At 42.0% G+C, this 66,000-nt stretch overlaps 2 protein-coding genes and 1 long non-coding RNA gene across 3 annotated transcripts; all 3 read right to left on the bottom strand.

Annotated features, from left to right (window-relative positions):
* Positions 1-6,814: 6,814 nt before the first annotated feature.
* Positions 6,815-37,995, bottom strand: CHAT (choline O-acetyltransferase). Its single transcript, XM_065746797.1, has 14 exons — positions 37,907-37,995; positions 34,289-34,480; positions 32,057-32,175; positions 30,553-30,606; positions 27,673-27,853; positions 26,540-26,717; positions 20,067-20,236; positions 18,705-18,805; positions 18,387-18,515; positions 17,384-17,506; positions 15,735-15,876; positions 12,913-12,975; positions 8,901-9,038; positions 6,815-7,218 (listed from the first exon to the last, which is right to left on the bottom strand). The coding sequence occupies exons 1-14, from the start codon at positions 37,967-37,969 to the stop codon at positions 6,952-6,954; spliced, it is 1,920 nt and encodes a 639-aa protein (XP_065602869.1). The 5' UTR covers positions 37,970-37,995; the 3' UTR covers positions 6,815-6,951.
* A 3-nt stretch (positions 37,996-37,998) lies between these two features.
* On the bottom strand, positions 37,999-40,945 carry LOC136055163 (uncharacterized). Its single transcript, XR_010622814.1, has 2 exons — positions 40,881-40,945; positions 37,999-38,056 (listed from the first exon to the last, which is right to left on the bottom strand). It is a non-coding gene; the product is annotated as an uncharacterized LOC136055163 (long non-coding RNA).
* A 1,790-nt stretch (positions 40,946-42,735) lies between these two features.
* SLC18A3 (solute carrier family 18 member A3) lies at positions 42,736-44,477 on the bottom strand. Its single transcript, XM_065746605.1, has one exon. It carries the CDS (start codon positions 44,475-44,477, stop codon positions 42,909-42,911), a length of 1,569 nt encoding a protein of 522 aa, XP_065602677.1. The 3' UTR covers positions 42,736-42,908.
* Between the last annotated feature and the right edge of the window lie 21,523 nt (positions 44,478-66,000).

Genomic DNA, 66,000 nt, shown 5'->3' with positions numbered 1-66,000 from the left:
TATTGTGTTATTGTGCCATTAGTGCCATTTGACTGCCAACTGTGTAACCGTGGGACTCCAATCAACAGGAGCCTTTGTGTGCTCTCCATTGCAAATAGTGCTGAGAAGAGGAGGGAGAGAGGCTCTCAGTGTCACAGCTTTTTCAGTGATTAAAAATACTTGAGATCCATTTCAGTGATCAAGAGTGTGTCTTAATGAGACAATTAGTCAAACCCTAAAAGCCACACAGCAATTTAATTGTAGTTACTACTGGAATAATTTGCTACTGCTGTTTTCTTTTTCCTGATTTGACTTCATCACAGTAGTCCGACTGAAAGTCACTGCAGAGAGAGCTTGCAAGCTAGGTCTGCTTGTTTAGTTGTTCTCAAGCAACCATGATTCTCTGTGGGCCAGATAATCCCCTTATGACCGAGGAAGAGTTTGAGAGGGGGGAAAAGTGGTTATTTCACATATTAAAGTATTAAATACTATATTAATATATATATGTATGTATGTAAATACCTTTGTCCAAGTGGCTACTTCTTCAAATACCTGGCTGCCTGTCACTGCCATGGCAACTAATTGCAAGTAGTAGTTGGAGAATGGGTACAAAGCCAGAATGTCTACTTCAAATTTGTGCATGTTTTTTCCCTTCTGTTTCCAAAGAGCAATAACAGAGTCTGAGATCTCTTTAAACATTCTAGCTGCCTGTGTTTCAAATGTCTTATAGAACTACTTTTTAGGGTTGTTCTGTTTTGTTTGTTTTAGCTTTGTTGTTAGCTTAATAATATTCTTAGAACTTGGCTAACTTCCTTCTGGTCATACCCTTGAGCTGTATCTAATGATGCAAGAATATTTTTGACATAGTTATGGCCAAGAGAAAAGCAAAATTGTCACTTCAGTGTGAATATGTGTGATCCTCAAATATTAATGACTTTAGAATGATTATCTTTAGCATAGGAAACTGAAAGTTGAATAAATGCAAGATAACCAGGAGTTTTGCTCTTTTAATTAAAATCAAGTTGTTAGAACTATATATGTGTCACAGTTCTATATGAATTTGTGATGTGAATGTAGCAGTGGAAGTGATTCAGCAGATAGCAGAGGAGCATAGATCTATGGCTGGGACAAAGGAGGATGTATTTTGTTGGAAGAAATTTCCAGAAGGAGAACTACTGGAACCCTCTGGTTACTGGTCTGTTCCCTTCCTTCCAGGAAGCTGAAACTAACCACATTGTGGTGCTTGAAATGTCTTTTTGCTTGATCAGCTTTCTGCTTTCTCTTCACAACTGTCCCCTTCCCTCCTTTCCCCCAGTTTATATCCTATAAACACCATACGTATATAATATGTATTATATATAAATGTGTTATATTAGATTACATATTATTACATTACAAATGACATATTACGTAATATATAGTATATTACAGTTTATGGGAGATACTATACTACACTAAAAGCATCTCTGTGTGGTACTGCAATGATATTTTCTTTAACTTGCCAGGGGAAGGTAAAGAGCTGGAAAAAAAAAAAAAGACAAAGAAACAAACAAACAAAAAAAACACCCCCAAAGACCCAAGCATAGGAAACATATATTTTGTGGAAGGAAAAAGGATGCCCTGATGCTTCTGTGGATTGAAATCCAGCAAGATTTCTTATGGTTGTGTGCTGGTGTCTGTGGGAAGGCCATGAGACAGTGCTCTCCCAGGTATTGCTTTAAGAACCACTGTCTTTTTCTGTTTGTGCCCTTTTAAGTGTCTCAGATGTAAAGTAATGCAAAATTAGAAGACTGTTTATGCCTTAGGAAGCGTTCACTTCGAAGTGTAAGTGCTTTTAATCAGAGACTGTGATGAGAGACTTAATACTTACCAAAATCCAGGTCAAAGATGTTACAGTGAAATACAGTCACCCCATTTACTGTAAGTTCTACAGTATCCCAGTCTGGTATCTCCTCTAGAATCAGCTGGTGTCCATTTGCTTGCAGGACAGCTGGAAAAGGGCAAAGAGGCTGTGAGCAATACTGTGTTGCTTGCTTTGCTGTGAACTCCTAGTGTATCTAAATCCTTGTGCTTATGGGAGCAAGAAGCAAATAACAGTGTTAATGTGGCTAAGTACTGTACAAAACTCCCCATAAATCCTATCAGCTTTAATCTCTGGCCTCTCTATTATTACGTTAATGGATCTCCTTTGAATGAAGCCTCTACCCTCCATCATTTCTTGTTCTAACAGTAAAAGGCAAGAAATTCATTATGTACTTGTATTTGCTATTAGCTGCAGCAGCAGCTGTAAAAAACATGATGTATTTATTTGCAAGTACCATGGAATAAGACTAAATTCAAAAGAAATCTCCAATAAACATTAAGATGGTGCTATAGAACAGCTGGAACATTAAGCAAACAACCTTGATAACCCAATTGTTCATTGACGCATAATTCATTTCACTTCTGCTTAAAGAGTAATTCCTCAGTATGTATAAAGCTCTGACATTTTGTGAGGCTGAGAACTGAGCCAAAAGGGACAAAATCTTCTCTTAATCTGCATATTTCTTTAGCTGAATTAGGTGTGTTTTGAGTTTATTACAGTACATTATGTTGCTGTAAACTAATCAGAGCAGGGAAAATAAGAGAACTTGTTGATGAAGCAATTCCAGCAGCACACAAATGCCATGTGCTTCTGCCCAGGCGTCCATTGATTTTAACTTTTTATTATTATTATTATTCATCTCATTCCATAACCCTTTATTACACAGTGGAAGCAGACTGCTGTATGCTTAACATTCAGGCTCTTGCCTGAATGTTTTTTTTAACATCTAGGTGCTTAAGGCTGAGCCAGTGCCCCTTGGGTTTTAAAGGTGAAAGCAGGCAGAAGTAATGCTCACCCAGCTCCACGGCAGGTGGACAATGGTGGGGCTTGGTGCTTCCTCATTGAAGCAAGTGTGGCTCATGCCTGTAACCGAAAACATCCACCTGTGTCAACTGCTTCTAGTACTGTAACTCACAAAAAAAACAAACAACAAAAACCCATAGCAAATGGCTGAACAAGAAGTCCAGTCATGCTTTGAGGTAAGAGTCATAGAATCCTTAGAGTTGGATGGGACCTCTGGAGGACATTGACCATCTAGTCCAGCATCCCTCCAGTGAACAGGAATGTGCATACCATGGTTGCCATGATCCAGCCTAACCTTGAATGATGCTCTTACTTTTGGTAACCTATGTACAATCCCCATCAGAACAGTTCAGGGATTTGCAGTACCAATCTGTGACGATTAGTTCACCCTCATAAAATGGATGAGAGATGAAATCTCAGTGCTGTCAACTCTACACCCAGCCAGTGCAGGCCTGATCCTTCCCCCACCACACCGTGGCTGGATGCAGGACCCCCGCAAGGGAGCACAGTGTTACCCTGTGCTGAGTGCAACCACTGAGCTGTCTGAGACTGCAATTTTTGCTGTTCTGTCTGTGTTGCGGTCTTTGTGAGATTGTGTGAGTTCATTGCAGACTGAAAAGCCTTTTAACAGAGACACAGAGAGGCCACAAGCTCATTCTGATGGCTTTATTGGTGGTGTAGTAAGCTGAAGTAGTGTTTACCAGCATTTAATTCACATCAGATACACACATATATTAATATAATTACAAGTTATTGTTTCCATAGAGCACTGGACTACTGAACCTAACAGGCTATAAGTAAACACATTTGTCATAAATCTATACTATTTTATAAAAATAAAAGTATCACTAAAATATTTGTCTTCTTTCACCCATGCCACAGTCCAGGTGCACTGCCACGGCCCTGCTCCAACTGCAGGTTCTCACACCCTTAACAATGTTAATTTGGTAATCGAGATTATTTGAGTTCTTACTCACTGTAAGTACAGAATTTCACCCAAATCTGCTTTTTGATCACTAAACCCCAGTGCAGTGTGCAGGAGCACGCTGTGAGGAGGGCAGGATGGTTGCTGAGAGCTCTCCTGCAGCAGATTTCTCTGGGGTCCCACTGAGAGGTCTGTCAGATCATTGCTGCTCACATCAATGGCTGCAACATTTTTAGCCAGAACAATGCATTCCATTGTCTTCTGGTATTCTGGAAACGTTAAAAGTGTCTGGTTTGATTTCCACAAATGCACGTGCACGTATGAGAGCTTCATTTGTATCACACAAACAAGTTTATATAAGAACCTAAGGAAGCTACTTATTTCCTGAAATCTTTAATAAACACAGTTCATGGGGTGATAAAACACAGAAGTAGGGGTTTCTGTTAGCTGAGATGCAGCACAGTCCCTGTGGAGCTCCTACTGGGAATGCCCTGGACTATGAATTTTACCCATTTTATGCAAGACCGTCCAGTGTAAGCATACCAGGAATTGAGCATGAAGTTTCTTAAACAGGGGATGGTACTTCGTAGACACTGCGAGGGCTGAGCACATGCTGTAAATGCATTCCTCTAGAGGGGGGCTGTTGAGGCATTCAGGCTGGTCAGTGCAAGCCTGAGGTGCTGGATGGAGCGCTTAGCTCAAGAAATAGGAAGTGCACTTTGTCACTGGTTTCATTCTCTGGTAAAAATAAGATGTATTTTCCATCACCAGTGTTTTGTGATGTCAGAAATTCCAGAACTCTTATTATGGCAGCTGTGGGTAAGTAAGGTGCTCTCAATGAAAAACTGATGTTAAACTTCTGTAGTCTGAATTCCTGTATGAATGCTCACTGGTTATGCGTTGAGTGCAGTGCCTGAGCTGCTGTTAAAACTCCAGCCAAAAAAATTGAAACAAAGCTTCATGTAGCATTTGCAAATAAATATTGATAGGAGTACAAAATAAAATTATATATTTAATTAGAATCAAATTAATAAATAATCAAGTAGCAATTCACAACATCATATAACTGTAAAGTATGGCCATAATTGCAAACAGTTCTATGAAAAAAATCTTGAGATCATAGCGCTATGTTTATTTTAAAATAGCAGAATGCTAAGACAGAAGAACAAAATTACTGGGAATGTTTCAATGAAGTTTTCATAATCATAGTACAGAAAAAAAATTGAAGTCTTATTTTGAACAGTATTCTTTAGGTGAACGTTCAGTTTGACTAACTTTTTTCTTTTAGGAAGGGGGGAGTATGACATTATAATTTTAACTTTGGGGCACATTTTATACCATAGTACTATTTACGTAATCTAAAAATAGATTCAGTCTTTGGCTTGAGCCACATTAATGGAGTAATGAAACATACATGTTTTAAAATGAGCACGCTAGCTTAAGAAACAAACAAAATCAATTACTTTAAGTCATCGTAGCTGATTTGCTCCACCATCGCTGACTTGCTCTGATTGATTATTAGGCTCACTGTGCTTTTGCACATGGCGTGGATAGCCTTTATCCAGCAGAATGTTTAATTGAATATATGTGACTAGAAAGGCAATAAAATAAGTGTGGGCATACATAATTTCCTGGACCAGTATCTAGAGTTATTAGACAGAAGTGCATCTGTGCTTCTAGTTTATTATAATACATCTACTTCCCTGCTTTCAGACCTGTGAGTACTTAAGCACGTGATTGTTACGTCTACAAAGGAAGAGAAAAGGTCTCCATTTCTCTGCAGTCAGGTCCCTGGCCAGACTTCAAGTGTGCTGCAGCCTGTCAAAAAAGGGGTGGGTGCTTGCTTAGTAAGGGTCTTTAGTCAATCACTAAGTTATATTCTCACAGTTCTGACTGAATGCTGCTAAGCAAGGCAACGTATTTCAGGTTGAGGGAAAGTATGTGAAAATACAGTACTTGGGAGGTTTTGTAGGAAATTAGAGAAATAAGGAGGAAAACCTCGGGATAATATTCACAGAAAATGTGGTAATTACCAAGTGTCCTATTACCTTTGTGTCTGAATTTATTACATATTGCGGAACATGATACCCTGCATCTGATATTAAAAATATAAGTATAAATCTCTCCCAAGTGGGATGATGCAAATGTGATATAAGTACTACTACTTTTAAACTGGTATTTATCGCTCTACCTTGGAGACTTCCTTATCTTGCAAGTTTGCCTCCTTATTCTAGTTGTTTATTGCTCTTTGATTTTCTGTGGTTGCATACAGCTCTCCTACTAGTCACACTGATAGAATTCATTCCTATGCAAATGAAAAAAGGATTTAAATGGAATTGAACTGTACTTATGCTTTGTGCTTTGCTTCTCTGTCAGATTGGATTTTGCTTGCTGTCAGAAAGAAATAAGCAAGTCAATTCATTATGGACAAAATTCTCCTAATTCTCTTTGATGGATCTTATCTCCATCATGCTGCTTTCAGGATGGCACTGTGCTTAAGGCCAGTGCAAACCAGAATATAAAGGCTAAACAACTATCTGCAGCATTTTTGATTCAAGGGAACGTGCAGACACTAGTCTAGTTTTATTAAGGTCTGTTGCTGTACTCAGAAACGCACAATGGACACTATTAAAAAGGATCTGCTTTTACAGTGTTGTAAGTAGTACGATATTAAATACTCCCCATGCAAAATTTCAAAATTTAGTGGCATCAGCTTATTATTTATGTTGCTCAACATACTTGGTAGTGGGAAATTCTTTCATTTTCCCCCCTCTTTACAAGTAAACTTTGCAGGAATAGATGTAAATGTTTTAGAACTACTTTTAGGGGATATTAATTAATCGGTGTGCTTTAGTATTTTATTCATGCTATATACAAACTTCACATTTTTTTAGAAGATAAAGTGGCATAAGTCAATTATGGTTAGAGATAATAGTAGTACTCTCTCCTTCATTTCAGCCAGTGAGGCCAAACCTTTTTGCTGATCCTCAAGCGTGAAATGTAAGATTACATATTTACACATTTTTATACGTTAGCAACAATGTAAAAGCAATGGCATTTTTGTTCTACGCTAATGTATTACTAGCACTATCTTGCCTTTGAACAACTAAGTCATTTTTTCTTCTGAAGGTGGATACAGGATAACAATTCCCAGAGCCTCTCAGCATTTGCGGTCGCTCTGCAACTGTGTGGCTTCCTGTTTAGCAAGTGACTTTGCTGTGGTAGAGTTGTATTTGTTGCACAGATCTCTGATTTCTAGGAGACTTTCTTCCACAGCTTTTGCAAGCATGTCTGAAGAGGTTTCTTTACAGTCTTTAAAGCTTGAAATGCAGAATAATATGTGCTCTGGCTGAGGATTATAACATGCCCCGTAACCGTCAGGCACCACGGGCCCATAGCAGCAGAACATTTCCATAGTCGTTGGAACCTGGTTGCAGGGAGAAGGTAAGGAATGATTTCTGATTAATCAGTGCATCTGAAATCAGCTGTTTAGGAATGAGAAAAAAGATAACCAAATGTTACAAATGCTTGAAACGTAGTGAATCCCCTTTGTAGAATAGCAGTTCCTTCAGAAGTCTGAAGCTGATACTTGGAAGGTGGAGGCTTATCTCAGTATGGGATCTGGCTGCTCTGTTTGTCTTCTGGTGTTTAAAAACTGGCATTGTTTAATGAGGAGATTATAATACCCATTTTTTTTTTTCATTTGCTGTATGTCTTTAGCAGGTAGAAGCCAAGCTTCTGATAGGTGTGGAATTTCTAAGGCTGTATGCAATTTTGATCCAGTTCAAGATGCATAGAACTTCCTTAAGATTTTCATTTTCTTTAGGTTGTGTTAAACTTGTGGTGTGAAGGGTGTAACTGATTATAGAAAGTAGTATCATCCATCTCAATATTAATTTACATTCTAATTCTGATCTTCATTAGAAGCGATGCAGTATAAAAGCATATTTTAATGCATCTGGGTACTACATTTCTATTACATTCCAATTTAATCATGGCATAGTACAAGAATGAAACTTTCTGCTAGAGAAAATAAAAGATGTGATAGAAATCTATGTTTCAGACTTTGTGTACATGGGCCTTCACAAATGACATTTGGCTTTTTAATGGTGTAGAACAAGCCATTAGTCCTGCTAATAGAGCCATAGAATTGTCAGATAAATTTGCTGTGCAACAGCCGAAGGCCATAAAGCTATTCAGAAACACTCTTTGCTCACGGATAGTTTCTTGGAGAATTTATGTAGTAGTGTGTTGGTTACATTCACTCATGTCTCAAGCCTGCAAACATTATGACAAGATCAAATTACTTATTAAGGTTTTATGCTGCAGCATGATACTGTAAGTCTTTTTTGTTGCATAGATCCAATCTATGCAGTCGGGTTTGTGTTTCATTAAATGAATTCTTACAGAGATTTCTTCTTTCATTAGGACTGCTGCTACATGCAGTGAAATATTTAATTTCTAGGATGTATGCAACAAAGGATGTTTCCTTTTTCAGAACATTAAATATAAGTAATGTTTGCTCTTAGTGTATCTTAGTGGTACATAACTATAAATCCATAAATGTCTAAAATGTCTGTGAATCTAAGATGCATATCTGCATGGCTTGCAGTCTTGCACAGATTAACTATAGGCTCTTCAAGATTTCAAACGTGGCTCCTTTCAAGAATTAAATTTTCCCATAGTGCTTGGCTTTTTTTTCCTCAAGAGTGGCAGCCTGTCAGGCCTTGAGTTGTACTGTCCCTGGCATAAAGAATTCTTACTACACGTGGCACCTTAGGGGAAGGAAGAAAAGAAAGGGAACAGGAAGATCTGTAGTTTGGAAAGTGAAGAAATACCAAGCCCTTGTATGAATTTTACTGAATTTGTATGCTTGTGTTTCCAGAATTTCCAGGTAGGCCTTTGTGATGTTGCAAGGGAAGCAATAACTTCACTTAGTATTTACTGTGCTAATTGTGAAAATGAGCCAAAACTGGAGAATTTTGCAGACTTTTTGGTGGTACCAATTATTCTTAGTTTTTTTTCCCCGTCTATCGTTTTCATTGTCATTTTTGGCAGAATGTGGATCAGTTACTGTTCGCTCAGCAAGTGAATAGGGAAAAAACTCACCTGGCTGGTTGAGAGGATAAATTTGTTGCTTGTCAAATATGTCTCATCTGTAAAGATCTCCGGCAGTTCCTTGAAGTGTTCTCGTGCCACCTCTCTCAGCCCTAGTAGGTGATTGTCTATTGCCATTCCAGTAATAGCCTGTGTAGAACATGATAGATAGACACTGGCATTCAGCTGAGTACAGAGGTGCGTTCCTGGCTGTTGTTGTCTTGTTTTTTGATTGATGAACTTAGTTTGAGTGATGTAATGCCTGTTACATTCAGATGTTACTCAGAGTGCGTATTTTGTTGATGTTCAGTAACCAGACGTTCATGCAGTGCTTTGAAGATGTGAAAATTAGAAGGGAGATGATCTTGAGATGCATTAAGTGCTCATGTTATCTGCAGTTCTAGATTCTCATCATTTCTCAGAACTGAATATCATGGAGTGGACTTTCAAAGTTGCTGAAGGGAGCATGTGAGATACCACAAATCTCACAGTGTGTTTTGGAACTGGTTGTGCATCACCTGGGTTATATTTCAGAGAAGAAAGATACACAACATTTCCAAACAAAAACGAGGTAATCTTCTGATGCCTTGCAGCTTGGATCCCACTCTGGAAGGATACATCATTCAATGAAAGTGGATCCAAAGATCTAGTAGGTATCTACTACCAGATTTACTAGGAACAATTTAAATTGGAAGGAACCTCTGGAATCATTATTTTTCTGCTATATTTCAGTGTAGGGCCAACATAAAAGTTAGATCCTGTTTCAAGTATGGAATGGTTAGATCTCCCAGTGTTCTGTCACAGTCTACTAGCATTTTTCACCACTTAAGGATTAGGATTAGGGATGCAGGTGTCTTCTATAATTAACTCACTGCCCAAACACTCCAATTCCCTTTCCCCTGGGGTTTCACTGTAGAGATGAATTATCTCAGGGGCACTCCTTATTTTAGCACTCACTGGCATGAGACAATTGAAAACAACAGATGAGGGACTACATAGGGGGCATGCTGGTGAACTAACCGCTGAGAGCCTGAAGTAAGCCTGTCCCCTGGGGGCTTACTGTGCTTGGGTTTCTCTGCTTTATCTAACTATCTAGCACTACAGATTTAGGTAATTCAATTAGCTTTAAGATTTTTTGCTTGCTAGAAGATGTGATTGAAGAGGCTAGCAAGATCACAAAGTCAGTAGAGGGAACAGACAGACAAATCCTCAAATAGTTCCTTTCCAGGAATTTGTTTCTTTTGAAAACCATGTGAAACTTCTGGCATCTGAAGAAGAGCATCCAGCTGCTCCAACCAGGCAGGAATTGCCTCAGATGCTCGTTCAGTTTGGGCTTACTACTCTTGCTGGTGAGGGCATTGATTATAAGGACTGAGCTTTAGCTCATTCCTAGGTGGGAGGCTGACATCACACAGGAATGAAATGGATAGGAAGGGATGTTGTACTATACTGAGAGCAAAACAGATTACCTTATAGCATAGGTCCCTAGTAACAAGCAAAAAAGGCAACTTGAGAGAGAAGGTAGGATTTAGAAGAGAAAATGAGCTTGTTTCCCCTCTTGAGGGGAGAATTAAAATATAACAAAAAAAATCGCTTGTTCTTTCTCTTGAGGGGAGAATCGTTTTAACCAGCAATGAGTGCCTGAAGCATGGGATTGGGAGTGGATAATCTTGTTTGGTTCATGAAGGAGTAGATACCCATTGGTAAAGGGGCCATTTGTTCATCAGCCCAGATGGAGCAAGAATGCTGCAAAAAGTAGCATACCTCAGGGCAGTGTTTATGTTGTTTTGCCCATGGAGGAAAACTGACTTGATAATCTAAGGAAATATTTTGCTATCACACAAGATTTATAAGGCTGTTAGCAGTGACATTTTTGCAACATAGATCAATGTCATGTCTGAAGAGTGGCCGAGACAGGCTAACAAAATAAACCGTGAGTCAACGCATTGGAAAAAACTGTGCTAAATTGAATTTTAGAGCTCCGCATTTAAGATAGCAATGCTACTAGTAAGCCCTAACAAGGGGAAATAAAATCATTAAATTGCTTTTTGTTTTATGAAGTAGACTTTTTTGTTTTTCTTAGGAGCTATTACATTTCAGTCTGTTATACCCAATTTAGTCAGACCGTGGAAGCCTTGCCCCAGTTTAAAGATACATCAATTAAATTCTGTTATTCTGACAAAGAAAGAGGGGCTTGATGAAACACCTATAAGCCTTTTTATATTTAAAGATAAATTAATTTTCTTATGGTGAATTTAGCATTTTCCCGTGAGCTATACTTGAGGCTGAATTTATAGCGTTTTCTTGAACTGAAATGATTTGGAGGGAGGATTTTATAGAAAATAAATATTTTTAAAGCAGAGAGGTACAGAAACTCTATTGGTTGTGACCTACAGAATCTTCTGATAATTGTGCAATTACTCTGAGATCATTCAGGTGAGATAGTTACCCTAAGGTAAGACTTGCCTCTGCTTTAGAGATGATGCTGAGTGTCAGCTTCAAAAATGCATTCTCCTAGCACTGAAACAAAAACTACTTTTCTTCCCTGCTTCTTTAATTTCACAGTCCTGGGAAAAAATCCTACCTTACAACAACACTTCACCTCTCCAGTACTCTGAGTATACCTCTGGAAGTTAATGATTTCTTGAACATTATGAGTATTTAATCAGCATTCAGTAATGTCGGCTTGTTAGGCAATGATCTGAGGCAAAACCATGGGTAGAAAATTCACTTAACATAGCTGGTTATTAACGTTATTAATTTCATTAGTGTTTTGACTGGTCTGTTTGCAGGGGAAGCCTGCACTTTGTCTTGGCACAGTGTGATATAAAACATTTCTTAGGCTAAATTGTCTCATTTTTAATCAGCAGAAAATGAGTTGTATTTGATGCTAAACTGATTTAGTTAGTGAAAGGTTCCTCTTTCTTTTGTTATACACACATTTGGGCCTTTAAAAGAGAGCTTAGTCTAATTACTTCCTCATTGTTAATTATATCTATTTTATCTATTATAAATTACAATTTGGGTCAGCTTTCCAGGTCCATCTAATGAGCTGTGCTCCCAGCTGCTGATCACAGACTTAATCAAACTGATTGCTTTTGTCAGCTGAGGTCCCAGATAAGGACCTCTCACCTCTCGGGAAGAGAAAACAAGGAAAATGCACAGTCAGTTCTGGGAAGGGCAGGAAGCTTCCAGTGTTTTACAGCTCTCATGAGCTTTCATGCAGTGTTATAGCTTATAGGTCTGAGTACTTGTAAATCTGGAGGATCTAGATTTTGCAATTGCAGTTCTATCTCACGTGTTACACAGCAGTGAAGTCAGTTTCTTTTAAGCCTTCCTTACTTTTTTCCTGATTGAGTGCTCAGTTGCTACTTCATCCTAGAGAAGTGGCAAAAGGCTATTCTTGGTTATCTGCATAGATAATATTTCAAGATGGTCATGAGGAGCTTTACTATATAAAGGTTTTACTCATCTGAGCAGCGTAGCAGCGTTGTATTTTTCAAATCATTCGATATTTATTTTGTTCTTTTTTTTTTTAATACCAACAATAGAAACAACAACAGAAACCTTTTCAATACTTTGATTGCAATCTCTTTAAAGCCACTTTAGAATTGTTACTTCGGACAATGCAAGGCTTAATGGAATCCAAATTTATGGCTGAGACTCCTAACTATGGCACTAACACAAACAAATCATAGATATGCATTCCCCATGAATATGATGGGTAGAGTGTCATATTCCATGAAAATTTGCAGTGAGTGAGATAATGTGCAAGAATGGAGTCTTGCCAGCAAGTTTTCTGTCAATTTTTGTTATTTTCCTTTCCAGAAGGTATTTTTTTAAGCAAGACTGATCTAATGTTGCTTTTTTGGAGGATGTCTTGAGAAATTTTTTTTGTGACCCAGGGATTTTTCATATTTTGAAATGTGCATTTTTTTTAATGTATAGTAAATGATTGTATCTTCATAATTTTACTGGAGAGTAAAAAGAAGTTCTTAATCAGTCAAAACAGCATTTTACTTACCAAAATAGTGTAATTAGTTTGAGCTGCAATTGCATCCCTGAATCTCTGCATCTTCTCAGAATCCTGTTGGGGAAATTGAAATATCTCTCTTACTGCCTAAACTCTCAAACAGAACGTATCTTCCATCAATTAAATGGCAACCAAATAGTCAGCACCATCAAATATCTTTTGTTCCTTTCTCAGGTGGAAATATTCTTTATAACTGAAAAGCCAGAAGGTCCTACTCAGTAACAGTATATGGTTGGGCAAGGGTAGAATGAGGTAATTCGTGGTTGTTTTTTTGAGGCCAGGGCAAGATTTGCGGTTCCTTTCCATGGATTTTGGGCATGTAGATTATTACTAATTGAATTGCTGCATCTGAAGTAAGAAAATAATTGCTTAATGCAATTCAGTGTTTTCAGAACCACCAGCCATCTTTTTCAGAATGCTTTATCTGGACAATGACAGAGATATTAATGAAAACCATTACTGGTATTTTACTAGCTGGTAAAAAAAAATAAAATAAATTACTCCCCTGTGTGAAAAGGCATCTAGAATTTTTCAAGGCTGTTCTACCCTCCATAGGTGTCTCAAAAACAGGATAGTAAATTTTGAGTCCTGTCAAAAATCAGACTTTCGTGCCAACAAAATGACCCCAAGAAATGCTGCCCTTCTGTACGTCAAGGCAGATAGTTCAACATTGAGAGACCCTGAAACAGGCAGAAGAGACTGGGTCTCCAGATGAGCAGGGGACCTTCATCTTCTGTGGATGGGTAAATGACCTTTGTAATAAAGAATTCATTTTAGAAGCAATTCAAGGCCACTATCAGGGTCCTCTGAAGTACAGAGTCTGATTTTTTTTTCCACAGGGCTAGACCCAGTCCTTAGTTCCTTTATACAGATTAAATTACCACATGCAGTCTTTAAATCTGATTAATTTACAGCTTCTCCAGCAGTCTCTGCAGTGTCAGATGCAGAGACTCCTTTACAGCAAGTGTCAAAAGTATGAGATATTTCTCCTGCTAGAGAATCAATCTGACTTGATCAATCTTTGGTGACTGTTCAAGCTATCCTTTGAAAATAATTTTTATTAGTGTTAGGTAGAAAATTATTTGCAACTTGATTTGGATTAATGGCTATTAGCAAAGAATATTATGAGGAGTCCAAGGCTGCTTAAACCAAGCAAAGCGTCGCTTTATCCCAAAAAAATAGAATTAACCCCATCACATTCAGAGGCATTCTGCAGGTTTAAAGAAATCACCTTGAAATAACTGACTCGACATTCTTCTGCTTGTTTGTTTGAAGCAGTACAGTTCATGTGTGCACCATCTTACCCTTGAGTGGTAAAGCAATGGGAAATACTGAAGCTTTGGGAAAACTGCAGAAGTTTTGCAGTTTGGTTTTGGACCAAGGAACTTGGAAAGAGATTATTGAAGAGAACAAGGATCTGGCAAAAACATACCAACAGCAGACTGGCTCCTTCTAGGTGTGTAGGCATGTGTGTTGATGTTGCAGCTGAGCACCCAAATGTGGATGAAAAAGTGTTTTAATTGGCAGCAACTTCTAATGAAATACAATAAAGAGCTGTGTTGTAAGCAATCAGTCAGGACTCCAATAGCAAATGAGCCTTTTCTTGTCTATTACATTATGGTCACTATTATGTGTAATAGCATGGTTGTATTCTGCCTTTAATTACTCACTCAGCTGAGGAAATTATCTCCACTTTCCTTTGAGCTATTGCTATGACGTGGGAACTGTTCAAGTCTTGTTTATCAAGAGCTAAGTTCTAGTTACGGTAACCAGAGGGAGATGGAAAAAAACATGGAACAGTGATTATTTCCTCATTTTTTTTTCATAATCTCTGGGGTATTAGAGCTTGGTTTGCATTGTTTCAGTAATTTATGCTAAATCTGCAGTCCAGCAATATTTCTGGTGATGCTATGCTAGGTACTGCAGAACAGCTAGATCAGTTTTGCTCTGCAAAACAGTTTATACTGTGGCAGCCTGTTGCATCTAAACAGCCACCTGGAAATTCCCTGTGCAGCAGTGAAGTGCAGTGAGTGGAAGTGGTACACAGCGAGATGCTGAGGGAGGCTCTGTAGGGGTGATGGGCACAGAGCTGTTCACGCAGCTATTGTTTCAGCTCTGTCAGCTGCACCTCTCTTTGTGCAGCCATCTAACATACAGAATACTCATGCTCTTGGCAAACACACAGTAGCATCTCAGAGAAAGGAAACAACTTTTATTTTTGCAGAGTGATGTCAGGACAGTTTGGAGCATTGTTTTCTTATGCTTTTTCATCACGAAAGCTTTTCCGTGATGGAAGGTCAGCCCTCTTGGAGATCCCAATAAACTAAGCATATGTGGCAGAAATGTGACTTTAAAATAAAAAAGATAAGGCAGAACATATCCACTGAAGTGAAAGCATGTGAATTATGCTACGTGACATATTGTGACCTGCCACCAAGCTATCTACTTCTGCAGGGGAGCAGCCAGGCATTTCTCCTTGCATAGCAGGATAATGGCCATGAAGTTCCCATGTTCAGCCTAGATACTTGGATCTGGTGGTAGATCATTTAGTCAGTAATATTAAGTTTAATATGATGTTTTGTTTGTTTGTGTTGTGTCTAGAGCTTTGAATCCTTTGTATGCTCAATTAAATGGATAAATATTCAGATTAACAGTCAGTTTGCACAAAGGGCAAAATCCTGTGAGACCAGTTGCTATGTGTTATGCCTTTATGTTCTCAGTTAACAGTTAAAAAATGAGAGATTGGGCATCATGAATATATTTACATGCTTAGGGTTTTGTTAGAGAAGGCAGAAGGAGCCAGACCAACATACCGACAGAGCTGGCTTGTCATCAATCATTGCTTTCACAAAAGCAAATGCTTCCGATGTAGCAGACCTAATATTGTCCACTCTGCCCTCATCAAATCGCCGTATGGAAGCACTTTCATATGTAGGAACAAGTCTCCTGTGGCACCTGGGAGAACAAAGTATAAATAAATAAATAAAAATCCAAAGAATGATTATTTTCAAAGCATCATAAAGACTAAAAGAAATACAGGCTTGGTAAATTTTATGGTTACAGGCATGATTTACTATTTTATATAGCATTCATCTTAATGCTGATAGAATTGTGTAAGAAACTTAAAAAAGATGAATGCTCACTCCTCTCTGATACGAGGAGTTGCATACAGCTCTTCATATTTTAGTTCTGCTTTGCCAGTAAAATAAAATTACTTGCTGTGTGAAAGTGAGCCTAGCAAAACTAAAATCTACTGAAAGATCTCAAGGAATGTTATATTTGTACTGCATCATAAAATAATTGTCTAATTAATCACTTTCAGGAGTAAAATATGTTTTATTTACAAACTCAGTGCGTCAGTGAGGAAAGTGATAGGAGAAAAACATATTTTTTGAAGCTGAGCTAGAATGAAAGCCCACATTGCAAACAGAGCACAGGTTGTTGTTATTTAATTTGGAACCAGGTATAGTTCTCCCATGCCTTGCTTCAGGAGACCTACTGTGCTTTACCTCTTCTTTATTGTATCAGGAGTTTCATCTATAAGGTAACTGTTTCCCAAGGACGGTTTGTTGATTTGCTGTTGTTGCTGTTCCTCTTCTATTTTCTTCTTTTTTTTTATTGTGTGGAATTTAATTTTTGTCTCAGATCTGGATGAAAATCTTGGACCATGCCATTGCTGGAGTTTGGTTAATGGAATATGCAAAATGGATGTTTAACGATCATTTTTAGATACTCAAAATGTGTTAGGCATCTGTTCATTTTGGCTAGGTAAAGACCACTTCAGGATTTAATTTGACATGATAAATAATCATTTGTGTAATAGGCTGTTCTGCAGGAAACCGTGCAACCAGTCTCTAGCCTAGAGCATTAGCTGTTCCCACAGTGTGGAAAGTAGCTTTTAACTTTGATGATACCATGGAAATTAGAGGATATTATCAAATTTTGGGATGCTTCTGAAGAAGGAAATAGTTACTGCCTTGTGTAGGAACTCTGATCTGAAATCCTGTTGTAGTGTTTTTTCCCTGGGGACATTTACCCTTTTGCATATATGTGAGGACATGTGCAGTGATCTATGAGTTAATGCCATAATTCTTTCCGAGCTAAATTTCATGGTGGCAAGGTAGTGGTTCTGCCCCCGGGACTTAGACTCTATTGTTGCTTCTGTCTGCCAATCCCTGCTACATCTCTTCACCTCTTTCTCTGTTTCAAGCCCTGGAAAATTGTGGGGAGATTGATGGAGAGGTGGGGAGGCAGAGATGGGACAGCAGAGTCAGGAGCATGAAATGGAATGAAGGAAAGAAGAACTTTATCTTAGAACTGTGTGGTAATTTCTATTTTACCACTGTGAGGCAAGATCATGCAGGAGGCATTTATTTGTTTATTTTTTGGCTGCTCAGGAGGTGGTGGATACTCTGTATAAATGACTGAGTTCTGTTGTTCCTGTGATTTGAATTATACTTACCTGTAAAATGCCAGCTGGAGTGCTACTTGAATATAGGCGTCTGGGCTGGTCTTTTGTTTCTTAATGAACTCCTTTCCATAGTTCACAAACTTGTAGGCAATAAAGTCCAGATTCTTTACTATCCTGGAAGACAAGCAGAGGCAATTACCACAAGGGGAAATGCAAGACTCTCATGTTCTATTTCAGACAGTAGATAAAACCCAAAGAACAGCTACTGCTGTACCACAGAGTCGAGAAGCATCCTGCCCTGCCGGCAGTCCTGGCCTTTGGTAACTTGTCGCTAGCAGTCACAGTTACCCATAGATTCTAGACTGGGCTCGTAATCTGCAGTCTTAATGTGAACTGTGGTGCTCAAGCCCTTTCATTCATGTCTGCTCTTCTAGGTTAATTCTCAACAGCTTCATTTCAGCACACAGGCCTGTGATCTAAATAACTTGAAAAAAATCTCTTCTTGTGCCTTTCCACCCACCCCAGATCATGCAAATCTTTTACAGTTTGGAGACGCAATCAGAAGAATTAACTGTTGTAGGAGCAAAACGTGTATTTGTTGGATGTAAACAAATAACATTATCAAATTCAAATTGCTTATTCAAATCAGCTGTAGTCTACTGTCCCATATACCATATTCCCATTGCCTTGGCCTCTGCTTTAATCAGGTCAAACCCATAAACTGCACCCATATAAATAGAGGACCTGTACCGTTTGCATCATGTGCAAATAGAACTTTTTTTTTCTTTTTTTTTCCCCTTGGTGTTTTTCTTTCCTAATATTTACATGAGAGGAGAATGATGGTAGTGCAATTCCTGAATACCCTGAAGTAGCCCCAGCCCATAGGGGTGGTGTCCTGCAAGGAGATGCTAGGTGTGTCTGTACTGGTTATGTTTGGGAAGAGGAGGAGGAGCGGAGGGTCAGGGAGAGTGAGAAAATCCATTATAGCACAAACTATTCTGGGTAGCTACCAGGTTGCAGACACTGTTGAAAAGAAGTGAGGAATATGTGCTACCTTTGGAGTTTTTCTGCTGATGATGCCAAGTGTGCCTGGATTTCAGGGGAACATTTCCATCTTAACCTCCGTGGAGCAGGAAGCTCACTTACTGAATCAGCTCGGACTAACTTCTTGGAGCTTTCTTTCCTGTTAGTATGTGAGAGAAAAGATCATGGTAAGAGTCAGTTTGTCAAGAGTGGCTTTTTTAGCACGTAAATTACTAGCTTCCAAGAGCTGAACAGGACTTAGTAGTTCTTTGCAGCAGGGGAAATTGCAACTGTCAGAAAATTCCCATGGCTAGAGCAGGTACAATAGCTGTACTGAATGTACACTCACATGTGCTTGAGCAGGTGTTCCGTACACTGCACCAGTACAATGCCATCAAATGGGGAATGTTCACATACTGTGCCGCAGACTCCATCTCTTCCTACTACAAACTGCAAGACATGTAGTGAATAAATCATGGTCAGAGCAAGTTACCCACAGCAACCTGAAGGTGAAGTTTTTAGGCAGCCTAAAAAGTGATGTTGTCAGTCTCCCATGGTTTTCTTATTGCTCACATCAGGAACTTCCTTAACTTACAGATCAATGTAAGACTTACAAATACTTATTGTGGAAGTCTCTCTTGTCCTGTAAATGATGGATCTTTTGTACTGAGTCTCATAAAAATGTGAATTTTAGTGTATTCCCCTTTGAATCTGGAAATTGGATTTAACATTTGCTTTATGGTAAAGAAAACTTCAGTTGCAAAAAAAAAAAAAAAAAAAAAAGGCTAAAAAATAAACCAACCCAACCCAACAATCTGAGGTTCCCCTTTCGAGAGCAATGCAACTTCTTACCTGGAAATTCTCCTAGGAACACATTATATTAGAAGTGTAATATCAAGTAAGCAAGCTTGTCCTTATTTGATAGCTTACTCAGCTTACTCATAGCTTGTTTTGCTATCCTCCTTTCTCTTTACATTTCTTTTTTTGTGGTCTTTTCTTTATTTCCCTCTCATCATCCTTCTTGATTTTATTGCATGCTGGTATAAGTAGTTCCATTTAATGGCCAAGCATTTGATCACTTTCGTATTTCAGACAACAACAGATATCTCAGACCAGACCTCAACTTGTCTGCACTTCCTGCCCCTTTTCTTGATTCCTCTTGATCCCACTTCTTGTGTACTGTTTTTTTGGTTGGACTTTGTTTACTCAGCTCACTCTGCACATTTGTATCACACGTACCCATCCTGCCTCCTTTGTTTCCCCATGCAAAATGTTTTCCTGGATGTTTTTTATTGCCTTACTGTAAAGTCTGGGTAAGGTATGGAGAGAAAGGGCAAGTTTTACTGTGAGGAGTGGTTTCCTACCTAATTTGCATTTACATGAAAGAAAATGAGATGTCTTTCCTCTAACAATTTTTCTTCACCTTTGAGCTCTTCTGGCCTGAATATGTCTGGTGAAATGAAGCCCTCCTGTATTCTATGCAAACTTGTTTTCCACTACTTTATAGTAAATGAAAATTAGAAGTTGTTTGAGACAATAATCCTGCTTCACCTGCCTTGCAGGAAGCACCTCTGCTCTCTGCACCAGCCCTGCCTTGGTGGGTGCTGACACCACTTCCAGTTCTTTCCTATCTGCTTCAAAGTGTTCCCTGCTTCAAGGACAACTGAAAATCTTTGCCACGTGCAGTATCATACTACTGTAAGGTTTTTACCTGCATAGGTTTGTCATACCAACGATTGGCACCGTTTTTATGGTAGCCTCCTCCATGTAGCAGTTGCAATGCCATGTTTGTATCGTTGAGTTCCACCCCACTTGGGCTGTCCAGGCACACCAGGCATATACATCGTTCAATCATGTCAAGAGAGTCACGATTAGTGGAGTCTAGAGGTAGAAGAGCAAAATATTCACATATTCTTACCTGTAGTGAAGGACTGGCCTTGGACCCTGCTAATACTTGGTCAGCATTACAGATCTGGCCCTTGAGACTCTACCTTGAGTTGGTGTCTGCAGAGCTCTGAACAGCAGAATAACTTCAGAGCAAGGAAACATTATGTCAAGGCATTCATTCATGTATTAATTTCTGGAAGTTTCTTTGACTCTTTCACATGACTCAGTAATATGTGCTTTTTCTGTCTGTAATTTTCTGAATTTTTTGTTTGCTGTAAGCAAACAAAAGTTACTTATTTTGTATATATGTATATATGACAGAGAGGAAAAGGTGGAAAATGGATAATTTTAGAGCTCATGCTATTGTGGTGTTGTTATGGAGCAGTAGGACCTATGCTGCTTTTGTTCTGTTCCATGTTAAAACTTCTTTCAGGATAAGGAACAGTGGGGAATGCTGTTGTTGCATTAAAACTCTCTTTTGTTTCCTGTCATTCCTCTTTTATTGTTGCAATGTAAATAATCCCTAGTTTGAATGCGTTGCCATTATCACATGGAAAAAGAAAGATCCATCAGTAAGGCTGTGAGATTTTGGTTTTGGATGTGGGACTGTTCAGATCATGTCTTGCCATCTTTCATTTCCCTACTGTCACTTGTGTGCTTCTGATACAATTTCTCTAACTTTCCCTGTTTCTTCTTCTTGTCCTATCTCTCTAGCTTCTGTGGGTATACTACAAAGATTGCTTTTACGCTATGACCAGTGTATTGATCTTTGTTCATGGTGTTTTATTTTATTCCTCAGTTCCTTTAACTCAGAAATATTATGAATGTAAAGGTTTTCTGTGCTTCTGAGTTTAAGGCCTTGGATTTACTTAAATCTGGGGACATAATACGTCTCTTAATTGAAAGGAAAAAAGTGTAGAACCTATAAGGAAGGTATGTTTTTATTCAAAAGCACATAGCATCCTTAATTGCTGTTAAATGGCTGTTAACAAGATCAAAGGATCTTAAACATTGACTCAAATTCCTTCCATTCTTAACAGATCAGTTTTCATGTGGTTTTGCCAGATTTTGTTGAAAATATTCATTTGAGAACGTTTTTAACTAACAACATGAATTCAAGTTGATGATAATTTCCTGCAAATTTGTAGGAGATCGTTTTAGCTGAAAGAATGGAAGAAGCGTTTAAACAAATCTTGCATTTGAAATATGGAGCAATTTCAAAATGTATGTATTTTTAGGTTTTGCAAATATGAAAAGTAGTTTGATTCCCTATAAGAAAAGTATGTTTCAAAGAAAGAAAAGATGTACATTTGGAAAGGAGTAACACTGGTTAGTGAGGAGCTAGAAAATAACTCATGCGTGATATCCTCCAGGGTCAGATCCAGTATAGTAAAAAGGAGCACAAATGTGAGAAAAGGAAAAGATGACAAGAGAAGGAAAATAAGTGATAGCAGCACTATAAAGGAAGAAGAGAGCTATGACCTCTTACAGGTTAAGGAAAGATGATATCTGTTGCTGGTTGCGCTTGCAAGGGAGCATTGGCATTCAGGAACCTTGAGCAACAGAAGTGGCCATCCTGACTTCTTGCAGTCTGCACAGGAGCCTGTCTGAGCATGTGGTCCGTTATTATCTTCCCTTGTCTACAGAACCAGAAAGTATCTAGTGTTCCTGACAGCTCCTAGAAAGGCCTAAGAAGGAAATCGTAACTAATGGGGCATGTGGGCAGCCTGAGCTTTCTGAACCAAATGCTGGTGGTCTACGTCACCCTACATCATGAGAACACTGATGCTTCTGTGAATTGTTTTCGAAGAGATTCAGAAGACTTATGAGGGACAGTATGTGTCCCTGTGCTCTTGCCTATAGAGTTCTTTTAGTATATGATACTTACTAGACTGAGAGTAATTGTATTTACTCCATTGATGCTCTGAATTCACGAATGCGTAGGCTGAAAAGAGCTGTATGAATGCAAGTTGCTCTGTATATCTTAGCTACTGGCATTTGTGGACAAGCACTTGAAGGAAAATCTGGGTACTGACTTACAAACTGCTCACATTGTGATCAGTGTCTTGCTCTCTGTTATCTGATGGCTTTATAGATATTACATTGTGGCTGCTGCCCACACCTCAATGACAGATATAAAGCCCTTTTTTGTGACATATGACTTCAAGGTAGTTTGATTCTAGGTGTTGAGTGAATAAAATTCAGATCTGTTAAAAACAGAAAAGTAGTGGAAAGATATCCTAACAGGAATAATATATATACAGAGACCTGATCAAATGCAGACAAAATTCTCACATAGAGCAGACAATGAACTGCACAAGAACTCAAGAACCATGACTTGGGATGCAAAATAAGTATTTCAGAAAGAGCTGAATCCAGAGATCATAGAATCATGGAACAGCTTGAGCTGGAGGGTACCACAGTAACACCCAAACCCCTGCAAGACATTTGCTTTCTGTTTTCCTTGCTTCTTTCTAATGCACGTAACTGACACAGAACAGTTGCAACCCCTTCCGCCTCACACTAGAGGCTTTTCTCTCTCATTGTTAATTATTGTAGCAAGGGCAGGAGTTGGATTTGAGTCCCTTTCAGCTCAGAATATTTTAAGATTGTAGCATTTCAACTCAGGTAAGAAAGAAACAGTGGCAGTTAATAGTCTTGCATGCAGGTGTAACAGCAAAGTATTATGCTGTTCAGAGGAGCTGGGCTGACTTGAGTCTTCTGAGATGGTATTCCTACTTTGCTTAGTGAAAGGTCACATCACTGTGTTGTGACATTTGCTGCTGCAGAACCTGTGTGTTTATTTTTCAGCTGCTTAACTAAGTTGGTTTACTTTGTTGCTAAAATGAATATTTTGGCAAGTGCCAAGTAATCCAGAAACACCATACCAAGAGTTTCACTAGTTTTGTTGATTTTTTTTCTCCCTTTTCCCTTAAGATGATGTTGAATTGCAAACATTGTTTAGCTGCAAATGTGAGGATATTCACTTTTTTACCTAAAGGTGAACCTTGAAAATAAATTATTAGGTGTCTACCTTAGTTTTCATTAAGATACATGAAACTTCCTTATCTTAATATACATATATGAGGAGAAAAAAGCCTGAAGATGAAACTGGTGCCACATTACAAGCTTAGACAGTGAAAAACAAATAACAATATTTTTAAAAATCTCATTTTGTTTTGCTTTCTGCACAGTGAAATTGCATCAGAGAATTACTATCTGAGTAGACAACTTTTCAGCTGTAAGTAACTAAGAAAGTAACGTGGATTAATAACAGTGGTGAAAAATCACTGCTCTTCTTGGCATTGGATTTACTCTGTTGAGTTCATTGACTCACAAAATTGAGTTCACTGACTGCAAGTCTGGTATTTTTTATAACAACTAGTATTTTTATTGTCTTGGTAGAAGTACATTGTAATCAAAGGATGAGATATATGATGTGAGTGCAAAGCAGTAAGAAGAGATAAAATAGTAGTGTGAAATGGAAAGAATGTCCTAGGTATGTATGCAATAGGAAAGTACTTGTCTTTTAACCCAGGCTCAACATGTGCAGTGAGTGGAAATTAGAAACAGGAAATGGACATAAGAACAAAAAAGAGCAGACAGATAATGAAGGGGAAGTGTTTATGGTCTACAGAAAGCAAGATGGTTTTTGGGGGGATTATTTTTGTTTGTTTTCAGATGGTTTCAGTTTCTAAGGCTCTGGCTGCAGGTTTATTGAAGCTGTTGATATTCCTTTGGAATACTTCTGTGGAATTCAGTGGTTACAGCTTTAACAAAGGTTACTTTTTAACCACCCAAAATAGTGCTTAGGTACTCAAACCTATATATCTATTGGTTAGAATACAAATCAATCTCTAGTGAGACCAAATCCAACTGTGAATCATCTGTTCTTCTATAAAAATACTTGAAATGAATTTCTGCTGTAAATGAATCCCTATGATTTAGGATTTCAGGATACATGATATTTTGTGAAAAAATTGGACACAGACTTCAGTTCCATATTAATTCACCGTACTGATGATGTGTAGGCAGATTCAGGGAAGCTGTGACCCTGATGAAATCTCTGGTTAGAAAGAACATTTAGGAGAAAACTCTGAATCATATGATCACTTTTTTCCCTTTACATAATTCACAGTGTCTGTATACCAAAACATCTAAATACTGAACCCAGCAGGAAAAGAAAATGAAGGAGGTAAATTTGTATTTTGATGCTGGTTGCTTGAAATTATAACTCATCTTTCAGGGCAGAAGATGTACTAATGCTTGCATATATAGGGGCTGGCTTTTACTTGGATAACACCTTTGTGTGTCATCAGAAGCTTGACTCTGCCAGGAAAACACTTGCAAAGTTGCACATACAATGGCTGGAGCAGAATGATGTTTGTGTGTTTTTCAGCTCCTCAAGGAGTAAGATGTGAAGTGTACCAATGGGGGCTAGTGCTTTTGAAGGTTCCTTTTATAGCATTGCCTAACGTTCTAAGTTACCTGTTGCACAACTTCACTTTTATTTTGAAGTAATCACTCCATGTCTGCAATTCTGGGAAATTTCTTTCAAAATTGTTGGACCTTTTTATTCTGATTATCATTTGGGAAGTACAACAAGCAAATCTTTTGATGGACAGGTGGACAGAGAAGTGGAACACCCAAAAGGTAACTAAATAGTTAGACAGACTGATTATCCAGAATTAATGGGTTTAAAAGAAAATGAGAATCTCAGATAATCTAGTGATTGCCAAGCATTTTGGAGCAGTAACATCCAGTGCCAATCCAAAGAGGTGATATTCTCGGACACAAGTGCATTGTAGCTCTGATGAATTATGTCAGACTTGACAGCTCTAAATATCTAATTTCCCTATTCACAGAATGGGTCTCATCACTTTAACAGAGATTAGATGGACACTGTCCCTGAGTCAACTATCCAACGAGGTAGTGCTACTGAGCTTTCTTAATTGTGACTGCACATGCACCAGAATTCATCAGCACTAACATTCGCTTGCATAGCGAGTATCCTCCACTGTATATTACTCTGTGCTGGGAACCTTATTTTCCTAGAAGAAAAAAATAATAATATTTTCTCCATCAACTTTCTTTAAGCTACTGTGATACAAACTGACATTCAGCATGAGGAGAGCACTATGGGATATAAGATCTGTGGTTCTAATGTAAATTTTAGGAAAGCCAGAATATCTTCTGGTTTATGCATTCTGATATCATTCATCAGTGAGAATTTTAATAACCTCTCACTATTTATAGACTCTGTAGCCTTACAGAAGGATTACTATTATATTTGGTGTCTACTGTTAAGCTGTAGTGTCTACTCTTAATCTATGTGTGGGAGTATATAGTTCTATAGATAATGTTGGTGTAAGAGCAGGAAGCTTTGAAGCAGAGAAGGGAAGATCTTGAGATGAAAAAAGAAGTATATATATTTTGCAAATATTGACAGCTCATGTGTTCCAGGGCACTGGTGATATAGAGAACTTTCCAATAGCATTGGTAAATTAGAGATTTAACAATGTTAACTTTTAACATTTTTCACGCACCAAAAAAAAATGAATACCTAAGTCATCAAAAATAGCAAAAAGACAGCATTTACATCACTTGGTTTCAAGGTGAAATATATAATATGCATAATAGAGCATAGAATGCAATAGAGCAATAGCAGTGACTAATACCAACATTTATTTCCATATTTCAAAGCCAAGCATTCAAAGTCCAGCATCCAGGACAGCTAAATGTTGCCTGTTGTTGGAAGACAGAGGTAACTAGTCCCAGATAATGAATGTTGTCACCTCTCTTAGATATTTACTTAAGATTTGGGTAAATCAGTCTTAATACTTTCTACCTTTCTCCACTGACCAGAGAGAGAGCACAGCTAGATTCAATAGATGCTTAACTTTTACGTGCCTTTGTTAAAAAGATGAAATATATCTAATAGTTGCCAAAAGCTAAAAGGGTACATAATGGTTATGAAGAAAGAGACAAATCACAAAACCAGATGTAATGCAATTTATGTGATGAAGAACAGAGAATGAAACGAGCACTGTTTACATGGAGTAACACTTAAAAGTACACAGCCACAAGGTCAGACCATATCTGCTGCCTTCCTTGTAACATCCATCTGAATGATTACAAGTATTGAGATTCCTCCTGCCAGAAAAATTCAGCAGTGAGGCTGCACATTCAGTCTTATATTTGCTGTAAGGTTCACTCCCAGCAAAGAAAGGCAATGACGGTGAGGAGGAAGAGTAGCAAGAAGATGAAGAAGAGAAAGCTGGGATTGCTGCTGCTAACCTTTCATAAGGATTGTCCTGGCCTCTGCCCACTCTGTTCTTCCATCAGTTGTCAGCAAGCCAATTGGAGGCAGCATTTCCTCTTCATTCTCTGCCATTTTGGCTATCTTTCGTAACTGAGTGAAAAGATCTCCCTCACTGAGACGACGGAAATTAATGACAACATCCAAAACAAAAAACTGCAAAATAAAAATCAGAATTATAGTCACAGATGAGTTGGACCATTACTGGCCTAATGTTTTGCCTTCACTGGGTGTTCTGTAGGGGCTGAAGTCCTGCCTGGAGAGCCAGGCCTGAGGAACACAGAGAACGAAAGCGTTATAGCTCAGCACTGTTGGGCTTTGAGAACAGTTGCTATAGGAGACTTGCGCAATTGTGTTGGGCTCAAATAATTAACATTTGCTATTTGAATAAATTTAAAAGCTCCTGAAGCCACAAAGTATATAAATAATTTGCATGATAGTATTTGCTTAAAAAAGACCTAGAGGACTTCCTGTTGAGGTGAAGAACAGGACTTCCTGGAAAAGGGACTTGCTAGCATCTAGCCCTTTATTCAAAGGGGGCCTGCAGGTGAAGTATGCTCCAGCACTACACATTGGCTGAGTTATTTGATACTCTGCCCAGGCAATGGCAATGTACTCTGCTGCTTGAGGGGATTTACTGGCTGGGGTAGACTTGCTCTAATTTTAGTATTTCTGCCTGCTCCTGTGCTAACTTCTGCAGGAATAGCTTAGTTCCCCCTACGTGGGAAAGTGGTATGTATGTCATGCATTGTGTGCCATGACTTGACTGCCAAAAGAAGAGCATTTCCAGCAAATGCATTCTAATAAGATTTTCTTCCTCTGTGGTTTCTTCTCTGTTTAATAAACATTTTTGTTTCAATGAGAAAGCAAATGAATTCTGCCACATTTCCCCGTTTCTGCATCACCGTGCTTGGAACATAATGTGGGCTAAGGACAAAAATGCTGCTGAAGCATCTTTTGGAAATATTGACAGTGAGTCTTCGGTAAGAAAAAGAGCTCATACATAGCACGCTAATCATGTTTCTGAACAATGATTAGATTAAACTCCTCTTGAGTGAATTTGAAGAAAGTAAGAAATATTGGAAGGTATTAAAAGGAAACACTCATTTACCTGATTGTTACAAGCAACAATGATGTGCTCTGGTTCTGGCATTATACAGCTTTTCTGGGCCACAAGGGTGTCTTTGGTATGTCCTGGAAGACGATAGGAAGAAAAGAGTCCATAGTATTGCTTCATACAGAGAGGCTGACCAGACAGCTGTCCACGAGCAAAATCAACAGGTAAAGCATGGCTGGAGAGAGAGAGAAGGAGGAAAACAAAGCCAGAGAAAAAGAGGGGAGAGGGGAGAGAGAGACAGAAAGGAAAAGAAATCTAATCTGTCCTTTGTTCTGTTACAATTAGATCAGGTATAACACAAATTGAATAATAAAACAAGATTACAGTATAAGGGAAATAGATGAATTCCTATACCAAAGTTAAATACATCTTTCCTGGCAACCGCATGCATATTCATTAAGCAAATGCATTATCATCTAGTAGAAATGGGAAAAATAGCAGGTCATGAACAGCTTTTCAATGGAAGCCTCCCAAGAAGGGACCTTGGAAACTTGCTCAGACAGAAGCCAGCAGCAACAGAACAGCTGGTAAAAATATAGCACCTTTAAAAAAAAAAAAAAAAAGTACTGATGAAACTCTAGGCAAATGACAGCAGCCCTGCACTAACCATGTGAGAGAAATTGTCCTTTCAGCCCCTAGGCCCACTCCTGATGAACAGAAATGACTGGAGCAATGCAGAGGTCACATCTGTTTATCAGAGAGCTTCACTTACGTGCTAATCATTACTCACATCTATGGGGAAATAAATGCTGAAAAGCCATTCCCTTTTTAATGGAAAGTCTGTGGAAACCACACTTCCTAAAAGGCTTCTTTAGTGGCAAGAAAAAGATGTGTTATCACAATTATGGTTATGGATTGTAAAATATTTCACTGACACTGCATCAAGAAATAATGGTGCTGGCACTCAGGAGAGGCTGCAGAAACCACAAGAGAAAGAAGATCTTGTGATGTAGAGGTTTTCCCTCAGCAAAGCTTGAGGCCTGCCAGAGAGGGACCAGAGCAAAATAGTTCTGGAGGAGGGTTATGGACATGCAGCTAGTGCAGTGTAACATCTCATGCTATTTTATCTTGTTTGACAGTCTTTTTAGAACTGTTGCAGTTCTAAATCAGGGATGTGCGCTTCAGTTCCTGGCTGTCTATGTCTCTGTATCACTTAAATTCCTTGAACAGTAACTTAACTACTTTGTTTCTCATCCAAAAGATAAGTTTATTAGTGTTCCTCTTATCCCACATTTTTGTAAAATGCAGAAATCTTGTATTTAACTCATTATTTAGCACGAGTGCTAAAGAGTTTTAAGAAGCATCTATGAAAAGCAAAAATACTTAATTACTGTGGTAGAATTCTATTAGATAATTCCTATTTGTGGCAGTTAAGAAGGGGATTATTAACACTGATGAGACTGAATAGACTGGAAAATCTTATGCTGATTTAGGAGATATCTGAGATCTTATGACTGTCTTATGGGAGTAAGTTAGGCTTGCTTTGAAACCCTCTATCCTGGCAATAGGGTAGAGTATCTGTACAGTTAAGACTGAAAAGCTGGGTTTGAGATTGTGTGCTTCTCCATGTAGGATGACCCAAGAGAAGTTAGTAGTAGGCTGACTGGTGTAAGTCCTTAACACCAAGGAGCTAAAAATGTTACAAGTATGATGTCCTTATAATCATACAGGAGAGCTGATGAGCAACCACTACTAACAACATAAGGATACTCTACTGAGGACTTAAATGATTATTGATTTAAGGGAAGCAAATCTGATCACAGGAGTCTTTGGCTCTTGAGTAGTGCAACCTAAATAATAAGAATGTAAATTATTCTTCAGCTGAGCAAAATGGCTTCTTATCTCAGACACAGTTATATAAAGATGTGGTGAACTACATTAATATGCAGTAGTATCTCATCACAAATCAGCACTGGTCTATGCAGTTCCATTGCATGTCTTGGATGAAAGCACATCTTAAATAAATATTTCTTCCTTACTTTCTGAGCAGTTGTCAGACTTCTGAAGTGAAAAAATCAAACAACATTTTCCATTTCTTTTTCTTTTTTCTAATTCATAGAAGATAGGAACTATGTTGTTCAAATATGGATTTTGCTTTCCTCACTCAACCATTGGTTACAGAATATTACATAGGTTTATTGTATTTCCAGCAGGAAAACAATCCCTTTTACACTTATGATGCAGTGCCTGCTGTACTTGGCTCTCTACTACTTCTGCTCTTCAGGAGGCAGTGAACTTGGAACTCAATAAGAGAGGTTGAAAAATGTAATACACTGTCATAAGCTCTCTCTGCTGTTGTTAGCTACCACATGAATTAAAATACAATGGATTTTCCTCTTGTGTTTGTACACAGAAAGTATCAGTAGAATATGGAACTTCTTTATTTTCATCACCTACTGAAGCAGACAGACTGTGGTGAGGCTTCCTTCTTCTGGTCGGATGTGACATTTCTTTTATTTTGAGGGTGGTGCAGGGGGCTGATGTTCTAAATGGAAGGCACAGTACGTAACAGGTATGGCACCCTAGCAGGTGGTCAGTACTGGGGAGGGTGTGCAGGCTGTATTTCTGCTCTGCTGCTGCTCCTTGGGAGCACAGCCCTCCTGATGTGCTCTCAGTAGTGCTGTTAGGCGGGTTGTGTGTGTCCTTTGGGCTGCGTTGCACAAGTGATGACTGCCAAGCATTGAAAAGTATCCTTCCCTGAGCAGTAATAAAGCAGAAAGCGCATAAAGAATCCCTGAAGCAGCCATGCCGGAGCCCCAGCCCTCCCAAATGTTGGTGAGGTACGATGCAGCCTGAATTCAGGCATGTTAGAGCACCCTTGAATCTGAAGCCCTGTGGATCCTCAAACAGCAGCTCCCCTTCCAAGCTACTTACGTGTCTAGTAAAGCTTTATAGTCTTGCACGCCCGAAATAAGATTGGCAGCAAACCTGCAAGTAACAGATAGAATTGCCATCAATCTTTTGTCATTCAGTGACACTGGACTGTTTCTGAGGGACAGAAGAGAACCTGAATGATTAATGGCATAGCATAAGGAGGAAAGTCTGGCTTGGCAAGAGAAGCCCCTTGCCTACAGCCAAAACCTAAATGAATTAATGTCAAGAGAAATATGAAATCCTAGAGATGTTCCCTTCAAATAGTTAAATTACCAGAGTAGGAAGCCTGGAAGCATTTATTTAGAGAATGGGAACAGAGGCTGAATATCTAATAGAATCCTTAATGTGGGTTTCAATATCAATACTCATAAGCTGTCCAATTTATTAGAGTACTTCCATTCCTAAGGAGATATTCTTTCTGCAGGGGTGTAGACAGGTGTATTATTTCCTGACACTGCTGTTTGTGTCTGAATGGGCGGCTCTGAGAAAAATATTTCCTCATTAAAGCATGTGCATTAGAAAATGCAAAGCAGAAGTTTTTAGAAAGCTGTGTGCACAATAAATTTGGTCAGTAATGAATGGAAGCATTTATAGTTGTGTTTAAAGTAAAGAGATACACTGGCTGTCTCTGCAAAATGTGAAAATAACATATCGGCTTCAAGGTGCTGGCTGTTTTATAATAGCATAAATTCACATGCAGTTAATTCTTTCAGTAATGAGCAGCTAGAGAGTGCTAAAAGCGAAGAGGAACACTGCACTATATGAAAATGGATTTGATCTGGTTTACTGTTTAAAAGGAGAAAATGTTTTGGCAAAAGCTGAAAAATGGAGTCCTGTTCTACGGGTGCCTGGAGAGGTATATTCTGTGCTTGGCTACTTGTCTACCTTTTTTCTTTGGAAATTACTGTAATTTCCTGTAACAGTTTGAAGGAGAAAAGTCAATTCAGGAGCTGGGAAAGATGGGCTCAAGGTGAGCCATGTTTCTGGGGAGGAATGACTCCAGAACTCCCGTTCTTAGATCCCCTGCATTTCTGGTGCCCTCTTGGGCACCTGGCAGAGACAACTTAATGCCAGTGTTTCAGTTTGCAAGGTGCGTAGGTATTCTATTGATGGCACATTACAGATTGCTTCCCTTTGTATGTGTTAGAAATTAGTAGTTCTTGTTCCTATCAAAAAAAAAAAAAAAAAATTACTTGAATTATACAATTAAACACTTCGCAAATATTTCTTTAAAAAGATGATAAATGCCATGATTTCTCTCCCAACCTCCCTTCCCCCCTCCTTCTTCTTCTTCTTCTTCTTCTTTTTTTTTTCCAGGCAATAAACATAACGGTAATGACACATTTATTTCTGGATCTCAGTATGAGAAAACCCAATCCTACTGGGAAATTGTTTAGTGGTTACAGCCCTTATTTTTTAATGAAAGTTGATTGTTCCTTTGCAAAAGCAGTATATTTTAAATGCTCATTCATTTAGCAAAAGCTTCAAAATCTTAGTGCATTACCTTAGCTGGTCATTTACGTCCTTGAAATTCTGACGAGCAAAGATAATTGCTGGACTGGAGTTGACAGGAAGAGCCAAGCGGTTGTTGAGGTACATGTCATCCAGCCAGTAGTTAAACACCTGAGAGAGGGAAAGAGACACACAGCCTTAAAGCTGGCAGTGACCTTAAAGCTGCCCTAAAGAAGCAGTCAGGATGGGGGTGCTTGTGGTGCCCCCGTTGTCAGGCATGGGCTCTGATTAATGGAGCCACTGAGCATTTTCAGCCTGGGCTCTGTGACCTCAGCTCAGCTGAAATCAGCCGCAATTCCATAATCCTATTTTTCAATCAATGGCAATTTACAGTGTGTGCCATTAAAAAGCAAATGAGCCTCTTGATGTGGTGGTTTAGGTATATTGTTTGTTTCTCTCTATGAGAAAAATGTCTTTGAGTACAACATAACTCTTGAATAGCTAGCTACTGGGATAAATTTAAGAGGCAGAAAGATTTTTATTTGGTGGAAGCTTTCATTCAGGTGTTACAAATGTTTGTCAGTAGTACCAAGATGCCCCGTTGGTAGCATTCTGATGCAGGCTGGAGTTGAGAGAAGGATTTTGTGAGCCACGTAGATACTGGCATGTGATCAGGGCCTCTGGAGAACTCCCTCTGTGTCTGCTGACACAAATGCAAATTACTAATGCTTGATCCAGGCAGACACTCATTTTAAACAACTTTTGTTAAAAACATGGATGCATGCTAATGGTATGCTTTTATGTTTGAGAAGGGTTTAAAGAATCATTGTTTGGAAAATGGAGGATTTCCTAAAAGAGAAAAAAAAAAAAGAAATGGTCTGTCAGAGTTTGGTGGGCATACTTTGCATGCAGTAACTATACATAACAATGAAATTATGCAAAAATAATTATGGATGCATGCATCAGTTGGAAAAGCTTTCCTCTGAGATATTTCATTGCTGTTAGAACAGATGCTTCCCCCGTAATCTCTGGAGCCTTCAGGAGAACAGACCAGATCTGTACTCCTAGCAAGTTGAATTTCCAGTGGAAATGATTTTGGATTATCTTAATAATCAGACATTTAATTTTAATAAGCAGTATTTAAGGTTGAGATGTTTCAGAAAGCACTTTTACATCCTTACACTGTAAGTTTTGTGCTGTAGGTGGTTAAATGATCAGTTTTCTTTTGGTGGTAACAGAAATGCCATTTAAGGAATGGTTAATTTAGCCTTGAAAACAATGAAGTTCTATGATCTGAATAAGAAAATGAAATTGGGCAGTATTTAGTGAAGTCCTCATATTGTGGAGACAGCTAGAACGGATGTTAACCACTACTTTTAAACTAAAATCACTGCCAGCACTGTAGCCTTTACTTCTGACTGCAGAAACAATTTGACAGGTTTTCTATGGGTAACACCACTGATGAACTAAGGGAAAGCAACACTTCACTGACACAGTAGCAAGTCTGCAGGGTGTTCCTGAATCCATGAAACCACTGAGTGTCTCCTTTCCTTGCTGGGATGGAAGGACTTCCGTAAGAACACTGTTCTTATATATGTTCATAGATGGTGAATGCGAGCAGGATGAATTGAGACTTTGTAGAATATTGACATCTCTATTATCTCTGGCTTATTTAGTTTTCTTGTCTTGCAAAGGAGAAACCCAGACGTTCTTAAAAGTCTTGGCATTGCCTGTGTGCTATATATAAGTATGCGTGTATGTATTCTACAGACAAAATACTTCAGAGTAACTACATATAGTACACTGTAACAATGAACAGTAGTCTTAAAAGGACAAGTCCTATCCTGGATATATATTCTGGACTAATTTGACTGGAATGGGCTATGGTTGTATGGATAGACACAGTACTTTTTATAGCCATATCAGAATTTATTTTTCATATGAGTAAAAAATTCTGAATCTTTTTATTGAAGAGAAAAGCTGGCAATATCCAAAGAGGGATGTAATTTAGTGCTCCCTACAGGTAGCACTGTCACATGCATTAATTGTCAGTTATTTCAACAAACTGTTGACCTGAAAATGTAATAATGGTGTGGATTTTGTCATTGCTTGCAAACGCTAGCATAATATGTCTGAAATATTCCCTTTGATAGAATTAGATGAGATCCCTGTTTTGCAGAGACCTTTTGGAAGAAAGCAGTGATCACATGCAGAACATCACAAATGGTTTGTAAACAAGCATCTTCCAACACAGCAATTATTTCTCCAATCTTCATTTGCTTACCCAGTTTGTGGTCTTTTCCCTTCTTTCTTCGAGAATTAGCTGCAAGGATTCCCCAAGGCCTCCTGCAACTCCAAACTGTTCCACGATGCTCTTGGTCTTTCTAAATTGCTCCTCTGACACCAGGTGTTTCACACACTGTAGGTACATCTGTAAGGTCTGTTGTAGTGGTGGGACTGGAAGTTTTGGTACTGCCTAATCATAAGAAAAATCAGATTAGTAGGTAATTCTACTTGTTCCCAAGATGTCCTGCTTTGCTGTTGTTTAGATAGGCAGAATAAATGTCCAGAACACAGCTGTGATGGGTTGGCCCCAACCAGTGGATAATGGGACCACATAGTTGCTTGCTCCCTTTCCCCAGGTGGGAGAGGGAGATAACAATAACTCCAAAAATGAGAAAACTCCAGGGTCAAAATAAGGACAGTTTATTAAGTGAAGAATAGAGGGGGGAAAAAGTGATGCAGGCAATCATGCACTACCTTCCATAAGTGGACTGATGCCCATAAAGTCTCCAAAGCAACAGCTACCAGCCCTCAAACTGCTGTGTATAACGTTGCATGTAATGCAACACAAACTTCCATTCGTCACCTTGGGTCAGCTATCCCAGCTGTGTCCCTCACAGCTTCTTGCCCACCCCCACCCTACTTGCTGAGGAGAAAAAGTGGGGAAAAAGAGAAAGCTTCGATGCTGTGCAAGTATTGCTCAGCAAAAGCCATAACAGCTGTAGTGCATTATCAGCAGTTACTTACAAACCCAAAATACGGTGCTGTATAGGCTGCTATGGAAAAAGTTAACTCTGTCCCAGACAGAGCTGGTACAACAGTGTTTTTAGTAGTGTCTGATATGGACTGGACTGGACACTGATTTAGAAATCTGCCAAGTCCAGACCAGTATGTATCAGAATGACTGAATCCACAGGCTAAAACCAATGTCTGTCTCGCCCAGCTGTCTCCTACAGCTGTCAGTATTACATATTTGGGAAAGAGGAATCCAGGGAGATCCAGCAGTTGTATATGTATGCTCTTGCACCTCCTCACGAACAGTGGATTGTAACAGGCTGGAGACTTTGGTTAGGGCCATTGCATTTCATAGCTCATGACAGTTCTGCTGGTGATAAATATATATTGCATAATCCATTTATTCTATTGTAGCAGTTGAGATGCCTGATCACTGCAAATGTAATTCTGTGACTTCAGTGGAATTTTAGTAGGTCATAAAGAACCTGAATTTTAGGGTGTAGTATGCAGTTGTACAAATACTCAAGTGATGCTACCTTTCTAGTACTCCTTTGGCCAATGAAAATTTCAAATGGATGGGCCAGGAAACTAGTGGGGAAAAAAAAAGAGAATATTCTTTAGTAAAAGCACTCTGTAAATCCTAGGACAAACAGGCAAATAGGCATGATGCAAGTATATGGGGTGAACTGCACTAGAAAATTTTAAAATGCACTGTAAAACAATAAAAATAAAGGAAAGCGATAGTATCTGGAAGGAAAACAGGCTCATGTTAACCAGATCATTGAGCTTACTTTTTATTTATTTATTTAATGTAGAATTAACCAAGTGAAGTGTAATTAGTCATTTAAAAGTCAGAGGAATGTGAGGGCAGTGGGAAAATCAAGCTATGAAGTAATCCATTAAAGCCAGGAAACTACAAGAGGGCCTGATATTCTAAGCATTATTCCTCGAGGATATAGACTTATCTCCCAGCTGAAAAGCTAACCGCCATGTCATCTAGCTGTGCTTGTCTGCTTGTGATAGCATAGACCTATCACGTCACTCCGCAACAGAAGTAGTGACGTATTTGTGAATGCCGTGTTATTAATTACTGATTTATTCTGATGAAGGTAAAACTACACACAGAAGTCCACACACAATCATCAGTTTTCATGAGAATTTATAAACCACAATTATCCCAAAGTATTGGCACTCTAACAATTAAATCTGTCTTAGCTGCACAGCTAAATGACATGACTTTAGAAGATGGCATTGTTAACACTTGAAATCTACCTTAAACTGTGTGACTGAACTATACAACCTTAAGAAACTGAAATAAGTCTTTCAATTGCTTAACAACCTTACAAGAGAAACAGAACAAAAAGAGAAAGCAGAGAGAGATTGAGAAAGAATAAGTGAGATGGAGAAAGAGAGAGAAAAAAAGAGGTCACCACTGTTTTGAAGAGCTGAGTTCCAGCACAGGGATGGTGAGGAAGGGGGTGAGCACACTTGTCCAGAGGTCATAGTTTCAAACTGGCAAACACCAGTGCCAGTGACTCAAGGCCCCTCTCAGGAATCCTTTTATGCCTGCCAGGTATGCCATCGCAAGGTTGTGAGCAAGTAAGTTTGTAATAATAAATTTGTCAAAAATAAGCTTGTTGTAAAAACTGTCTTGAGGGAAAAGGTAGGCCTGTGTTGCGAGCAAAGTAAGGTGATCCTGTTTGCAGAGGACTCCAAGTGTTTGAGACATACCAAGCATACTACAGGAAGTCAGAAAGTGTTTTTTGTTGGTGTTTTACAAGGCCATACACTTTTGGGGTTTTTTTTTCCTCTTACAGTATATTACAAAAATGTAATATTTTTGCCTATCTCCTTAAAAAAAACCAACAAAACAACAAAAACAAACAAACAAACAAACAAACCTGAGCCCTGCTATTTTACACACATTTGATGCTGACATTGATTTTCAGGGGATTGCAGGACCGCAGCATGATTCCGTTTGGAAGAGATGTCTGGGCCTCACCTTGTCCCACCTGCTGCTCAGAGCAAGGCCGGCTGCAACCTGCTTTACCAATGCAGGGTGGAAGAGGGGTGGCCCCATGTGCTCCAAGGAAGCACAGGGAAGGGAGCAGGTATCCTCTGAGCTCAAGTCCCAGCTCTGCCTTTTGACCTCTACAGACAAGTCAGTGCTGAGCTCTCTTTGCCCTATCTAGAAACTGAAGATTATAAATACTCATAAAAAGTGTAATAAGATGACCCGTTACTAATGGAGATACAAATCCAGCTTAGCCTGGGTCTCCAGAAAAGAATGGTAACTCTTCAGTTTCAAGCTAAGCTTTGTCAGGGCATCTGTTCTGTCACTCATTCCTTGGTCAGAGGGAATGGATGTGCCACATTTCTTTTTGATACCTGAATTTGGCCCTTCCTTTCTGGATAAGGCTACTGCACATTTCATGACTCAGCATAGGAAAAAGGCTCTAAACATAAGGGGCTTAGATGACTAATGTTAGGCATATGCATCTGACATCTTTTGAACCAGCTTGCAAATGAATTATGGTAGACTGATATTTCCGTACTATTAAGGAATAGTTGTGTGTCCTTTCTGACTGCATAGCAGTGCATCTGTTGTATAGCAACATTTCACTTAATAGACTTCTTCAAAGGATGTAGAGAGGGAATAGTGTATGTGGACATGAGAAGCACTGCTGTTAGTTCATGATGGTAAACTGCTGCAGGATAACTAGTGTTCCCTGAAAGAAATGAAACAGCTCTATAACAGAGTTTAGGTTTGGTTTACAATTACTATTACTTACAGCATCAATCTTACTGTCAGCTGTTAAAAGTGACCTATCTTCGGGTTTGTTTGTTTGTTTGTCTGTTTCCCCCTCCCAAAACAGTCACTTACTGGCTCATCTTTACTGCATGGATCTTTCTCCTTCTTCTGCATGTTTTTTTCTAGAACAGGCATTCCTGCATTTCTTTTGATATATATATATATTTGTGGAGGACGGAAACTGAAGTCACTCAGGGGCTCTCAGAGCCTCACGCCTCAGTTCTGGAAACAGAAAAGATTTAAAGTCCAGTCAGTACCCATTATTTATAATAAAAATGTACATGGGAAGTATTCCCTGTGCAAGCATACACAAACTTCAGAATGTAAAACTGAAGAGAAGTACAACATTCAGAACTGGCTGATCTGAGCCCTATGGAGTTTGCTCTGATGATCTGCTCATCCCATTTCACTATATATGTGTTTATCCAGAACAATCTGATGCACATAAATGGTCCCTTCTCAGCATGGTTTACTTTGTCACTCTTTGTAGTGCACTCTGCCATGTTCTGTATGCTTTGTATTGCTGTTATACGTCAACTGGAAGTGAGAAAAGACTTTTCTGTGAACGTACTTTCTCTGGCACAGATTGTAAGGTTGTAGTTAATAATGGATCTTATAAGACCTCCCTTCACCATTTTAAATGAAAGCACCATGATCTTTAAATGTATTAATCACTGTGCAGCTTCCCAGACACAGTGAGGTGTTGTCACCTCTGTTAAGAATGTGGAGGCTGCAGAAAGGAGCTTGATGGGTATATGCCTTTCCCTGCTGTGGACTGGAAGTTCATAGGGTGTGGGTGCTTAAGGGAGCAGCTTCTAGGCTGGAGGACCCCAGGAGCATGGCTGGATGGGCAAGCTGGCTGTGGGAGGACTGAGGATGATGACACACACTGCCTTTCAGCTGCTCTGCTCAGTCTTTCCAAATAGGAGCTACTTATTCAGGGAGATGGGTTCAACCTTCCCCAGGTCACCGAATTAATCTGTGACAGAGCAAACACTTTCACATGTGCCTCTGCAGCACTGCCCTCATCCTGGTTTTAAAGATGCCTGTTATTCATTTTCTGCACAAGGATACTGAGATGGGAACCATTGGCAAGTAGTGCCCACAGCAAGTAGCTGTCCTTCGGTTACAGTGGTACAGTTAAAACAGAATGAGTTCTACGTGTGTGAGGACAGGTCCTGTCGCATTATAGAGGTTCCTTTGTGATTGTTTTGCACTGTGAGTATGCAAAGCAGAAAACATCTGTTGACTAAGTAGGAAATAAAGTCATATTTCCTTTCTGAAACCATTAGGATGGCCAATTCAGAGCACTTGAATCATATCTACGGCAGCTGTTAAATACAATTTGGATTAAAAAAAGATATAGAAATTTATGGAAGTAAAATGAAGCGTTTTGGGTAGGGATGGGCAGAGAGGGCTATGTATTATTCCTGTCCAGAGGAACAGGCTTAGCTATCCCAGCTCTGTGGCCTCAGCACAAATTTGCTGACCTGTACATTGCCACTGAGGCTCTGTGCTGATGCCATCTTCCCCCTATCTTGCATTGGCTGCCACTGGGGCCATGCTCTGGGAAGTAGGTTGTATAAGGCTGAGAGATGTCCCTGGGGCACTGCAATGAGCCACACGGCAAGCTCATGTTGATCTGTCATCTGCTCAGGATTTTAACTCAGATGAGAGACCATTTCCCTCACCAAAAGGCCACATTAACCCGCTGCAGTGCTCTGCTCCCTCCTGTGTGCTGCACCGGTCTCATAGCATAGCACTGTGTTCTACTCCTAGCAACACTGCTTCAAAGCACTTCAAATAACGGACGTGTCCTGTAGCTCACAGAAGATGGGGGCTTGCTCCCATATGTGCTGGCCTCAGCTCCCCAGCATCATTCACACAAAGAGCAGCCATTTTGTCTTCAGGGACCCTGTTTCACCCTAGGGGGGGAATCTTGTTGCTATCCTGCTATTTACCGGGACTTTTTTTCTTTCTCTCCGGATTTTTAATTTTTATTTTATTTTTTTCAAACTACAGTAAATATCACCAACTCTGGGTCCATACTAGCTCTTTGTGAGCAAAAGTACTAACAATGGCCCACATATGTCATGTTGGTGTAGTGAACTGTGCTTTCCTTTGTCATGGGGATGAACTGAGGCTTTGTCTCTGTTTTGACAGCTTCCAGCTTAGCATCACACCCAATCCTGTATTTGCCTAACATTGAACAAGGAAACTGACACAAGAGCAAATCCGGCAGAAATTCAAGGGGACTTCAAAGTTGCTCACTTGGATAATAGTGAGGTGCATTGTCAAAGTTATTAGGCAAATATATATATATTATAATAAAAATAATCCTATCTGTTTTTATTTACAGCTGGCTTAGTGGGAAGGCCAGGGTGAGCAGCTTAGCAGGAAGGCTGTGTGTCCCGGCAGCCTGAGGAGCCAGGGCCGTCCCCCACCGCTCCGAGTAGCAGCTCAAACCCACAACAAAAGGCACTGTGATCTCTCTGTTAGCAGATAGCAGGAAGGGCTGCTTTAAGCCTGTGTGATAATGCCCCTGTTCACCGTGCACGGTGGACCTAGGAGGCAGTGTCTAATATATCATAGAAAGTCATTGGGGGCACTGCACTCAGCCTCCGTCTATTAATCCTCACTCTCAATGTCATAGGGAATCTCTGCTTAAAGTTATCAGGAACTTACATCCAAAGGGAAGATTTGCCTTCCCAGGAATATAAGTGTGCAGAGCATGCTGTTGCGGCCACTAATGTGATGGCGGAGCCAGAAGCCGCCCTGCCGCCTCCGCGAGCCCCCCGTGGGCCACCGCAGCGGCGGGACCCGTCGATGAGCGCTCCTGTTCCGCTATCGGTGCGCCCCGAGCCCTTCCCACGCCCCAGTCCCAGGCAGCTACCGTCGCATCCCAGCCCACCCGGCGCGGCGGGCATCCCCCTGTGTGCCCCCAGCTCCGCAGAGTCCGGAGAGAGAAACCCTGCTGTTCCGAGCACCCGATTCCCCCAACCCGACTCTCGTATCCTCGCCGTCGGGGCGCGCAGCCCGCCCGTACCTGCGGCTCGGGACCCTCCGGCGGCTCCGGGCGGGCGCGGCGCCTCTGTCCAAGGTACCTCCGCCACGGCCAGGTCCCCTCTGGGCGAGGGCGTGCGAAGCGCGGCTCGGCCCCGCCGCCGCCTGGCTCCTCCCCGGCCCGCGCCCCTGGCACCGCCCGGCCCGGCCCGGCCCGGCCCTCCCGCCCCTCCCGCCGCGTGCAACAGGCGCTGCCGCCCGCCCGGGGCGCGCCGCTTCCGCTGTGCACCTCCCGGGGGCCGAGCCCGACGCCGGCACCGACGGCAGCGTGCCCCGTGCCTGCCGTGTCCCGGCGGAGCCGCCGTCGGAGCAGCCGGGATGCTCCCGGAGCGGCGCTGGGAGCCCCTTAAGGCCGCGGCTCCCGCCACCGGGGGCTGCCCACGGAGGCTGTCGCCAGCGTCGGGCACGGCTCCTGGAAGCTCCGGGGCCGAATGGGGCGGGAGGCACTGCCCGCGGGCTGCCGGCACCGCTGCCGGACGGCGGCGGCTCGTGCGGGGACGGCTTCTGTGCCGCGGCGTGAGCGGGCTTGGACCCGGGGCGGTGGCTCGCCGCCTCTATGCAGCTGGCAGCGAAGCTGGTGAGGGGAATGGGTCTCCGCTCCCACCGCCGCTCCGTCGCCAGCCCCGCCGCGCCGCCGCGCTCTGCTCGCGGGTTTGCGCTCCGTGGGCAGCGGCCCGGCCGCCCCGACGGCACGGCGGCACGGCTCAGCGGCAGCGACGGGCCGCGTCTGTGCAGCTCGCGGCCCCCGGGGACGGCTGAACGCCGTTCGGTAGCCGCCGTGGCCGTTCGTTTCCGTTCTTTTCATCTCCCGAGACTAGAAGTCGTTTGTTTTGTTTTCTAACGAGGTCGGAATTTAAACAAACGATTTAATTTTATTTCGAGAGAAATCGGCAGAGGTGAACTTGCGCTCGGGTGCCGTTGTGGTTGGATCAAAGGTTTTCGCTTTCTGTGAAGAACCGAACGAAAAACTTCACTCTCGTTTCTTTGTTTTGTCAGTCCCTACCGGGGTGTGCAGAGCTCGATCGGTGCAGCGCTCTGCACCGAGAAAAGCGTTTTCCGGGGTTGGATAACTGCTGGAAATGTAATGCTAGGAGTATCTGTAGCTTGAATTTGTGAAAACTAAAATTAAATTTATGCGAGAATGTGAGCGGAGACCACGGGGCCATTTTTAGGAGATCGGCGGTGTGTTTGCTGGGCAGTGTCGTTCGTTCGGACCCGTTCATCTATGTTGTGAGGAATGAATAAGCACGTCTAGCGCAGGGCTTCTCCCCGGGCGGTTCTGGTAACCGATGGGATCGGCACTATCAGGAACTGGCACCAGAGGGGTTACGCTGAGCACAGCCGAGCTCCCTCCCTCCAGCAGCCCTCAGCAACGTAACAAAGACAATCGATCCCCTTCAATACCATTTATTCAGATTGTATTGTTCCTGTAGTTCAGACTTCAACATAACACAGCATATTGCACTTACCGGAGAGCGGCACAAGAGAGAAAAAGTACAATGCTTCGGTTTATTCTCAAGGAAGAGTAAGATACTGGGATGGTCATTGCTCTTCTTAAATATATGAAACCAACTGGAAATCTAAGTATATGTACACGAGATTTATTAAGTCCCTGAATATGCCATTCAAAATTGTACACTTTTTTTTTTGCTTTGCTTTTCCTTTTTTTTTTTTTTTTTCTCTCAGAGATATACATCATATCACACTCTTTTTCAGCTTGAGAAAACTTTACACAATCAGACCCCAGCTGCGAGGCTGGCTCCTTTTTTCTTTTTTGAAGGATGCCCATGATAATTCAGATTTTTTTTTTCCAGCATTTCTCCCACCCCTCACCAAAACGCTGAAGGAAATACTGATTAAAATAACTCTAGAAGAAGAAAGCCATTACATCATGACAAAGGCTAAACTGTATATATTGCACGTCAGTACAGAAATGGAATGCAGTAATGCTTTCATTCCCTCATCCCCTCTCCTATGCATCCCCCCTCATTCTCAGTCTGTGTGGGAGGACCTAACTGTATTCATAGTCTGACGAGTCTTCCTCGTACACCTCTGTCAGGTCCCTGCGGTATGAGTCCGTGCCATTCTCCTCTGTGTCACCCGCTGGCCTCAGGCTTTTGCCCATGCCTCTGCGCTCCTCCATTTTGATGGTGTCATACAGTCCCTTAGGTCCTTCTTCAAGGAGGATGTTCCTCTCCGAGTGAGAGGGTTTCATCTGGCAGACATTTTTGAGGAAGATGAGGACAGGGGCGTAGAGCACGTTGGCGAGCCCCATGCCCAGGTTGAGCTGCACAAAGCCCATGGTGTGTACAATCTGGCCGGCCACAACGGGCCCCAGGGCGTATGCCACGCAGTAGGAGATATCTGCGATGGCGTAGACGCTGCCGTAGACGGAGACATGGCGCACGTCCACCAAAAAGGCCAGGGTGGGCAGCAGCGCCGTGTCCACCAGGGCGATGCCGAAGCAGATGCCACAGAGGGGGATGATGACCTGCCAGAAATTCCTGCAGGCTGGCACTAGGCAGGAGCTGGCGCCGATGATGGCCATGCCCAGGGCCCCGTAAAACCACTGGAGGTGCGGATAGGCGGCAGCCAGCCGGACGGTGACGTAGACGCCCAGCACGTGGGGGAAGAAGGCGGGCAGCCAGGTGAGGCCCACCTCCCACTCGCTGGCCCCCATGGACTCTTTCATCCAGTTGGCGATGGTGGGCTCTAGGAAGGCCAGGGGGATGTTGCAGGTGGCCAGGGCCCCCGCTACCACGGCGATGTAGGGGTCTATCATGAGGCGGTGGATAGGGGTGCCCACGGGCATGTTGGCCCTCGCCCCCGCGGCGCAGGGCGGCGCCAGGGCCAGCAGCAGGAGCCCGTCGAGCAGGCAGACGCAGGCCAGCACGAGGAAGGGCACCTGCTTGCCGGCGAACTCGTAGAGCACGCCGCCGAACGGGGGCGCGGCCAGGCTGCCGAAGGAGATGCAGGCCAGCGCCGTGCCCAGGGCGCGGCTCCGCGCCGGCTCCTCGGCGTAGCGGTCGGCGATGAGCGCGATGCCCGCCGTGTCGGCGAAGGCCGAGCCCAGCCCCTGCAGGCTGCGCGCCGCGAACAGCGTCGCGTAGTTCCCCGCGAAGGCGAAGGTGGTGGTGGAGAGGAACATGACGGCCAGCCCGGCCAGCAGCGGCGCCTCGTAGCCCACGCGGTCGATGAGGGTGCCGCTGAGCGGGTTCACCAGCAGCTGCAGCATGGCCTTGGAGGCGAACAGCACCCCGATCTGCACGTCCTCGTTGTCCCCCGTGGCCGGCGGGTACCGCGCCGGCAGGAGGCTCCGGTTGCCGCCGCCGCTCTCGCCCTCCCCGCCGTCGCCCCCGCCGCCGTGCACGGCCGCGAAGTACTCGGGGATGATGGGCACGATGACCATGTAGAGCATGTTGTCCAGCAGCAGAGCCACGCACACCACCACCAGCAGCAGCCGCCGCTGCCGCCGCGCGTCCCCCATGGCCGTGCCCAGCCGCCGCCGCCGCTCGCCCACCGCTTCCGAGAGCCGCGCCACGGCGGCCCGCGCCCGGCCCGCGCCCCCCTCCTCCGCCATCGCCTCCGGCGCCGCCGCCGCCCCGCCGCCGCCCGCAGGGGGGACGGGGGGGCGGCCCCGCCGCCTCCGCCGCCCGAACCGCCGCCGCTCACCTCCCGGCGACCGCCGCCAGCCCGCGCCGCCGCTGCGAGGCGGCTCCGAGGGGCCGGCCCTCCATCACCACACTAATAAGCTCCGCGCACGGAAACCCCACCCGCCCCCGCCGCTGCCGCGCCGGCCCCGCGTCTCCCCCCCCAACCACCCCCCCCCCCCCCCGCTCCCCGCCCGCGCTCCGCCCCGCAGCGCGGCTCCGGCAGCGCTGCCCGTCCGTGGGAAGGGGGCTGCGGGAGTCGCGCATCCGAGGGATGCCGAGGGCGCGGCGAGGGGCGGCTCCGGCAAACGAGGCGGGGGCTCGCCGGCTGTTCTCGCCGCCTCGACGGCGCGCAGCCCGCGGAACTCCGAGCGGTTCTGGCGGCGGCCCCTCTGCCTCCCCTCTGCCCTGGCAGCCTCCCGCAGCCCTCGCTCGTCGCTTCCCTCGGGGCCCGGGTGGCGGAGGGGCAGAGGGCCGGGCCCGACGGGCGGCTGCCGGAGCTCCGGGCAGCGCTCTCGTGTCCTCTTGCCCCGGCGCCGCAGCCTCCTCGGAGGAACGGCCCGATGTCTCCGGGGTCGGTAGCCGGCGACTGTGTGCGGTGCGAGCCCTAGAAGCCGCTCCGACCCCGCCGGTGCCCCGGGGAACTGCCAACCCTCCTCGACCGTCCCTGGGGACGCGGAGAGGAGGAACCGGCTGCTGCCGTCTAGCCGAGAGCAGCCCGCCTGGGCTGCCCGCTCTGGCACATTCGCGGCTGCGGGGCCGTGTAACGCAGGGAGAGGCGGCGCTCGAGTGGGTCCGTGACCAGGAGCGGGGCCACACGAGGCCGGGCTGAGCCCTGCCCCTCCCCGGGGGTGCCAGCACTCCCTCCCCGGGGGCCACTCGAACCGGACTGGAAAGCAGAGACTAAAGCAGTCACCATCTTCCTGCGTGCGTGCGTGTAGTACTCAGACAAATACCAGAGCGAAAACCTCAGCTGCGGTGGCATGACATACTTGCCGTGTGTGTCTGGGCAGTGCTGCTGCTGGAAGCCCTGCGGAACAAGCAGCCCCGCGCGGCGCAAAGGCTGCGGTGTAAGGAAGATGCTCTTTCTTTAAAGCAGAGGGTGAATGTTAGTGCTCCTGTAGCAGAAACGAGGCTTGGGCTGATCCGAGGAGGGGATCTGTAGAGGTCTGTGTGAAACAGCAGGATCTCTCAGACGAGCTGCTGAGGAGTTCAGGCGCCTTCATTTGCTTGCGTAGCTAGGCTTGCACAGCTGAAAGGGAGATGATTTATCTGTCAGTTGCTGTATCTTGCTCTGTTGCAAGAAGACTGTCTGGATGACCAACAAGACATTAAGATGGATCTCTGCATGGAGTAGCATACAGATCTCACTGTACTTACACCAAAGCAGAGGCTTAAAACGCATTTAATATTTCCCCAAGACATCCATACCTTCATCGTAATTGTTATTTGTTTATTGCCCAATGTGAAAGTACAGGAATACACCACTGAGAGTAGGGACAGGGCTCCCGATCTGGGACTCCAAGGAAGCCAGTGTTCTGCTGCTCCCGCAGCCTACTTCAGAGTGTAGAAGCAAAGTCCCTGCAAGAATGAAGAGCCTTACTGGAAAGGGCACTGACCTGGAGGCCAGGGCTGCTGCATGCGTCAGCATGGCTCAGACTACTTGCTACCTGTGAAACTGACCTAGTTGCACAAAAAAATCCTCAAACAGACAAATCCTTTCCTCCTCAGGTTCCTTGAACAGAGCCTGGAGAGCAGCCTGAAAAACTTGTCTCTGCAGGTCACGGAAGGAACAGCTCCTGGGGTAACAGGGAAGCTCTTGAAGGATGTGCCTCCTATTTGGGATGGATGTCACGTTTGCAGTAAACGGTAATGGGCTGGGGGCAGATATGACTTTGGATCATTGCTGTGCTGCAGTCAGGAGTATTGGAATCTTGGCTCTCGCTTGATGAGGCACTTTATTTGATTAAACTTTCCCTTTTAATCAGAGATATGGCTATTTCCCGTCTCTAAAATGGAAGCCGGCTCTGGGGGTCATGTCTGGATAATAAAGGGACTGGTTCTCCTGTCTCAGGGGAGCTGATATCGAATTTATTTCCATCAAGGGAAGGCAGAATTATACTTGTAAAACGTTGCATAATAAATTTAGCCTCCTTAGTAAATCAAATCAGTGGATACCCTTATCTACAAGAGGTGCGTCATCGCTACGTGAGCTTCTTTGACTAGGCAGAACTAATGGGGAGAAAATGGACCTTCAGATGTGGTCAAAGCTGATGAACCACAGTAAATTAAAAGTTAAAAAAGACCTTCTCCCTGGCATTTAGCTTAGAAACTTATATTTGGGGTAGAACTACAGGGCGAGATGAGACAGGATGACTTTTACCATTTCGTTCTTCTGTCTCAAAGCCCAGAAGATGTAACTTATTTGGTCTGAGAAGAGGCACGTGGAGGAGGTGATGTACTTCATTTGTCCTCCAGAGCAGAACATGCAGTTTTGGAAAACCAGTTTTAATGTCAAGGAGAAAAAAAATATTTTAGGTCTGTATAAAGGACCGAAGTTACTACACCAGAACTCTTAGTATTTTCTTTGTTGTAGAGGCTGTGGATGAAGGAAAACAAAGGTCATGATGGCAGCTTTGCCATATACTGGAACTTATTCTCATGCTCAAGAAAGGCTCAGGACCCTGGAATGGAAATTATGTTTAGGGTCTTTGTCACTTCAGAAGAAAAATATACAGAATACATATAAGCATATAAACCTATCCCTCTGATAATGATATCAATTGGTTGAACACAAGGGTTTAGTAAGACCAGATGGTTCCCCTTCTAACACTCAGTATATCTTTAGAAGTAAGATCTACCTAAGTAGGGAATTTTGGAAAAGATTTTTTTCCAAACATCAAAATAAATATCCGGGTATTTATAGGTAAAAAAAAAAAAAGTAATTAAAAATAATAATTTAAAAAGGCTGTATACAATCTGTACTTGCTTGTCCCACTGCCTATTGAATGAATATTTTTCACACTTGAGGATGACCGTTGGTTTTGATGCTGTATCGAGGTAATTTTATGGAGGGAGAGATTGAGAGAGAGAGAAAGAAGCACCAAGTGCAGTGATGCACTCTGCTGTCAGGAATGGACTTAAGTTAATTGGGTGTCCTTAAAAGTCTTCCTTCCACAGGAGAAAAACTTTCTGATACGAGGAGTCCAAACACAATGACTCAGAGTTAGAGTTCCTCGTGTCTGCAAAATATTAATTTTCTTAATAGCCCAAGTACTTAATGTCTGCAACAGACAGCTTGTCCTCTTCAGGGTACAGCAAGAGTTTTTAGCACTTAGTGCTTAACTAATTATGTGTTTCTTTTCTACGTCATTTCTGATTAAAAGACGTGCTGATCTGATCCTGTCAAACAGGAGAGGCTCACCCACTTTGACAAGGATGTTAAAAGCTTTAACAGTGCGGTAGGGAAGAAGGAAGAAGAAAGAAGGTTGAGTCCATTTTCAGGAGCTCCTTTTCAGGTGCAGTTTGGTGCATGAAATGGTGAGGCAGTTAGAAACAAATAAATTATTGCATGAGTGGAATTACTGAGAAAATGTTTGTTCTTTTGCCCTAGCTACTAGGTATGAACCTAAGGCAGCCAAGCTTCCTGCCCATCTTGCTAAGCACTAAAATCTTTCCCAAGGCTGACAGGCACACAGGTACAGGCATGGGAGCTAAGCACCCACAGGAGCTTTTGTGTGCAGAGGAAAGGAGCCCTGGCAGATGTTGGAAGATCCTGTGGCTGGCAGTGCCAGTGTGGTGGCATGGGAGGGGAGGCCAGGCAGGGCTTGGTCCTGCTTGCCAAGTCTAGTTGACAGCACTGCGGGTACAAGCCTCAGTCCTTTCCACCACTGGGGTTCTCGGTGTGAACTCTCAGAAGCAGCTGTCTGGGAAGGCCAGGCCTATTGTAATTTATTCCTGAAGTCAAAACTTCTTGTGCAGTCCAGAAGTGATGAGGGATGGGAACTGTACATGAAATGCACCCATCAATTTCTGTACAAGCTGTGTTTAATAAGCAGAACTTCTTTTTAAAAATGGTTGCCCTAACTTTTTTTTTTTTTTTTAAGGAATGGTAAACGATCTGTTTTGTTTTTATGTTGCACCCATACTTCATGCTGCTTCACTCTTTGGCAACAGTGCTTAGAGAGGGACAGAAAAATGGATGAGAAAGGGAAGGAAGAAAGTAATTCAAAGGCTTATGCCCAGACTTATGGCAATTCTAGCAGTACTTGATGTTCTTGTTAGTTGTAATAGACAGCTGGGAACTTAGAGCTAAAGGATAGCTGTTATATTGTAGTGTCTTCCAACCCTGAAATTGCAGGGCATACCTTTAGTTTTAAATGTCTGAGAACATGGAATTTCCACCTCCCTCCTCAGAATACTTTGCTGTCCAACAAAATTCATGGCTTGAGTAGTCTCCTAATGTTCAGTCTGAAATTTCTTCTCCTGTTTTCTTCCTGCTATGTCTGTGTCTGCTATTAGTGTCACCTTAATCCATCCTTGTCTCTTCTTTTTACCCTTCAAACATTTGATCTGCCAGTCACAGACTCGGCAAGGACTACAAATACTGCACTGGTATCCATCTCTGAGATGCAAGAAGCAGCTGTAAGATCTGGGAAGATGCCACTTCTCCCAGTGGCTGCTTTTCTCCCCAGTACTTCGGCATCATTTTTGTCTGTTTTTCCTTTGCTCCAGAGAAGTTTTTTTTTTTTTTTTTTTTCTCCAAAGTTACCCAAAGTATTCAGCTTTTCAATTGCAAGAATGCATAAGCTTTTCTTGTTCAAAAAAGCTTCAAGTTTGTTCCTGCACTCATTTCTTACCTAATTTTCCAGTGAGCAGAAACAAGCAATGCATTTTGACATTGCTGATCCTCAGTGTGTTTCCTACTAGCTGCTCGTGTCTGCTCACATTTTGGAGCTTTGCTGCAGCCCAAATCAAGTTCCTCATTAGCTCCCTGTTGCTTAACTGCCTCTCAGAGCTGAGACAGCAGGAAACACATCTTCCATAGGCTCAGAAATAGTTTCTGTTGCTCTCAAAGCGGTGTCAGATTGGCAATCTGATTTGCTGACAGTTTAAATGTGGGTTTCCATCATGCTGGGCATTTTTGTCATGCTGGCTACAGAAGAAGGATATTTCGAATAACCTGCCAAGTGTTTTGGTTTGGTAATCTGTAAAGGGATCAGCGTCATCCCAAACAGAAAAAAATGCATGTGAATGCTTTACTGAAACAGAGAGGCAAATCTCTTCGCAGAGAAACAAAAACATGTTTGCTGAATATATTATATGTGACATATACCAGTGACAAGATGCAAATCAGATTGTGTCTCCATAATATCTAAGTGAAATTCCACTGTCTGTTAAAGAAAGCTCTGGCATCTGGCAATTTTGTAATGACTTACTACGAAATTATCACAAAGGAGACAATTGTGTGTAAAGTATGAAAGAGGCACTGGTGTCTGGAGACAAAGAACACAACATTGCCATGTCTCTTACTTTTTCAGGTGATACAGAAAATTCAGAGAAGGTACACCTAGAATAATTACTGTGTGTTAAGATACTTAGTCCTGTGACTATATTATAGTCTTGCCAAGTGAGGCTGTGGGGTAGAATTTATTACTGCTCTTGCCCATCTATTCTCATTGCATTCTTTTGTTCACAAGGGGTTATATTCATAAGCTTTCATTCTTTATGTGAATGTTCTGAAGGTCTATGTTATTTTGAAGAATAAGAAACACTTGAGTACAAGGCAAAAAAATGCTCACTTTCACAACATAGATAAAGGCAGTGGAAGACCCAAGGCTGAGACTGATTCTGCTAAGGGAGATGGGCTCAAGCTACTCTTGAGGTGGGACACAAGTGCTGTCTTGAAGCTTCTGTTGGAGTGAGGTCTGGAGTAACCCATAAGTGGAGGCAGAAAAATGAAGACAATAATTTCACTGTGCACAGAGCAGCATACTGCCCAAGTGTTCCTTGTCAGCGGAAGGCTGTCTGCTAGGTTCACAGGGCACACTGACTCCTCCAGGTGCTTTCAGATCTAGCAAAGCAGCCTTAGATATTTTTGAGTAGTGCTGAAAGGATAATCCAAAATTAATAATTGATCTGATCAGATATCTTTTTTTTTTTTTTTTGGTCTTTGCTCATGAACATGAATCTTCTGAGAGTACTGTTACAATTGTGTCACTTATTTTGTTTGGAAATGTTGTGAGTTGCTCTCAGCACAAGAGTTGCTCTCTATTAAAATTATTAGGTAAGTGTCTTACTACTTCTCCCATTTCCCCCTGAACTGAAGAAGGCTAGTTCAGTAAATGGAAAAAATTCTTAAGAAGTGCTGAGATTTGTCAGCATAACCAGTAAGTTTGTGCTTAGATGCTGTACCAAAAACTGTCTGGAGGATTTGCAGATCTGAGGAAAGAGAAGCCTGGATGCTAGTCATGCAGGACGGGGCGGTGGAAGGTGTACCCGGGAGGATGTGCTGAGAGAACTCTTATTCTGAGCCCTGTTGCTGGTAGGAAAATGCATGGGATTTGCTGTCAAAACATGATGGCTCTGCTGGTGTCCTGGCTGTAGTCACAAACAGTGTGGTTATGTAGGTTAGAGTCAGAACCAGAACTTGTGTTTTCAGCAGTTTGGCAAAGTATGTACGTGTGTTTTTTTCTTTTCTTCCCTCCTGAAACATGGTAAGGGTTGAGTTTTCCTTGAATTTCAGTGAGATGGCGGCACCTACATGAACATCTTTCTTAGTGAACATATCTAATTGGCTTTACTTTGAACATGATGATAAAATAAAAAGTATCTTGGATCTGTAGGATACCCTAAGAGTTTTTTAATCTTTATGAGTTTTCAATAACACCAATAATTCATGTTTTTCTACCATCTACACACTGCCTGTACATTATGTACTGCATGTTGCATGACCTAAACTATTCGTATGGAAAAAAAGGCTGTTTTGTGCAGGCTTCTGAACTATGGACATTACTTCAGTGAAAGGGAAATGCAGGGAACACACAGCAGTAAGCTAAGAGACGTTGAATGCTTTGAAGGAAGGCACCTCCAAATGGAGACAAATAGGAACACTTTGCCTCCTGAGAAGGCCTTAGGATTTCAGTATACATAAGTTCCTAACAGTGAACTTAGAGACACTTTCAATTTCCTTGATTGCAGCTATATTTAAAGAAGATAGCACTTGAGAATGAAGAACAGGTGGAAATGACCTTGCCTTACCCATAACACAGGTGGAAGCCATCTCCTTTTACTGTGGAGTAATTCCGTTCTTGCTGTGAGGCTCTTTTTGATTTCAAGGCAAAAGGCTGCAGTCCACTTGTAGGAAGCCATTGTCCTGCATCTCTTATGGTGAGAATTAAATAGAGAAAAGGTGTCTGATTAATATCGCTAGCGCTGTCGTAAATCAATCTGCATGTGCTTGAACAAGTTACATCTGCTTAATGGGAAAAGATGTGATGGGACAATTAAAAGAATTAATCCAGAGCAAGAAGGTCAATACCATGGGGTAATCTGTTGCTAGAGTGGGACAACCAGGTGCTGTGGTAGCTCTGGCAGCCAGACCCTAATTTCTTTCATGAGCAGCCTAATGTATTTCCTGAGGATCTGGCTCTGGTGCTTCTGGGTTCCTAAATGCTTGAAAGCTGAGGAGGTCTAGTTATTAATTTTATTGCTCTGAGGTGGAAAACTGTTGTGTGTGAATGACTTCACATATGTGTGTAAATCAGCTAGCTTGTACCTTTTCAGCCAGTGGAATTGGAGCATAAGCTGTGGGATGCAATTGATTGTGGTGATTTAATAATGTTCAGGTAAGCTTTCCTTCTTATCCACTGACTCAAGAAGGTTGTCTTGCAATGTTTTTCTTATGCTTTAGTGAGTTGGTTAAATCAAGTGGTACAAATGGTTACTGATGGAAATCAAAAAGTCACTTAGTTAAATTTAGATTGCAGTGGTCACTATGGGAAATTTAATTAAAAAAAAAAAAAGGTCCTTTATGAAAAGAGAGTGAGAATAAGTTTGTTTTCTTTTGTTTCTTTTTCTCTCTCCATGTGAAAAGTCAACCTGACGATGCATGCAGTGCAAGTTACTATTGAAGTTCAAGAGAATTGCACAGGAGTCCTTGAAAAATGAATCCCCGTCTTCCCTAGCCGATACTCATTACCTGAAACCTGTTTAACCAAGCCCTTTGCAAGTTAGTGAAAGCCTCTAGTCTTTTTCCCATGAGTCTCCTTATGGTTTCTATGGAAGATTAGATCCACTGTTTCACTGGCAAACTTCAGTGAGACTACTCATAGCTGGAAAGTTCAGCCAGTGTAACACATCTGGTGATGACAGAATCCTTCCTTCTTTTCTGTTGATTCACTGTAAAGGAAGTTGAACTATATACTGAAGCTCAGTGAGTCATCAGAGCCTCTGTAGTGTGGGTATGTTTCAGAGAAAAGCAAGAAAGCCAAGAAATCAATGAATGACGCAAAGGGGTTCCTACAACATTGTGTTTGTGGCTCTTGCTTTTGCTGCAGCTCTGTTATCTTCCTCAGACAGAGACCAGTACTTTTAGGTCATGTTTTTCCAGCCTACCCCAAAGCAGGAACACCTAGATGCTACCAGAGCAGTAAGGAGAGAGTGTGAGGTGTTTGTGGGAACTCCACCATGTATCTCAGAGCGTGTGGCATTGATATCCTAAAGCCACCAAAGCCTAAAGAGTGAGGTTAAAACGCAATCGGTGTTGCCAAGAAACTAAGTGATCAGCTGGCAGACCTTTCTTTGCTAAGTGCTTCTCTTAGGTCAGTGCAAGTCAGCTCAGAGCTAGCACATAACAGGGAGGCAGGCAGTGAAGCATCTAAGGCTGCAGGCATTTGCTATGCCTCACCGTGATAAGGTTGGTCCAAAGCTTCCTTTAGAATGTAATTTGAGATAGAATCTTCTTGGTGTACAACTTGAGTGGCTTCTTCTAAATGTTCCTCCTGTCAATGCACTTGCAGATGTTGCCTTCTGAGGACCAAAATGTTGCACTCCCCAAGTTAGGGAGGCAGAAAAAGAAAAGAACAGAGTGAAAGGGAGTGAGTATGGAGAACAACCTGGTGCCTTTTCTGTATGGGTGTACTTTGCTTTGGGCACTGGCTAATGTTAGTGCTTAAGTATGCTCTTATGCAATTACCTACCTTTACCTGATGGATGGTAGGGAAGTGGGCTGTCCTGCACTCCCTCATATATGTATGAGTGGATTTATTGGTGTGCTGTACTTTTTTGGAAGTTGTACTGAAGGGGATCTGGAGCCTAGGAAGGTTCTTGTTGGCCCAGGGCATTGATACTATGAAAATGCTATTGTGAGATAACAAAAATGAAGATTAGCCTTGTTTTACAGGCTTCCTGATTGCTGTTTTGGAGGCTCCTGGCGGTGAAGTAACATGCAAGGTGAGGTTTTCTGGCTGATTCTCAGAGTGCCAGTTACATAGAAAGAACTAAATTCTGCTAGTGAGGAATTAAATGTGGGTGTATTTTGCTATCAGGAGAGCTGTTCAAGTATTGCATGCTGTTGAGTAATGGATCTCAACCAGAAAACCCTACCAGGACAGGGCAGAGATTAAGGGTTAGTGCAAACCTGGCTCTGACCCTCCCCTAGCAGGGATCCAGATGCCTCTGTGAGCACAATGCCTTTAGCAAAAATCTATATTCATTGAACTTCTGACCTCAGTCTCTGAAGTAATGCCAAGTATGTTTAGCACACATACAAATGAAGTGGAAATCATTATTGGCGTGCTTGTGACCTACTGAAATATGGTTCCTCTCTGGGAGCTCCGTTTGCATTTTCCTCAGTGGCTTTGGGTACTCAATCTTCCAGTAGCCTCACGTGCTACAGATTGAGCATTGCTGTGCTTTTGTTGAAAGCTAATTGCCATTGCCTGCTTACTCCAGACTTCTTCCTTCCTTGAATTTTCTCAGGCAGCAGTAGTAGGACTCTTGAAGCCTCTCCTGTCTCACATTAACACTGTGAGTACAGAGTGGCTCTTGACTCAATCTGCTCATGCTATGTTGCCATGCTCACTCTGTCTTTTCTTGGTGCCTCCCTCACCAGCTCCCAGATGAAGGACGCACAGACTTGTGGGCTGTCAGGAAGCTGCAGAGATGCAGATGACTTGCAACTCTAATGCAAGGCTTCTTCCCAAATGGGGTTTCATTTCTCTTCTTTTCCTTTGCATGCACATGTGGGCATTGGTAAGACTTAACTTTTCTTTGTGTGTCCATCATGAGAGGCCCCTTCCTCCTCTTCAACACAGCAAAAAGCTCAGAAACCTCTCTGAATTACTTGAATGACAGGGAGGGAACTATATATATATATATATATATATATATATATATATATATATATATATTCTTTCGCAAGTGAAATTATTAATGAGCTTTACCTTTATAACAAGTCTTATTGATTGACTTCCTAGTTAATCTGTAACTTAAGAAAGATTTTAATGCCTGGGCTCTTGTTTGCTGGAGTATCCCTGCATGTTTGCATGGAAACAATCAGAATCAAGTCTTACCTTGCATCAGTTTTGAAATGTTCTGCATGTTGATACTTCAGTTTTGCAACTTACTGCTTACTTTTATTTTCTGTTTTCCTACTGTACTTTTTACTAAACAGCAATCTCTAGTCTTAAATATTCTTTTCTTTTTTTCTTCTTCTTTTTTTTTTTTTTTTGGGAGGTGGTGGGGTGGGGGAGAGGGGAGGTAACAAAATGGAATAAGAATTCACTGAAGACAAATAAGACCAAAAACATTAAAAATGATATGTGAAATAACTGTCTTCTGCTGTCTTAGTTTAATGAAACCTGTGTGTTTGTGTAATATATGTAATTTGAAAATAATTTGTCGTCATGTTCTATATTCTGGGTTGAGATAACAAATGTTCATGGTTGGAGCGCTGTTTGAAGCTCTTATCTGAGTGGCAACTAGTCCCGTGGCACCAAACCCTGCTCCTTCAAAGACAGAGGCACGAATGTGTCTTTGTGGAGAGACACAGCAGGCCAAGGGGAAGAGGACCATTTTGTTGAAATCTGCTTTGAGAATCCTAGCATTGCACTAAGCTCAAGTGGCTAGGAGCCAGCCAAGATGTGCCTACGTGTCTCTAATGCTGCTTTACATCCTGCCATTCACTTTGTGCCCAGTGTAGGGGTAAATGTTTCTAGGTGATTCCCAGTTTCCCTTTTAACCTCTTATTTTTATGTCATGGAAGAGCTATCCGTGCATGATGGACAGCTGGAAGTCCAGCTGGAGAGGTGCGTGCCCCAGGGCGTCCTGCTGCTCAGAAGTGCGTATAGTACCCAGGACTGAGGCAAGCTGGGCAGATCTGGAGCAGGGCAGGAGGGAATCTGTCTGGAGCAAGCTCTCAAGGCTCCAAGGCTTTCTTTTGTGTCAGTATGCAGGTGTGCATGTATGTTTTCATTCTTTTGAAACTTCAGCCATCTGGGAGACGTTTTCAATGTAAGCTTGTGCACCCAAGATGCTACCCAATGTATTGTGGCTCTGGGTTGTGTAATGGAGGTAACTGGGACAAAGTCTCTCATAAAATTGGGGAACCTTCTGCCAGGTTAATGAATATGAATACATTCCTAAAGTAGTATGGAAATGGTATGAGAGTAGCAAGGTGGCAGTCTGGCCCTTGGACTTGCTGGAAACCTGCAGAGGTTTCCTTGATTCCTGTAGCTTTGCCTTCTCATTGGAGACATTGTAAGTGGTGATGATCATGGCAACCTATTCCTCTGAAGCCATCCTGAATTTTTGAGGTGTAACTCCACTGCTGATATAAGGCAGAACTGCATGTCTCATCCACACTAATAGTAAAACCTGCCCTGTGCAGATCAGTGCGAATATCACCACTGACTGCAAAAATGTCTGAGTTCTCTCCTAAAGGAGGAATCAAAACTGCAATGACCCCTTAGAAATTCTTGTCAGTCCTTGGGTACCATCTATAAAAGTAGTGTACATATTATTTAACAGTGTGAGTTGCTGCATCTGTTTGGGTTCAGTGGTCTGTTTGGGAGGTGATGTCCTGCAGAGCAACACTCACTGTCTTTGCTGCAGTTCTTTTGTTTGCATGCAAAGAGGGTGATGTGTCTACAGGGGGCAGAGGAATCTTTGCTGCGCTGATGTGCCCAAAAAGTGGATTCAGCCTTGCTTCTGCCCTTGGTGGAACTTTGCAGTGGTTGTCTGGCACTTCGATTCGGCTTTTTTTTGGGCCAGTAGTTGTTCCAGAGTAGGTGCAGAGCCTGGCAAGTGTGGGGTTAGTCCACTGATTGCAAATTTGCATAGCCTGTCTGCCTCCCCCTGCCTCTTCTGCCTAAATTTATGTCTAGGTGCAAAGGGTTCTCAAGCTGCATCTGGGAGCCAAGTCTACTGGGGCCGAATGCAGGGAGCTGCAGCTTGTGGCTTCACTGGTCTTCCAGAAAAGCCAGGGCTGATGCGCTGGAGGCCCAAGGTGCATAGGGAACAGACAGGAGCGAATAATAAAGCATTTTGTTGCCAGTGCAGCACGAGTTAACTATTAGCTGTATTGCTGTAATTCCAGGGAGCTGAGCACAGTGCTAGCTTAACGGAAGGATTTGCAGCTGCGCGAAGCACGCAGGACTCTTCCCTTTCAGGCTCCGGTGTGCTGCGCAGCTCGCGGCTCTTGGAGCAGATCTGCGGCAATTTAATGCCACCTTCTGGTTGTGAATGTAACAGCAGAGATGCTCTTTAAAAATGAATGTATTGCTACCTTGATAAACTGCCGTAACACAGTATCTGACTTCTTTAGTAACGTTCTTGAACACTTTATTTTTAATACTTAGTTGCACGGAAGTTTTCTCCTGTATTTAAATGGAGAAATAACACTGATGAGAGCAAAGTGGTCACGCCGTGATCTGCTGCTGAAAATCTTGAAGTGAGAGAAATGCGATTACAGGAAGGGCTCCCTGCCCTTGCCACAGGCAGTGTGCTGCAGTGATTTCCGTGTGTCCATGGAGAAGGCTCAGTTTTCAGTAGCCAGTACATGTTTGTCCCCACAGAATGTCATTTAATGATTCATCACTACTTAAGGTTTGTTACTTTTTGCTATTGTTTTCTTTTTGGTACTGAAGTACCATTCTATGAATCTTTTTGGTACTGAAGTAGTCTTTATATCCAGCATAAGAGATTTTCTTCCTTAAGAGATGCAAAGAATTGATTCACCTTGGAAGAATGCAATCAGAGAAGAAGGAAGTGACATATGCTTCCCTTATTACTCATTAATCCCATGTATAAACTGTTTGCTGGCCTTGATTAAAGTCGATAGAGATAGTGATTGGAATCAATTTGATATCGCAAGGTTAAAGGATATAAAAAGTCGAAGATGAAAAACAATTGCTGGCAGTGAGATGAGCGCGGTGAGGGATGATCTTCATGACGGGGCTCTTTGCTCGCGACTCTTTGCCCGGTAGGGGGTGCAAGGATATCGCGTATTGCGAGGGGAAAAAGCCTTTTTTCTTTCCAGCCCTAGATCTAGTTATCCATTGCCTTGCGCTTAGACAAGCAAGGGAGCAAAAGAGGGCGGGAGCATAGAAGATGCTGAGTGTAAGCAGATGGAGAAGCGTTATTTGATGGAATTTCATTTTTCTTTGCACATATGTCAGTTGCTATACGAGACACAGCCTGGCAGGGAATAGGGTTCTTTCTATTTACTATAACTCTCTTCTATTTACTAGTTAGTATTTTATTGTTACTGACAGCACAGCATTTCTGTGTCTCATTTAGATGAGAAAACATATTTTATTTTCATATTTGGGCTATGGAGCAACTGCTGCTTTTTCATTCCTTAGCACAAAACTCTAAAGCCACCATTTGCATACAAAGATTTTCTTTTAAGTAAGAAGAAACTTGCTTACTGGTGCATATCAAGAAATAAATTCTACCTACAGGTTGGCAGAGCTCCCTTGTTCAATATTTGCTCTTGCATTTTGGCTGTTTCCTAGAGAAACTTTGTTCTTTCTATGAGCACTAATTTACTGCTTTGACAAACTGTTCTTGTCATATGCATGCTTGCACAAATTCTGCACGGAAAGATCAGCTGATTTTATGCCTTTGAGGTTGTGATGGCAGTTATACATTTTTATAGAAATAAATTATTAAGAAATGTAAAATAGTTTGGGTAGATCCCATATAGAGTGATGGTGAGTAGTGGTAGAATTACTTGAAAGGAGTTAACAATTACAAGACAGTTTTTTTTTTTTTTTTTTTTTTTTGGTCATAGAAGTTGGTTTATTTCTTGAAAAATGTAGATATCTTTCTGCTTGCTTGATTGATTAAAAAACCTTTACTTCTTTCAAGCAAGTTTGCTTTGTTTTACTTCATCCTTGTGTAGGAATTTTCTTACAGTTATTCTTTCCAACAGGAATTTTGTATGGGAAACGGTTAATTTTGTATTCTCTGAGCATTTCTGAAAATCATCATAAAGGTTTCCTCTCTGAGAGTGAATATACTATTTTATGATCAATGGAGATCTTAAAAACTCAACTTTCTTAGAAAAACAAATTTTTTTCTGACAAAGTTTGCTTCTTCTAAAGGGCAATCTGCTCAGATGCTTGGATATCATTGTCAGCTGTCTTTATTTGCTCCTGGTTTGTTGAACCCAGATTCCACAGTGAAATCTGCAGCATTTATGCAAGAGCACAAGGCAAACAGCAGCTGCTCTGTCTGGGCTGCTTAGAGCTGATTAAGCTGCAGTGAGCTGTGCTGCCAGAGGCAGTTGGCCTGAGGAGACCCCAAGTGAACTCCTAACTTGCTACAGGCAGCTCTGTCCTGTAAGTCTGAGACAAATCAGAAACTGAGCTGTACCTGAGCTCCTTTGACAAACAGAGTGGGCTGCCAGTGTGTTAGACACTTCTGCTCTTTCATGTCAGCAGTCTGAAATGCACCTTCATGTCTTGGCCTTCTTCCAAAGAATGCTTCTTGTGTTTTCAGGCGTAATTTTGCTGTTATCTTTGAACGTGAGCATCCCTGATTTCTATGAGAAATTGTCTAGTCTACTCCTGATTCAAAGTCCAGTGGAAACAGCTCATGTCTGTACTAAAGCTTCAGCAAAATCTGAAGTGCCTCCCATTGAGTTTCAGTGTAGATTTTTCTACAAGTGAAGTAGATATCACAGACTTCTGACCTTCCTTTCACGTCGCTAGGCTCTGTTGCTTTGTGCCTCCAGTCTTGGGCTGGCAATCTACATTTGGCAACTCTTTCCAGCATGACATCTTTTTTTTTTTTTTTGTGTGTGTGTGTGTGTGTGTGTGTGAAGGCACAGTGCTGAATAACCTTTCCACCTCCCAGCTGTGAATGAAGTATCTAGTCAGCACATCCCTGACATGGTGTGCTTGGAGCTGACCCTGTGGTGCACCTTTGAGCTAGTGGTGGCAAAGCATTGAGAGCTGTTTTCTGTGCTTGTCCCAGCCGAGGGCATGTGGTGGCTGCTGGGATCCATGCTAGAACCGCGTCAGGCGTGTGCTGATGGCTCAACTCAATATTTATATGTTACTGTCATTTTCTGCTTCTGATATCCACCCCAGGGCATGTATTTTGAAGATTATCACACTTCTTGGCCGATTAAAGTCTAGAGGCAACCTGAAGCATGTGATAATCACCCAGAGATCCACCGCCTGGTGGGTATTGTGGTTTAAGTAGATTGTACCATTTTCTTTTGTAATTTAGAAAGCTGCTGTGGTGGTGGGATGCTGGGGGGGGAAGAGACCACCAGGTACCTCTGAGCAAGGGTGGCTTTGTAAAGAGTTGGGCTGGTTGCATTTGCTGTTCCTGCTTCTCAGATCCACTGTGTCTGACAGGCATAGCTAATTTGATTATCCCCAGGATGAGATTACCCAAAGGTGTTTTTTTTATTTCTTTTATTTTTTTTTTCCTTTTCCTGCTGTAGTTCACCTTTGGAGTCATACTGACAGAAAGTAGGCAGTTTTCTTCAGGGAGCTAAAGACAGTGCTTGTTACCCAGGAAATGTAATTGTGTTTGTGTTATGTATCCCTTCCTGGCTCAGTGTCCTGTGTTTATATCTTGGCTCACAGGCTCTGTGCCCTGATAGAGCTCTCTGCTGTTTGGCTGTTAGTGCACAGCATGATGCTCAGAGAGTGACAGAGACAGAAGCCTTGGGTTCAGCTCTGTGGGCACGTGTGTGGGTGGAGATGTCTGTGGAGTGGGAAGTGCTTGTCCCCTCCAAGGAGAACATCTCGCATTGGGTTTTTGTCTCTGATTTTTGAAGTATTGTCTGTACCACTGTTGATAAGGAAATATCAATATCTGAACGCCAGGTATAGACGACAAACTTCATGTAAATTTATTGTATAATGTGTGTGTTTTAGAGGACCTGAAAGAGAATCTGGAAGGAGTTATGGGTTATGTATGGTGCCTGGATGCTGTCCTGTGTTGTCTAGCAGCAGAGTAGGTATGTGAGCCTGCAGCCCAAAAGCTGGGCAAGGCACCAGAAGGCCAGTTGTGAGGTTTTAGGAGCAGTGCATATAGTGGTTACTGTTTTTGTCCTTTGATAAACTCTTTCTGTCATAGTTGAAACTGTATAGATTATCTGACATGTTGGAGTTAAATGTGATTTTGCACTGATTTGAATTCTAGAGTGGTATGCCACTACTACAGGGTGTTATGGAAGATCTTGAAACAGAAAATAATGTGATGCAAATACATTTAATAATAGATCATTAGATCTTAGTGTTTTGTAAGAGATCAACATTATTTTCTGCAGTATCTATGTGGAAGATGATGTGAAGAGACTTGTATTGTATGGTGGAGGAGAACACTACACCTGTAAAATGAACCAGGCAATCTGTGATCAGAGCTGGTCCCTGCATGTTGCAGCAAGCTCTTGCTAGATGCACCCATTACATCTCCAAGGAAAGGGACTGACTGGGGAATTTGCGAGTGTCAGTTTGTGTTTTCTTGTTCAGAGGCTGAAATTAGTTCTGTAGTGTGTGGCCTGTTTGGATTGTGTCTGCAATCCTCTTGCAGGGAGTGTGTGTGTGCCTCTAGTCAGAGGTCTGGAGAAATGCTTCATTGTCAGGAAGGTTGTCTATGAGCCACAGATCTGTTTGTGTAACTGCAGGTGATTTTATGTGCTATGGACACATTTTCAGCGTCTGTCAGTAGATGTTTTGCCCCAGTTTCTTGTCTGTTTCCTTTCCCAACAACCATTCGACAAATGACAACATGGAAAAGCTAGATTAAAAAGTCACATAAGCTGCTTTAGCAGTCATTAGTTGAAATACACTGAGTAAACTTTCATATGCTACATCAATTCAGTAAATGGAGGCAGGTCACTGTATCAAATGGACCTATGGGTGTTCAAGCCACCAGATCCTTCCCCTCTGCAAGTGTTGCAGGGTTTGGCCTCTCTCCATTGCTTACTTCTTATGAAAAATGGTCTATTGGGGAAACAAATTTATTTTGTTATGAAGTGAACTCTTTACTAGTTTATCACAATTCACTACCTGCATGCGCATTACTGGGAAAATAGAAATAATAAAAGCTAACCAGAATGAATGTGCAACTCTTTTCCATCTCAGTCTCTTTACTCAGTCCTTTGTTATCATTACCAAAGTACATGAAAATTGTAAACTTCCACTGTAGAAACAAAATAATTTCTTGTGCCATTACACTGGTGTGGCAAGGGGCTTCCACTGAGTGTATGTCATAGGATGTCTCTGGTTCTTTAGTCTGCAGCTTCTGCAAGCAATTCCTGCCCATGCTACAAGCAGTGATGTCTTCTTCTACCCTAGAAAAATATATGCAAGTTCTTCAAGGAACTATCTCCTCTTGCAGGATATAGCTAATCTCTTTCCTCCATTTTCAATTGGTTGTGGGTGAATTGAGTGTGTGTGTGTGTGTAAAATTGCTTCTGGATGTTCATGAAGCAAAACACAGAACCTGTGGGTATGATAAAATCTCTCTTATAAAGGAAGAAAAGAGAAGGAGTAAAACCTTTGATTTTTCATTCTCTCATTTTCAGTCTCTCATTTAGTGTGGTATAGTATTCCGTATTTATTATAGCTGTCCCCTATGGTAACACTATAGAGCCTAAGAAGATTACAGTAACCTGTATTTTGGAAGGAAATGAGAGCACGGATAATTGCTTAATTTGCTAATGTCTTTAACAGTATCAGTGACCAAGTTTAGAAAATTGTGCAGAATGAATCTAAACTGACATTTTTTCCCAAAGAACCTAGCTTACGGAACCCAGAGGACTACTTCTGAAGCAGGTAACCTACCTGGAATGTTTGTCTGCTACCTACAGTAGAGGATTTGATCTGAATCAGAGTTTGCCAGAGTCAAAAGCCAAATACGTTTCCAAATGGAAATATAAGGAATTTCAAGGCATTTCCAAATAGGTGATTATATTGCTGTGTTCTTGTCCTTCCCTGCTGTATCACTTTGATCTATGTCTTTCCTTGGATCCCAGTGAAACAGAAGGCCTGCCCTGGCAGCAGTTCTCTTGATGGGCTCTGTGAGGTGCTCACTCGCTCTGGCTTCAGGAGGCCCAGAACAAATATGCAAATCTTATTTACTGACTTAATTGTTATTTCTTTGCTCCTTGGTCTTGTAACCAGGTGCAGCTGAAAACTTGTTATTCTTCTACTATGGAACTTGCCCAGAAGAGAAGAAAAATCTGATGTTTCTGTTTTGTGGAAGCACAAGGTTCTTGTTCATTACTACACGCTCTTGGTTTCATGCTTACAGCAAATTTGATTCTGCTTTTGATACAGAACCCAAGGATCATTTCTTTTCAGTGTGCTTATTTTGCTGGATTTCATAACTTTTTGAACAGAAGATCACCAAGTGCCACAGCAGTGGTCATGACGGATCACAAGAACATTTTCTATTTGATTATTTCTGCTTTGACCGGCCCTATCTATACTTGCCTTCCAATCTGTATTTAACAGATGAGTGTTTCTCAGTAATGAACATTTGTGAATATCACAATCTGTGTGTGTGGCAGTCCTCCAAGTGAAGGAGGAAAACTGTGTAAGAGCTCCCGCTACTCATTTTACTGCTCAGCTTTAGGCATCTGTTTAATTGTTCCCAACAAGCTGAAGCAAAATGGACAGGCAGACACAATCAGATGTATTTTAATTGCATTTCTATGATATTTCCCGTGCCAAGGTAAGGTTTGGCACCCATTTTCTCCCTGGAGTAGGAGAAAATGCCAGACTTGAGGAGGGAAATCCACCCTCTGCTCCACGTGGTTCCTGAAAAGAGCAAAATAAGACACAGAGAAACTTGCAGCCTCATTAAACCCAATACTAAACTTTTGACACAAACCCACATTTTTAAGGGTGTTATACTTGATGGCTGTTTGCTCCAGGTTGATTGAGACTAATTTGTTGTTAGGAAATGGAAACTGGCTGATGGGAAAGGCACAGCTGGCCCACCATAAGCATTGATTTGGATGCAGGAATGGAACATATAGGCTAACTGGTAAGTATGTAACGTATAAAAGTCTGTGTTAAAATCAATGGAGTTAGTTTTGGCTTTACAGGCAGGATGTACACCAGCTGTAAAGCTGTCTGGAGTCTATGGGATCTGGCACTGATTCCCTGGGGCTACATATAGGTTTTCCTGCCCCAATGAGAAAGACCTCTGCTCTCTGAAAGCCCTTTATGAGATCTGTGCTTGGATGCTGGGGGCATATTTCTTAAGCAATTGCCAAGTGCAGGGTGGGATTCCCACTTTGCATTTTTTCATTATACAGTTTTACCTCTTTTCAGTACTGGCTAAAGATGACCTAATGATGGGCCTCCCCTTGCTAACGGACATATCAGGGCTGTCCTGGAAATGCTAGATTCACAAAAAGGCTTTCATGTTCAGTTTAAGCCATTTGGAAATGGAGTTGGGTTAAAAGAGCTGCACAAGCCTCCCCATATTCTTGCTGATTTCTTGGGATGGTGTTTGCATGCTGAATACTGTAACCAAGTCTACACATCTATGGATGTCTAATAGCTTACAAGTCCTAGATTTCCAAAAAGCTGTTAGAGGATTCACTACTGTTGAGGTGATCTTTTTATATGTACTGAGTTTCTTATTACATCTTTTTTGAAGCATAGCAGTGTTTCTAACTTCTTTCTTAAATGTCTGCTCCTGTGTAGTTAACTAAAGTCAAATTCAGGTTAAAGCCAATTTAAACTGGATGCTATATTTAGCATTTATAGTGCTAAAAAGATTATAAGCAAATAGATACTACATAAGTGGGTATAATCTTCTCGCTGTTTACAATACTTGAGTGGAGGGGAATGGGGCGCCAATCTGAGATTAAAAATCTAATTTTAGAGAGCTAATGAGAGTCATGTTGAAGAAAAAAGTTAAAGGTGGATTAAATTTTGTGGACTTGGTATTTTTAATTGGGCATCATACCTGCTTAAAACTTTACAATCAAGGCTTTAACCAAAGCTTGTGATTCTAAATGTTGTCTATTTCCATATATCAACTTAATAAAATCAAACTAGTCAACCTTCAGTTACACGCTTGATGGAATGATTAGGATGCACTGTCAGAGGTTATTTTTTTTTCCACTGCTTGAAGTTTGACAAGCTTCCATGCCACTGTGTTTTGATTGCTGGAGGCACTACTTAACTGGCTCCTCTGTGTTCCTTCCACAAGGACAGCAATGAGCAAGTCCAGCCCAGAATGTGAAAAACAGGTGCAGACTGCACCTTCACTACTGCCCCTTGGTCACTGTTATGGTCACCTTACCTGAATGGACCTCCCAGTTCGTTTCTTTTCCATCACTTGAGTGAGAGAAGGGGGGCAAAAATCCCAGAGAAGAATTATGCTGCTGGCAGCTCTGTCCTATGGCTCTGAGTGATGTCAGTGCAACTGACAGTGCAGTGTAACCACTGCAGGAGCCTGGTGATTTAGTGAAGGACACTGTGCTGGCTTACAGGTGCTTGCTTACTCTAACTGGGGATCACTCCACCTGATTTCAATCCTATCTAATGAATGCCAGGATGAGGCATGGATTTTGCATTCAAATGTAAACAAAATGTGAAAATGACGGGCACTGAGAGAATATTCAAACTGGTTTCCCTTTTGTTCCTGCTTCCCTATAGGCTTTAAAATAGCAGTTAAACCCTCTTAATTTAACCCTTCCCCACAGGATGATTTTCTTATTTCTATCTTGCCATTTGCCTGTATCTATAGTTTTCAGCCAGAATTATACTTCGTGTAAAGATGCTCAATGAGGGATCACCATCTCTTTGGGCAATATTGCATTTATATATCCTGCCTGGGGCACAGTGTTCTATTGTAGTTGTAAGTCAAAGGACTTCAGTGGCAAATGTAGGGCTTCTGAAATGTTTTAACAAAAAGAGGATAATAAATGCCCAGTGCAGGATCTAGACACAGACCACTGAG

Source organism: Cyrtonyx montezumae, unplaced genomic scaffold (assembly GCF_038088225.1).
Source record: "Cyrtonyx montezumae isolate F1298 unplaced genomic scaffold, pur_monq_1.0 scaffold_4, whole genome shotgun sequence".
In the NCBI taxonomy this organism is placed as follows: domain Eukaryota; kingdom Metazoa; phylum Chordata; class Aves; order Galliformes; family Odontophoridae; genus Cyrtonyx; species Cyrtonyx montezumae.
Note: the sequence above shows the minus strand (reverse complement) of the source record. Positions and strands in the feature narration are given on the sequence as shown.

Coding starts and splice junctions, on each gene's coding strand:
- CHAT (XM_065746797.1), bottom strand. CDS start 37,969: ATGCCTGTTCTAGAAAAAAACATGCAGAAGAAGGAGAAAGATCCATGC. Junction 20,237..26,539: donor CAGGACAATCCTTATGAAAG/GTTAGCAGCAGC, acceptor TTCTACCTCTAG/ACTCCACTAATCGTGACTCT. Junction 9,039..12,912: donor AAACTAATTACACTATTTTG/GTAAGTAAAATG, acceptor TGTTCTACACAG/GCTATTACTGGAATGGCAAT.
- SLC18A3 (XM_065746605.1), bottom strand. CDS start 44,477: ATGGCGGAGGAGGGGGGCGCGGGCCGGGCGCGGGCCGCCGTGGCGCGG.